Here is a 72,089-nt window from a genome sequence, read left to right on the forward strand (position 1 = left end):
TTGTCAAAATCAAATCGGTATAATATATTTGGTTTTCTTCTATAGACAGTGTATTGAGTTTTAACCTTGATATGATTGTTTTTCTTCCATGGATTTAGAGCTTGTTTGCGATGTGGGTTGGCGTTTCGACGTTTTTAGTGTTTTAGTTATTTTAGTCTGAGACTAAAAAGTCTCGTTTAAAATAAACTTTTTTGACTTCTGTTAGAAAAAAATAAAATAATTATGAATTGAATATGATATTTTATCCTATTTAACTAAAATAACATATTTTATCTTATATAACTATTTTAGCCTAAATATTCTTTCTAAACAAGCTTTTAGTGTATTTATCAAAGTTAAATCGATATGATATGTTTGGTTTTCTTCTATGGATTTAGTGTATCTGTCAAAGTCAAACGATATGAATTTTGTCCTATGTTATTACGATATTTGTAATTTGTCACTCGATTTTGTAAAATTCTTCTTGATTCAGTCATGGGAAAAGGACTTCTTGCTGTCATAACATTATAAGTTGCTTTGTTATCATCGAAGTTCTATGGTTTTCTCTCTTTTTTTTTTTCTCCACTAAAAGTCAATTATTAGGTGTTAAATTAAGGTCAAATTTGAAAACTTGTAAAAAAATTAAAAAGTTATTCAAAAAGTTAAAAAATTAACACTATTCACCAAAAGTGAACAAATACGACTGTACAACTCCCAATTCGAATTTTTCCCTATAAATCAATTTTTATAATTTTTTATTACACATTTTTTCATAAAAAGTCAAAAAGCTAACCCCAACATCCATATTTTCAACCTCAATTTTTTAGTCCAAAAAAACAAAAAATACACTTATTTAGGACATCCCAAATAATCCCTAATTCTTTAGAAGGGTTGAAACTTACACCCACCTTGTAAAAAAAAAAAGTGTTTTGAGTAGATGATTAAAAATTACTTTTTAATTTTTTTTAACTTTTTTGTGAGAAAGGGAAGTGAATTAAAAAGTAGAAAGTCGCTTTTAGCTCACTTCCAAAATAGCTCAAAAATTTACCCTCCAAAATCTCTCCCTGAGGAGAGACTTGGTGGCCGCTAACTAGACTAAAATCCCTTGGAGACTTGGTGTACGCACACTTGATGCATACATATGTTTATTCTATGGATTTAATGTTTTTGTCACATTTAAATCGACATTGATTTTGCCTTTCGTTTTTAAACAAATAATTTAGATTAAAAACAACAATAGTAATTCACCAACATATCATATCAAAGGCATTAACTTATCTAGTTTTTTACTTAATAGAACTAGACAAATAATTTAGATTGAAAATAAATTAAAATATTAAAATTTAAATTAATAAAATTTAAAACTCATGATTTATTTATTAAAAATCCCCAACCCTAGATTTATTTATTTATTTGTAATTTCTCCTAATTTTTTTAAAATAAAAATAAACAACAGACTAGTTTTAGTAAACAAAAAACTGTATATATAATTCAAGACTGCAACTAGTATATAATTCACCAACATACCAAATCAACGTCTGTGAGGGCATCCAGCCAAATACATTTTTATCTCTTAATTCTACATTTAGGTAATCCTATATTTTAATAGAAATAATCAAATACAAAGTTTCATAAAGAAAATAAATTTTCTAAATTTTTTAGCGGTTTCACTTTTCCTGCCTAACACATCTAATTATTTAATTTCTGTGTGAGCTTCAAATCTTGTGGCAACCAAACAGGCCTAAACTAATTTCAGCAGGCACTGTAATAGCCATAAAATTCTAAATAATCAATGCAATCAAAGCAGAGTGGTTGTTTACTACGTCACACTGAACAATACCACAACACTTAAAAAATCAAAGCAGAATAACCACAAAAAGATGGTTCAGTGAGAGCCAAAAATGAAAACATATCCAGTATCAGAGGGTACATCTAGGTTAATCTTTGAATTTTTCACATCAAATTTCGCTACTTAATTAAGTTGAAATGCAATTAACGCAAAAAGGATGCTCGGATTAATTGTAACATCCGAATACAAGATCTAAGAAATCTTAACTTTGGGGTGGTGCTGGTCGAGCAGGCCCAAAGTAGTTCGTCATCAATCCCATTATAGCAAACCTGGTGTTGAAAATATAAGTTAAAAGAAGTCAGCAACTACACATAGGTATTGATTATTTTCATAAGAATTTTTGCAATATCTTATTAAACCCTTGCATCACCAAAATAATAACAAATAATGCATAGGCATTAGTCATTTTCGTAATATATACTTAGAAATAAATCATGGTATCTTTGCCCCAGAGAGAGAGAGAGAGAGAGAGAGAGAGAGAGAGAGAGAGTGCATACGTGTAGACACCCCATTGTGACCAGCTATAATACTTAGTCCTAGAGCTGAGCTGTTGCCCTATGACAATGATATGGAAGTATATTTAGGAAGAACTATGTAACCAACTAGGCCTAGCCTAATTAGCCACCATGCCTTCCTTAGGGCTTAGTCCCTAGAGAGGTCATGGGTTCACTCCCCTTAGGGGAGTTGAATTAAGGGAGTGCAAGCATTTTAGGTGCTTTGACAACGATGGGGGAGGTTTTCTCTCATAGGTACTAATCTAACAACTAACATTTGCAGATCCAAAAAAAAAAAATTAGGAAGAACTCTGTGAACTTAGCCTTTACATGGAATTACTTTAGGCCTGGAGGTCCATTTTTGTTCATTGTTTTGCCAAAAACCAAACCCTTTTTGTGCCTCAAAATGACAAGGACCGAACCCTTTAAAGATCTCTCCTAAGACAGTACAATTTTAATTCATGTGGAGACATCTTTTCAAAAATATTTGGCTTATTTTCAAAATTCATGGGAACACTCATTTTTCAAGTCTTGAATAAATACACCTTTGTCAGATAAAACCTATAGTGAAGCCCTTAAGGGGCCCAAGTCATGGGGTTCAACACTTGGAAATATATTTACCCTTCAAACATTTTGGTGCGATTCTAGCTTGAATGAGCAGCTATTCTCATTCATTGCCTAAATCCTACTTAATTTGTAACATGTTACTGCTTTCCTTATCTATCATCATGAATCTAAAAGTTTAACAAATTTGAAGTAATTGAACTAATAAAACCGAGCAGAGGCCAACCTAATGGTTGGGCAAAATAGTTGTCTCACACCTTCCCATCTTATGCCTTAGACCCCCCCGAATTCAGTCCTCTTTGGTTGAAGCATGTGCCTTATCTATGAAGTCTTCTTTTAAGGATTTTAGGTTTCTTGAAGGCACCTTGAGAAAAAATCAAGTGGCGACTTCGTCATAGGATCTCCAATTTTAATGACCATTGGTCTTGTTCCTTCCTGTAAACTCCTCACATCCCTCAGTTATGACTCTCAATCCTTTACCCAAAAGATGTGTGGACCTCGGTTTGTCCACATTAAGAGCTTGTTTGGGGTGTGCTTATCTTTTTATCTTTTTTGGATCACATCACCTCTCTACTTTTCTGCACATCTTTTTGTTAAAACCTATCACCTACTTCACCCACTTAAACCTACTCCACTAAACCTAACCCACTACACCACTACCACCTCACCTACTTCACTAAACCTAACCCACTACACCACTACCACCTCCACTTCACCTACTCCTTACCTACTACACACTCACCCTCTTCTATATATAGGAATCATGAATCATTGTAATAAAAATAACATTAAATCAATCAATAATACAATTCTCTTTATACATTAAATTTCAACATGGTATCAGAGCAGGTTTAGAACCTAATATTTTCGCTTCCCCGGCGGGCGGCAACCTCACCTTAGCCGCCCGCCGGACCTCAACCTATTCCGTTTATTTTCTACACATACCTTCCCATCATTCTCTCTCTCTGGTCAGAAGCTTGGAGACATCACAGAAATGACCTTTGGTGGTCGCTATGTGATTTTGATGATGGCACTCTTTTCATGCTACTACTGCAGGCTTGATTAAGGTGGGTGACACATATCCATTTGGAGTGGACCCTGTCTGGCATGGTTCCCGCAGTGAGTTGCCATTCCTCAGTTCGTTAAAGATGAAAATGTCAATACTTCTCGGGGTAGCCCAGATGAACCTTGGAATCTTTTTGAGCTATTTCAATGCCAAGTTCTTCCGCAATAGCCTGAATATCTGGTTCCAATTTGTTCCCCAGCTGATATTTTTAAATAGCCTGTTCGGTTACCTTTCCCTCCTCATCATTGTAAAATGGTGCACTGGTTCAAAAGCTGATTTATATCACGTACTGATATATATGTTCCTCAGTCCCACTGACGAACTTGGGGAAAACGAGTTTTTTGCTGGCCAGAGAACAGTTCAGCTTGTACTGCTGCTGCTGGCCCTCGTTGCTGTTCCATGGATGCTGCTCCCAAAGCCTCTTCTTTTGAAGAAACAGCATGAAGATAGACACCGCGGTCAGTCCTACGTGCCACTTCAAGGCACAAAAGATTCATTACTATTGGAGGCAAGTCATGATTCCCATTCTCATGGGGAGGAATTTGAGTTTAGTGAAATTTCCGTCCATCAACTTATACATACGATAGAGTTTGTACTTGGAGCAGTCTCCAATACAGCTTCATACCTTCGTTTGTGGGCCCTCAGCCTTGCCCACTCGGAGTTGTCCACCGTATTCTATGAGAAGGTTCTTCTTCTTTCTTGGGGGTACAACAATATAATCATCTTTATTGTGGGCATCAGTATTTTCATTAGTGCAACTGTTGGTGTGTTGTTGGTGATGGGTGGAGGAAAACAGTGGGTTTCTCTTGCTGGGTTGGCACACTCGACCCCTCATGTCACCATATATAAAATTGATATTGCTCAGGAGGAGCTTGGAAGCAAATTAAGCGAATTAAATATTCACTCTGTGCCAGCACTCCACTTCTATAAAGATGACAAAAAGGCTGCTGAACTGATTGGTGCTGATGTTCAACGAAGGATAGCCACACTGCTTCTCTCTCTCTCTCACTTTGCACCCACTCTCCCAATACCACCACTATGGCCACTTTCCTTGTCCCTCCTTTATTTTCACCATCATTTCTTTCAAACTTTTAAAAAATCAAAAAGTACAATTATTTAGATCATTCCAAACAACCCCTAAGTATTGGTTATTTTCATAATAAATATTCTTAGAAATTGTATTTAGCATTTGCACCCAAAACACCATAAAATGCCAACACGTGTAAAGCACCAAAGCTATGACAACATGAAAGATCACTAGCAAAGCCCATCGACTGCCATCACTATTGTTGTGAAGTCCATCTTCATCTTCTTCTGCTTTCTACTGCAAATCACCAACCATCACCATAGATCCCACGACTTACTTACCCTCATCTATCTTTCCATACCCACCAACTCTCTCACACACACACAACCAAGTCGAAAAAAGCCTAAGTCATTGGAGACCTTAACGGAGGTGCAAATCTATGGTGGGATGAGATGGGAATGGCTGATGTCGAGAATCCACAACTGGGTTCTTTCTTCTTTTTTTTTCTTTTTTCTTGTTTTGGCCATGTTGGACAAGTGGTCAACGATGGTGATCTCGAGTAAAAAATAAACCTATGATAGCCCATGGTCATGTAGCCACTAAAGGCCAAGAGTTGCTAATGGGGGATTTGCAGAGAAACATGAGACAAAGACAATTTTCCTTTCTTTTTTTTCCTCTTAAAATTACTATAATGTCATAATTCAGTGATTTAAGGGTAATTAATTTCCAATAAAAGTGGTTATAATGCTATCAAACCTCTACTGTGAAGTAGGATAGCAATCGGCTTATATACAAAAAAACTAGCATATGCACTGTCTGTTTCCTGAGCACGTTACATATTCATTGTATAACCAACAAAATTCAATCAATACCCATAGATTGATTGTTTTAAATGCAGTCAGATGAATCATCAATCACATATTATCAATATTCAAAGGGCTATACTAATTTTAAGATGACAAAAACAATTGAAGACTTCTAAACTAAAGTCCTTCTAAATTTTGGGACGTCTCTTTACTTTTGCCATGAACTCAAATTAAAAACTGAATTTGCAACTTGATATGCACTGGGAAGTAGATCTCATTATTTATATTCAAAACACTCCAACAGTAATAATAGTGAAAGAACAGTTCTTCACAGGTTTCTCATCCCTAGTGGAAAGCTTAAGACGCCACATTGTCATCAACGGAGAGAACTATTTTTATGCAATGGTGATTAGACTTGTCCAAAAGAAACCAAATTCAGATCAATTGCTCATCAATCAAGTAAGCTAAACAATACAGAAGGCACTTAATTTAGCATGTGTCAAATATACATAAGAGCTACTTACATCATGGCCATCGAGATCTGCTTAAGATCATTCTCCATATTCTTCATATTGGCAAGTGATTGAGCACAGAATATGATAGCGAGCCACGAGCCAAGCTTGTACTGCACATAGATTGTGAATGCAAACCCATCAGGAGTACATCCTAGCAAACCCATGTTTTTGAAACATAGAAACAAAGCAATGTCTATACTAAGGCCATCTCCAGCCCTTAATATTTTACTCAAATTTGAATAAAAAGCTTTATTTGATATGAACCAATCCAATTAACAATCTCAGATTTAAGCATAAATTTGAGTAAAAGATTCACTAATGATAGAGTAATAAATTTGAGAGCCACCAAACAACCTCAAAAATTTTGAACAACACCTAAAAAAGCCACCTCTTTTTCCAAATTTATTTTGTCATTACTGAATCTTTTTTTTTCCTGGTCTATACAAATCTAAAAGTAAAACTTTTTGAAAAATTCAAAAAAAAATTTGAAAAAGCCAAAAAATCCACTAAATTTGGCTTATTTTTGCCTTTTTTGGAAATTTATTTTTAATTTTTTAAGTTTCCAATTTGTCCAGCTAAATCAAGAAGCCTAAAATTTTTTTAAAAAATCAAAAAAAAAAGTTCATTAAACACGAAAATAAGCCCAAAAAAACCACCAAATAATCAAACCCTAACACTCCGTTTGGATGGAGGGGTTTGCTGAGAGAACCAAAAAAGAAGAAAGAAACGGTGAGAATAGGAAATCTTTTTACTTGTTTGGATGGTTAAGTAAGTGAAAAATGATAAGAAAAGGATTTTCACCAAACCTATATTTTTTTTCATACCAAAAATGGTGAGATTTTTTGAGAAATGAATTGAGTTTAATGAAAGTTTTCTAAAATATCAAAATTACCCTTCTAAAAAAACAAAGCTTATTAATATGGAATGTTATTTTGATAAAATGAAATACAACACTTTCCTTTCTTTTCTCTTATTTATTCTATCCAACCAAGATAGGTGAAAAACCACATTCTTTTCTCTTTTATTCATCCAAATATAATGGTGAGAAATCATAATCTCTTCTTTTCTTCTCTCACCTAAGCACAATCATTTCTTTTCTCACCTCACCGCACGATCCAAACAAAGTGCAAAGGTTTGACATATGGGTTGGGGCTAAATTAGCAAATAAAAAGACAAAGGGAAATTCTATCTGCACACCATACAAACTCTCAGTACACACCACAAAAATGTTCGGATATAAATTTATGAACAAATATCAAATGTTCAGATATAAAGTAATGAACAAAAATAAATTGTTCAAATATATAACCCTTCGATTATTTATATTCGAACAACTACTTCGTATTCATAAATCTAAATATGAATATTTGATATTTCTTCAAAAATTTATATCCGACTACGTTTGGGGTGTGTACTGAGAACTTGTATGTTGTGTAAATAAAAATAGCCAAAGACAAAATATGTCAAAAAAGTCAACCAGACAAAATATCACATACAAACTATAATTATTTCATTTTTTCACCCACAACTATTAAATCAACTAAAAAAATCAAAACTTTATCCTTACCACACTTTTTTTTAATCAGACAACTAGTTAAAAAGCCAGGCTAACAAAAGTTTATCCAAACGAAGCCTGAATCTCCCACGGTTTGAAAAGGAAAAAAAAGAAGAAAAAAAATTTGAGAAAAACTCAAATTGGTACAGGTTTGGGTGAAGGAGTTTTTTGAGAGATTTTTACACAAATTTCAATTTGATATATGTTTGAGTCAAGGATTGGAGCAACTCTAGTAAAATTTACACTATGTTTGGGAACTTAGGAGAGGAAATAAAAGAAATGATTACTTAAATAATAAGAGAAAAGAAAAGAAAAGAAATGATTGTGATTTCTCTCCTTTTTGTTTGAATAAAGAAGAAATAAAAGAAAAGAAATGATTGTCATTTCTCTCATTCTTTTTTGGTTATGTTTTATTAAGAGAAAAGAAACTATTTTATGTTATATTACCAAAATAACTTTTTTATATTTTCAATCATTTTATTTCTTTTATTTTTATAGAGACAAAATTGATATTATGAAAATAGTAGTTTCTTTTCTCTCCCAATCTTTCTATTTTTGGAAAGATTGAAAATGAAGGTTACAAGAGAAATGAGTCTCTCTCCCTTTCTCTTCATTTCTTCCCATTTCTCTCCACTTAGGTTATCCAAACAAATAAGATAAATACATATCACTCAATTTCTTTTCTTTTCTCTCCAAATCACTCAATCCAAGCATAGCGTTAGAGATTCGGCGAAATCAAAAGCTTCACTTATTTATTATCCAAATAAACCCTAATAAGCGTAAAAACACCATATATAGAGACATATACAGGTATGATTATCAAATTGAAAACCAGATCGAAGATATACATGTATACATATATATATATATATATGGATATACATACACGGAACATGACGCCGGCTACGGCGCAGATGACGGCAATGAAACCGGAGTAATCGATGGGAAGTTCTTGAGGAGACACCATCGATGATGCGAACGGCTTTGCAGCTGAGGGCTGCCGTGGATCATTCGCCGCCGATGATGATGAATTGTTGTGCGACGACATTTCTCTGATCTCTGTCTCTCTCTCTTCAGTGAACAACAATGGCTGCAAAAGGCGATTGGCTTATGGCCTCTTGGTTGGGTTGGGTCATCAGAGATCTGGCACGGTCACCACAAGTTACGTGCCGGTTTGGGGTACGGTCGCGTGTTGTGATTGGTTTAAAAAAAATAAAATTTATAATTTTATATTAAGTATTAAAAATATATATATGATTTTATATTAAGTAATTAAAAAAAAATATAAGAAAATAGAATGGTATGCAATTAATTATTTTGTATTAAGTAATTAAAAAATATAAAAATATATAATAATTTGTGATTGATTAAAAATATTCCTGCATCAAGAAATAATTTTTCCACAGTTAGCTTAGGGTTGGATAAAGTTTGGATAGTGAGATCTAGTCCCATTTGAATTACATAGCAATGTATTATGTTATTTCAAGTTAGACTTTTCTTAAGTGTGCAACTTACACCTTACACTTACGCTTTTTTATTTGCTGTCCTGTTTTATGTTTACACCTTCCACTTACACCTTTTGTGTTGGTTGCATATGATGTGCAACCTTAAGGGGTTGCACACCATAACAGCACCCTTTCAAGTTTAGTTTAACTTGATGTTGGACTTACGTCATTTTTTGGATGGGTAAAAAATGTTAGTTTATTAGTTTTTTTTTTTTTTAATTATATTACCTCTTTGCTTTTTATATATCTTTATGTAATAAATAAATTGTACTTCTCAAAATAACTCTTGATTTAATCATCTCAAGTTTAATTTAAAAAAACTTATAATTTTTAAATCTATCTACTTAAATTGTAAACAAAATATAAATTATTAAAATAGTCAAAAATTTAAAAATTGTTGTGACTATATTTCATTAATTTTGAATAATGGTTATCATAGCGGCGGTGATAATGTAATCTTCTCCACCATTTCATCCCTTTCTATTTTCAACAAACTCACATTTCTACCACCCTCCATGGTCCCCGCTTTCTACTCTACCATTCCCATCTCATAACCCCTATCTTACCCTTTTCATACTTTATATTGGGTTGAGCAGCGGATATTTTGATTCGTCTAAACCAATCGAATCGAGCTAACTTGTTGCATTTTAAATAGATACGTGATGACGAGCGGATAGTTACAGATTGATTTTTTTTCAATTCATCTAGTTTTGGACAAATGGCAAGTTTGAGGTTCCTTTGACTACAACCGAACCGCTAAACCGCAAACATCCTTAGTAATTTGTAAGACTTTGTATTTTTAATTTGTTTAAATATTTTGTTTGTGTTTTCAATTGAAAAAGAGTTTAAATATTTTATTGTATTTTCAATTTGAAAATCCCTTTATCAAATGGCAAGGGTTGATATTTGGTATTTTTATATAGAAAATATAAGACTTAATTTGGTCATTTAAAAAAAAATCAAATTAAATAGTTTTTGAATAAAAAAAAACTAATAAAATAGTTTTGATAATGCATGGTTTTCTTATATGTATTTATTATTAGTATTTGACAATTTACTTAATAATCTTTTGGTTATGTTGAGTTGGATTGTTATTCAAAAAAATGTTAACAAATTATTGTATTATGTTCAGAATTTATAAAAATTTAAACCGCCAAATCGATTCGCATTTATCCGCTAATCTGTCAACCTGCATCCGTTAATTCGGCGAATACGGATTGATTTTTTTCCAATTCACCTATCCAGCGAACGGATGGCGAATTAGAGATTTCTTGACCGCAACTGAACCATGAACACCCCTACTTTATATAATACATTAACTTTACGATAATTTAAATAGAATTTTGTAATGTAGATGTGTTTAGTTTAAACAACAATGATTCATCCCACTAAAAATATCACTACTAATAGCACTAATACATTAAAAAAATAAAAAATAAATAAAAAAAATACAACTCCAAGACCAAAACATCACATCATTAATGACGGGACCCACTGCCACCTAATTAGTGGGAGCACTAATTAGTGCTCCCAAGCATTTTTCTTAGTTTAAATCATTAAATACGATATAGAAAACAATTAATAATTTGGCTTCTCAACTCAATTAGCAGTGCCTCTATAATTCATTTCTTCTTCGTACTACAAGTGAAAGAAAAAAATGTGAAGACTCCTATTATATCCCACCCTTTTTCTTTTTTTTTTGTGCCCATTTTGCTCTCTCTAAAATATCTAAGATGTGTTATATTTAAAGTTAATAAGGTAAAATGGGTAAGGTTTGGATTGATTTTGGGTGAAAGATTAATAAGTTTTGTATTATCAGTTATTTTAATGCTAATTGTGTTAAAATTCCTTAGTTGATTTAACATGGCAAATACATTGAAATTATAACTCTTGTAAAAAAAAAATTTGTTTGGTTCTAATTTTTGAGCTTAAATTTTTTGAAAGCTGAGTTTTTTTATTTTTCATATTTTTTTTTATTTTTTAATGAATTTTTCTAATGTTTTAAATAATTTTTTACATAACTTAGATGTACTTAAAAAGTAAAATATTTATAAATAAAAAAATAAATACACAAAAATACAAAAATATATTGAATTTTTATATTTTTGATATTTAGTGCATTTTTTTTAAAAAAATCACAAATATTATAATTTTTAAATATATTTATGTTAGGTATATTTAAAAATTAACAAAAAACAAATAAATATTAAAAAAAATCAGTAAAAAAAAACTTAATTTTCTAAAAAGTGGATTTAAAATTATGAAAATAAGGTGATTATAATTTATCTAAGATAAAATAAAATAAAATTTATTTTGAAAATTTTAATACAGGACCTTTAAAAATAGTATAATATTATGTCATTTTTTTTATAATTATAATCAAGTTTTTTCTTCAATTATATTGTTATTTTAATTATAACTCATGAATTTTTATAGTTATAATTCATATGATATTTGGTTATGATTTTTATTTTTAATTACTACTCAAAATCATTAAAGTTATGCTTTTTTTTAATTTTAATTACTACTCAAAATCATTAAAGTTATGCTTTTTTTTATTAAAATTATGTTTTTTTTTTCAGTTATTATATGGTGCATATTGTGTGAGCCATACCATAGTGTTTCCTAGTTATTTCACTCGTAGGGAACGACAACCTCTGACAGACATTTATCAATGGAAGAAAACCAGGCTCCGACTACCCCTTCACGCCCTATCTCTCCTCCACCTTCTTCTTGGAAATCAACACAGTCGAAGCTTCAAAACCCTAGCACAGAGTCCTCTAGACCAACGCCTCCACCGCCTTCAGTGACTCGGCTATGGAGACCAGCCGCACAGCGAAACCTCAGGAACCAGTGGACCAAATTGGCTTCTTACAGACAACAATGGTCTTCTTCTTCTTCATCTTCCCTATCTCAAGCCACTTCTCTCGTCAATTCCTATCTCTCCCAAAGGCAATTCCTTGTATATACTTGTATTTTATCACTTGGGTTTGAATTTTTAACATCAAATTAAGAGTTTTTCTGAATTGGGTTTTGTACAGGTACATGAATGATATGGAATTGGGTGTTCTGAGCGATATGCCCAATATTAGGAAGAAAGCTTGCTGGAAGTTGCTTAAGCAGCAGGTGATTTTCTTGTTTGAATTGCATTGGGCTCAGTTTGTTTAAGATGAAAGAGATAGAAAGTGAGGGAAAGAGAAGAAAAAAAACTTAGGGAAAGTAGTAGAAAACTAATTTTCTTGTACAACCCATAGTAGCATTATAACTAATTTTTCATTTCTTGTATAAAAAAAAAAAATAACACAAGAAATATTGAATGTGTGAGTCATCTATGACCAAAATTTTAAAATTTTCTATCTTTTTCTTACAAAATTTTCATCTTAATCAAATGCTTGCAAGAAAAAATATTTTATTTTCTATTTCTTTTCTGTCACTTTCTACCAATTTTTTTTTTTCCCTTTTTAATCAAACAGAGCCTTGAGGATATACATTGATTGTGAAAGTACGGCACTGTTTTGACAACTCTGCTGAATTATGGAAATTTGTGAAAAGTTAATAGGATTTAGTGTGGTACTAGTTGAAAATTTTTAGGGTAATTGAATTCTTGATGAAATTCAGCATATGACAAATAGTTAGGAACATAGAAGGTGCTGTGAACTTATCTGAGTTGGAGGAGGTGTTGTCTCTATCTCTATATTGGCTAGTAAACAAATACTGAAATTTGGAATGTACTCTACCGAACCACTGGTTGTGTGGTGTGATGCTCAGATTTTTTGAGTGAGAGCATTTGATTGATGAATTGAACCACAGGGGGAAAGAGGAAGAAACCAGGGATAGATTTGGGAGGAGGAGGCAATTTTGATATTAAGTATATCATTGCCCGTTGCTAAATGCCTGATAAATTAATTTGGCTCGGTTTGGAATATGTCTGATGCTGAAACCAAATGGACTCTTGAAGATTGTCGTAGTTGACTAAGAAATAAGAGTGAGTACGATTAGTACATTAGGGCTTTTGGTTATCTTTTTTTGATCAGAGGCTTTGGGTTATCTTGCAAACAACTTTTATTCTAAATAAGCAAAGCCCCTTTAACCCATCATGTAAAGAACTTTGGTTCTGTTTTTCTTTAAATTATTAAAAAAAAATATCATATCTTTGGTAATACTTACGGAAAAATCTTTCTTTCAGGAGCTGCATCGGAGAAACCTTTTATCATTTTACAAGGATATGGTATGTAAATATGATAGGTATATTTCATTAGAAAACCAAACACATCTTTGCTTGAAAAAAAATTAAATTAAATGTTCAGTGCATTTAGAGAAACAATTTTGTAATTGCGTTTCATCTATATTGTATAGTTGTAGTTGCAGTATTTTATAATATCCCCAAATTGTGTAATCAACCAATAAGAAAGCTATGGAGATGTATGTCTACATCAGAGACTACCACAAAACTGTTAACTCTAACTGTGAGATTTTGTACATTATGACATTCAAAAGAAATGATTTCTTATTACAAGGAGAGGTGAACTTTTATATGTGCCAACTTGCATTAGGATTTGCTTGACTGGTTCTTGCAGCTGATATCTACAAATATGAGGTTTAGTAATTTAAAGCCAACATTTATACAACACTCTTAAGGCATCCGTCAAACTAATATTATGTTAAAAGTGTACAATTCTTTTGCTTTATCTCATGATTATGCACGTGTATATCAGAATGTATGTCTGTAGCATATGCTTGCAATGTGCTGTTACTGAAATCTTCCAAGTGAGTCTGTTGTTATTCCTGTTTTCAGAGTTGGGGTTCATGCAATGATCTTGACCCAAGCTGTTAAATTGTTCTTTAAGACACCAATAAACAATAGATCAGAAATGAAAATTTGATTTGATCTTGGTACAATACTTATTACTATTTTTCATGTGTTGATTCATCTTTTCATGATGATCTAGCTCTATTTTAACCAGGTAAATTAGTAGAGGGAAATAATGTGTTGTTGGTCTTTAATTGTTAGTATACCTATAGGTGGCTGCTGTAGTGCACGTGGTCAACGCCAGTAGATCTATGAGGAGTTTCATTAAAGGGACTAGTAGTCCGCTTGTGCAATTTTCTAACTTTTCAGAGGATAAGAATGACAATGGTGATGGCGGAGGGATCCCAGTATTTGCATTTTGGTCAATCTCTAATTTTGGTATGTTCATATCTGCAATTCTTTTCTGCTATGTCTACTTCTTGTAGAAATTTGATGCATCAATTCACCATGCAGTTGGCACATCGTTGCCCAAGTAGTAGGCTCAGTTCTTTTAATATAAGAAATATTAGTTCTTTTTTTTTTTTTTTCTTTTCTTTTCTTTCTTGTAAGTTGTAAAGCTGAGAACAGAACACAAATTATGGAACTTTTCTTCCATGGTTTCCAGATTCTTCTCATTTTTTTGACGGATATTTAATGTGATCGACTTTCTAACTATTTCAGAGGAGTTTGCAAATGAGCTTGTTCAGATGTTCACATTGGAATTAAATTTGAAGGTAAATGGTAATATCACTTCGCTATTATGAGATTTCTATTTCAGGACAAGAGGATCGGACATGTGTCCAATCATCTGTCCCAATTTGTGTATATTCCCTAAACTTATCTTGGATATTGATTTGAATGAGCAGCGGCTTCTTGTAGTGGAGTTGCTCTCCATCAGTTCTGAAGAAGTTCCGATTAATAGTGTGTCTTGGTTAGACGAGCTCTATCCTGGAGAATTTGATGATTTATGTATATGTGGCTTGTATTCTAAAGAACTTTTTGAACCAGTTCATCCAAAGATAAAGGGTTGGAAATCTGATATGACTGCTGAACATTCTAATTGTCAACCAGACCATGAGGTTTTGCAGGTATTGGTTTCATTGCATTCAACTTCAAATATATAAAAGTAGCTAATGTAGGATGTATTGCATGTACATTTTGTGTTAAAAGTTTGACATATTATATGACTAAATGATTAATTGTCATGGTATTTGCACCATACACGAGGCATGTTCTAATGCATTTATGACATTTGTGGATTAAGTACCCTAATGTTCTACCAAACTTCCGACTACTCTCCAAAATGCCCATCATTCTCATTTAGAGATACTAAAGGTAATCTAGCGATTTTAAATAAGTCAAATTGTGTTCTTGGAGAGGTTGAAACTAATTATTGTGACGGAATATACATAGGAGAGATAACATGCGGTAGGGACTAAAGAGCACACAGTATGTCCTACTCCTCTAGCATAAAACCCTTTCTTGTTCACATGTTACTTTTCGAGAATTGCTCTGTTTGATAGATTTTTTTTTTTCTTCTTATTCTTTGGTTTAATCTTTGGAACTGATCCGTCAATAAAATTGAGGAACATAAATGTGTGAAGGTCAGATATTGCAGTGCTCGCTTCTATCTAGTTCTGCTTTTTGGTTAAATCACTTTTTTATTTTTCTCTTCTAGTTGTCTAAACTACTAGTTGTTTGAGTGGCAGATTTACTTAACAACCTGGCTTGCAGAGGTGAACATAGATACATACAGGTAAAGCGGAATAAAATATTATTTGAGCTAACTTGCCTATGTATTTAATTTGAAACTGAAATCATAAATTTGTGTTGAACAATTCCAGTTGAGATCATTTCAATTCACACACACACTCACACAGAATATTGTGTAGATATGTATATATGGTCGTCTAGTGTGTATATATTCTGAGAGATTGTGCGAGATTAGGTGAATATTTTCGTTTCCTTTTTAGTCTTAGGGTTAGGAGTACTATATAATAAGATGTATCCTTTGTATCTTGACACAAATTGAATATTACAGCTCTTATTTAGAAATCTTATATGGTATCAGAGCCATCTTTGAGCCAAAACCCTAGCAGTCTCTGAGTCGATTTCTCTTCTCTATGTTTTGTCTGGTTCAATTGAAGGCCTCAAGCGACTGTCGTTCGTGGTTCTCTCTTGATTGCAACTTCCCTCAGGTCGCAACAGACAAACGCAGCCTTGCAACCTGACTACCTTTATCTCACGACTGCCTCGACTGTTCTTCTTCACCATTGTCGTTCGTGGTTCTCTCTTCAATTTCGGCTCGAAGTCTTCAACTTTGGACTTCGAACTTTGGCTTCTGGTTCGACTCAGCTTTGACTCTGCTTCGACCTCTCTTGGTTCATCTCAGCTTTAATCTCTCTCTTTCTGGCTCTGCTTGGTCGTATTTGACCATTCGATATCATTCTATTTGATTTATTACAGTTTGACCCCTCAAATTTTTTGGTTTTTACACTTGCACCTTTGGTTTGGCTATTTTGTTTTATTTTGGGTTTATTACACTTAAACCTCACAATTTTCTGGTTCTTATGATGTCTCTGGCTTTTAATGAGTGTGTCTTCTACCATCAAAGGGGTTATTGGAAGTATCATTGTCCCAAAAATGGATATTTGTCTGCTTTGCCTGTGTTTGCCTTGTCTTTTTAGCAGTTTCCGATTAAGTTTTGTGCTTTTCCTTTGAGTACCGCTCGGCCTCCGCCGGTTCTACTACATCTGCTCTGGCTCCTGATTCTAACCTAGCTTCCTTGACTACTCAGCATATATTGTCTACCCCTCAGTCATCCTCGTTTGCCTCCATTATTTCCTCTCGTCATTCAAGTTTGCTTGGGTCTTCTTCAGGTATTTCTTCGTCTATCTGGATTTTTGACTCCGATGCCTCTCATCATATGACTCCCTATCTCTCCTTACTTCAAAATTGTACTCCTCCTCCCTTTCCTATTACTGTCAATGTTGTTAATGGGTCTGATATGTCTGTTATATTTGTTGGGTATGACCTACCATCTGCTATGTCTACTGTCTCTATTCCCTCTGTCATTTATGTTCCTCAGTTATCTGTCAGTTTATTATCTATCAATCAGCTTAATACCTCTGGTTTTGATGTTATCTTTTCTTCTTCTATCTGTTCTGTACAGGATCGGATATCTAAGCAGCAGATTGGGACCGGTCGTAGAGTTTGAGACCTTTATGTGGTAGAAAGCTTACATCTGTCTTATGACAAACTCTCTGACTGCCTTTTCCTTTTTTCAGTTAGATTCTCTGTCTAATCCTTTCTACTTGTGGCATTCTAGATGAGGACATTTGTCTGTTGATCGCTTACGGTCTTTAGCTCAATCTCGTATATTGGGTAAAATTTCTCTTAGTGAACTTACTAAATGTCGGGGGTGTAAACTTGCCAAAATAACAGTCTTACTTTTTATAAAAGTACTTCTATATTTGATACACCATTTTCTTTAGTTCATATTGATGTTTGGGACCCTTCTCCTGTTCTCACCAAAAGGGATTCTGCATACTATGTGTCATTTGTTGATAATTGCACCCGTTACACTTGGGTTTATCTTATGACTTATAAGTCTAACTTCTACCAGATATACCGTACTTTCCAGTCTATGGTCACTGCACAGTTTAGGTCTACTATTAAATTGTTGCGGTCTGACTTGGGCGGGGAATACTTTAAAGCTGAATTCTGTGAATATTTGGCCAAATTGGGTACAATTCACCAAACTTCTTGTACTGATACACCTGCCCAAAATGGTCAAGCTGAGCGTAAATACCGTCATCTCCTTGAGATAGTTAAGTCTCTCATTCTCTCTGCCTCCGTTCCCTCTTCGTTTTGGAGTAAAGCAGTTCTTACTGTTGTTTTTCTTCTCAACCATATGCCTACCCCCTTTTCTTTTTGGTCGGTCTCCTTATGAGGTTCTGTTTTCTCAACTTTCTCATTACTCCCCCTTCATGTGTTTGGGTCTGCTTGTTTTATCCTTTTACCGCATAAAGATAGGACCAAACTTAGTGTCTGGTATGTCCTATGTGTCTTTTTGGTTTATAGTCTCCCTCAGAAAGATTATCGCTGTCATGACCCTGTTTCCCGTCGCCTTTATCTTTTTCGACATGTTGCCTTTCTCGAACGTCTATCTTACTTTTAGCTTCCTCCTCTCACTGCCCCCGTTTCCAAAGAGGATTTGGTTCATATTGATCTGTTTCCTTCTGAGGTCCCGTCTTATGAGTACATCTCCACAGTTCCTCCTGAGCTTGTTTCATCTTCTCCTCCTGCTTCACCTCTGGCTGTTTCTTCACCTCTGGCTGTTTTTTCTCCTTCGGTTTCTTCTCCTCCTCCGTTGTTAGTGTATTCTCGTCTCAAGACTCCTTCTCAATCGGTTGTCTCTACCCCTATTGTTGATCCTCTTGATTCTGACGACTCTGATCCTGTTGCACATCGATATCCTACTCGAGTGCGTCATCCTCCAAACAGGTTGGATTGGTCTAGTACATGTTTTTCTGCATACTATCGTACTTTTTTATCTGCTATTTACTTTTTTTTAGAACCTCAGTCTTACAAGAAAGCCTGTTAAGATCCTCATTGGATTCAAGCTATAAAGGATGAGTTGTCTGCTTTACAGAAAATTAGTACTTGAGAGTTAGTTCCTTTGCCTACTAGTAAGAATCTGGTTGGTTGCAAATGGGTTTACAAAATCAAGACTCATTGTGATGGTTCTCTTGAGCGCTACAAAACTCGTCTGGTTGCCAAAGGTTTTTCCCAAGAATATGGTATTGATTATGAGAAGACCTTTGCTCTTGTTGCCAAGATGACTTCTGTCCAGACTTTTATCTCTGTCGTTGCTGTTCATTCTTGGCCTCTTTATCAAATGGATGTTAAGAATACTTTTTTTAATGGTCATCTCACTGAGGAAGTTTACATGCGTCCTCCTCCTAGCCTTTACCATTTCTCTGGACAGGTTTGTCGCCTTCGACGTGCTCTGTATGGTCTGAAGTAGTCTCCTCATGGTTAGTATGATCGCTTTCAGACTGTTATTATTGAACTTGGGTTTCATCCTTGTGCCCAAGACTCTGCTTTATTTCTTCTCCACACCTCTACTGAATTTGTTGCATTATTACTGTATGTGGATGATATGATTATAACTGGTTTGGACTCTTCTGCTATATCTGAGGTCAAGCAGTATCTTTTTTGCACCTTTGAAATGAAGGATCTGGGCCCATTGCGGTATTTTCTTGATATTGAGGTAGCTTCTTCTCCTAAGGGTTACTTTCTATCCGGCCAAGAATGCCAATGAGGCTATTTATCGTGCCGGTCTTACTAACACCAAAATTTCTAATACCCCCATTGAGCTTAATGTAAAGCTCAACACTACTGATGGTGTTCTTCTAGATGATCCTACTTTATATCGAGAGCTTGTGGGTTGTTTAGTCTGTATGACGATTACTCGTCCTGATCTTGCCTATGTTGTTCATGTGGTTAACCAGATTGTCTCTGCTCCTCGCTCCACATATTGAGCTGTATTGGTTCGAATTCTTCGTTATCTTCGAGGTACTATATTTCAGGGTTTACTGTTATCCTCTACTTCCTCTCTTGATTTGGTGGCCTATGCTGATTCTGATTGAGCTAGTGATGTTACTGATCGCAAGTCCACGTCTGGTTTCTGTATATTTCTTGGCACTTCCTTGATCTCTTGGAAAAGCAAGAAACAAAGTGTCGTTGCTCGCTCTACTGCTGAAGTTGAGTATCATGCTATGGCTCATGCTACTGCTGAAGTTGTCTGGCTTCGTTGTCTTCTCTTTGACTTGGGCGTCCCTCAGTCTTCTCCAACCTCTCTTTATTGTGACAACCGCAGTGCTATTTAGATTGCCCATAACACTGTCTTTCATGAGCGGACCAAGTACATTGAGATTGACTGTCACTTTATTCGTCAGCATCTGCAATCTCGCTTCCTTCCGTCTCTTCGGCTCTACAACTTGCTGACTTCTTTATCAAAACTCACACCACTGCCCGCTTGGCAAACTCTCAGTGTTTTCTGCTAAAACCCTTTGAGTTTGAGCGAGGGTGTGAGAATATTGTGTATATATATATATATATATATATGGTAATGTAGTGTGTATATATTCTCAGAGATTGTGCGAGATCAAGTGAATATTTCGTTTCCTTTTTAGTCTTAGGGTTAGAAGCACTATATAATCAGATGTATCATTTGTATTTTGACACAATTGAATATTACAGTTCTTATTCAGAAATCTTACAGTTATACCCGTGTTATATTTTTTCAATACTGCAAAATTGGAAATATATCAAATTAGAGATGCATGATTTAGAAAAAATAATTGATCCACCGAATTTGAGCTCGCCTGAATTGCCCGAAGTACATAAGCTGAATGTCCAACCAGATGACCTCTCGGACAACCGGCGTACTCTTGTCAACCGCGGCTGTCACCCTTGTCTACCCGTGTGTCAATCGACATCTACCTGAATGACTAGCATTTTACTCGATGACCAGCCGGATGATTGGCATGCACAAATTCGGGCAATTTGGCCGAGCCCAAATTCGGTAGATGTAGCAATGCTCCATAATTTAAGGTCTTTTGCAATCAGCGCTCTAAGGAAATATTTGATTTTTTGTCACCCTATTTTTGAAATTTGGCTTCAATGAAGCAAGATTTGGTAATAATTCTATCATGTTTACAGGGTGGAAGAAATTTTAGCAGTAGTAGGAGAGGAAATGCATGTTAGCCTTTCTTGAAGCTGCTTCTCCAGCGCTACTAGCAGGAGAAATGAATGACAAAGTCCACTGGAGATTTTGATTTTGATTTTGATTTTGGTCAAATCACATATATCAACAATAGAACTCATTAGCAGAGCTGGGAGGTAATTTTGAGCAACATCTCTTACACTATGTTTGGGAACTCAGGAGAGAAGAGAAAAGAAGAATGAACTGTGATTTCTCTCATTGTTTGGATAAATAGGAGGGGGGGGGGGGAAAAAAAAAAAGAAGAAAAGATATTGTTTCTATCTTATCTTGTTTGGTTAAATTATATAAAAGAAAAGAAAATAAATTGTTTTACGTTACATTATCAAAATAATATTTTATAGGTGTTACTTTTATTATTTCTGTTATATCTGAAGTAGTAGTTTTGGTATTACAAGAAAATAGTAATTAATTGATTTTTTCTGTCTTAGAGATTTTCAAAATGAGAACTATAAGATAAATGAGTTCTTTCAATTTGTTAGTGTATGGTGGTATTTTGATCAAAGCTTAGTAATTATATGGTAATGTTTCCAAAAGTGTCCTCCAAATAATTCCTTGATGGGAAATTTAGTTAATACAGATTCTTATTTGGTAAAAAAGGTGACTTAATTTATTTTATTTCATAAACCCTCTAAAGGGAGAGATGAATAATTGAACAAGGACGAAGTAAAAAAATTTTTTTTTTTCAAATAATATTGCCAGTGACATGTTATTGTAAATCTGTTATTGTTAAACAAAGTAACATATTACAATTTATATTAATTTTGATGATAATAATTTATTTCTTTTTAAAAATTTCATAATCAATATAAATTTTATTTGATAAATCTTGATGATAGAATTTTAAAAATACTAATTTTATTAAAAAATGATATCTCAATTAAAAGTTATATTTTTTAAAATTTAATGTTTTGATAATAGTAGTATGTGTTAAATTTTAGAAGAAATTTTTTTTGTATTTATTCTTAATTAAAATTTTATTATGATTGAATTTTGATCAAATCCCCCTTCTTTGATCTTGCATTATCCCCAATCACTATTGAATTTGATCACATGAACTAGACTGATTTTGGAAGAGCACTACTTAGATTTAAGTTAAAGTCCAGAATAGATGTCGCGGACAAGTAAGCTATGAGGTGACGGGGAGCTCTTCACATGGGAATTAGCACCATTACAGGTGCTCGTCTCAAAGTCTCTTTTTTTTTTTTTAAGACCAGGTGTCCAAATCAATTTTCGCACATCACGACTAATTTTTAAATTCTTGCAAAATATCTCTTTTATGTGGATTAAACAAATTTTAATCAGAATGTATAAACTTGACCCCAAAAAATTAATAACACCTAGTAAAAAATAAACCTAAAACCTGAAAATAACACATTCCCAAATCTCAAGTTGCACCCACTAAGTTAACCCTTAGAATAGTTAGCATCATATATATGAAGAATAAAATAAAACAAATTGAATGGGCATATCAAACGTTTTTTTACTTTCAGTGTTTTTTTTTTTTAATGAATTATGCCTACCTTTCCTCTTATTTGTCTTTTCTGAATTTTTCTTTTTTACTTTTCTAGTCCATCTAAGTAAAAAATAGAACCTATAAGTGTGAAGTACACTGATTTTTTTTTATAAAATAAATAAATAAATTACTGAAGACAACAAGAAAAAGCTACCTCGAACACCCACTAAAATTGGAGAGAAAATAAGACTTAAATGTGAAAAAATAATGAGGTAATCAAAATTTGGTATACAATGGCTACATTCCATCCAAATGGCTCAAGACAACAAATCCAACCATAACTACCAAGTACATCACAACTTGGACACCAAAGTTCAAAAGTTTCGTTCAACTTTATTCTACTTCAATTTTTTTTCCCAGTTTGGTGGAACTTTGGACTATGTTTGCAAACCATGCCAAAATTCAAGAAGTATGCAGCAATTTAATGGAAGAATGGAGAAATGCCACACCTTGGCCCAAATGAAACTAACCATCAATTAGCAAATCGAATACCATGCTCAAAAACCACAAGTAAATACAGATTTATATACCAGAGGATATTTTTTGCTAACCACGGGCTCCACTTATATTCCACCCAATTTACTGGAAAAATGACGGGGCACGCCAAGTATCTTTAAAATTTCACAGAGATGTACAAGGACTCTAAACTTCTATTTCTCAAGAATGACATCGATGGCCTAGATGGAGAAAATATCAAACAGCCTCAATTCCTTTTAAAATCTAGTAATCCATTCTTCACCTGCATTTCCATGTTGTATGATTCTATGGTGTCTGTGCAATTGCCAAAGCACGTAAACTAGCAAGAAAATGGGTCATAGAAGCAGAGGAATGCAAGAATGTTGACCAAGAAAGGGCACAAATAAATAAATTAAAGATCATAGTGAAAGACATTGTACCCTATCAGGGAGATTCCTAGGCACTGGAAGTGCAGTAACATATCTCTGGGGGCAGAGTCTCTGAGCATTTGCAGCAGCATCAGAGGATGATGAGGCCTCGGCCCCATCATTCTGCCCCCGACCATGGAACATAGCAAAACGATTGATCACAGAAAACTTCTCAAGATCTTGGCAGTCAATTCTCAAATCTAACACCGATGCTCTCTTTTCCAACCTGCACCATAACAAAGCATTAAAACAAGAAAATGAAAGACCAGAATCCGTATGGGGCTTTTACTAACAAATGAAATATTCAACTTAATTAAAAAAAAACTATACGAATTTATTTAATGTAACTTAGCATACTAGCCCTCGAGAAGCGAAATAGTGAAAAAGGATTCATTAAATGATCCTGTTTAATTAGCATACTAGGCTTAGTCTGGTCTGGTAATGAAGTCAAGACAAATTCAATGCAAGAGTCCTCATTTTGGGGCTCCTGTAGCCAGAGAAAATATTACATTGTCCACCGTCGCCTTTAAAAATTAAGTGCAGGCAATAAAGCAAAATCAATGTAGAAACTTTTTAGTTTTTTTTTTTTTCATAAGGTAAGGGTCCTATACTCTCGTCTACGCTCTTAAGCATAGCAACTTAGGAATTCAAGTAGAAATGAGTGAGCTTAAATATTAGAAAGCCAAGAATATTGTCATGCGGCTAGAAAAAACAAATTCAAGAAGTTAAGGACCAAAAGAACTAAATAAAATGTTAAAACAGACAAAACTAAAGATCTGAGGGGTTACCTCATGAAATCATTTTCTAGCTTCCTTGCTCTACCAATGAAGTCTTCCATAACTTTTGAAAGATGCTGATCACCAATTCTCTCAGATGCTTTATGCTTATCAGACAAGCTACAGGACATTTTTCACAAAACACGAAATTAAGAGCATGAAAATACGCTCACTGAAACTAAAAATATCAAGCATGATTTAGCATAGACTAGGAAGAGTAAATTCCAGGTAACTTCTAAAGCAATTCTTACAGGTTTGTGTCATCAAGAGGCACACACAAATCGCTTCCTGAACAAGGGATTAGGCTGCACGCATCCCCTAGTGTGTGTCTAGCAACCAGATAATCCAAAGCCTCACAGTTTGAACTGGCATCTGCAGAAAGAACAGCAGCCGAGGGAGGGTGAAACAATTGCTGCATTAGCTGTGTTGTCAAGATAAGCCGTCTCTTAGGTCTAAGCATGAGTAGTCCATCTTCAATCACTTCAGCTTCATCTTCAACCTGTAATCAGAAGCATTAAAAAACTAAGGGAGCACTTGAATGAAATGCATGAAGCAGCAACTAGTGTGCTGGTACCATACCTTATCAATGAGCCGGTTTGCTGCTTTGGCCCAGTCAACTTCTGTCACCCTGTGATCGAAAACAAGCCCAAAAAAATCAAAATCACCATAGGGAAAAGAATATCATAGAAAAAGCAACCATGTAGTCTATGCAATAGAAAGGGTACTGACTTTGATACATTATATTCAAAGAAAAAATGATGACAGAAAGGAGGGTGAAGACAATCACCTTATAGTCAGAAGGCTTTGTGAACCCTGTGTCACTTCTTTATGCCATGGAAGAAGCTCTGATGTAGCACTCTTCCTCTTCTTGGGTCTCGCAACAACCAAACGTTGGTCAGTGAAATCCTGGACTCGTGACAGGTGAGAAGAGAAACTCTCAATTGCTACAGAACTGGGGATTGACCTCTGCCTGATATTACCCACCTGATTTGAATCAGCGGCAGCATTTAATTGCTCCAATGAATTATGTGCATTCAAACTATCATAAGGCTTCCCAAGTGTGAACGGTTGTTCCACAGTCTTTACAGTTGTATTTTTTCGTGCATCATACGCTGTCAACATCTGCCCATTTTTAAAGGTTCCAAACTGATTAAACCAGGAGGGTGCCATCTGGGGACTAATCTGAGAATTTTCAACTCTAACAGAAGCTGTACTATGAGTGTAATTCTCAGAATCCTTCCAAACTAAAGCATGCACATCCTGAGAAGGTGCATTTCCAAGTTGAGACGGAACATTTCTTTCCCAATTTTCCATTGGCCCTGAGAAGCTTAGCATTTTCGAGTCACCAGATGGAATAGCACTACGTTGAACCAATGAATCTCCAACCATAACATTCTGCTCATTTGGCTGCCCGGCCTTGGCACCTATCTGACAGCCCAGACCACTATCTGCTCCTTTCAATCTCTTCAAGACCCTATTACTCGGATCAATCTCTGTACTCCTCATCGTCCGCATTTGATTAAGTAAGGAGTAATTGTGATGCATAGAATTATTTGGCTTTAAAGAACGACCAAAGGCTTCAATATCTCTCTGAGTTGAAGCAGAATTCGAAGGAGAGGCCTCAGACAGATTCTTGACAACAGTTTCTTTCCCAAGGGATGCACTCACCTTTTCAGCTGAGTCAGTGTTCCCAGAAGATCTGAGCTGACCGATGCTTTCCTTTGCTGGTTGCTCTTCCCCACGAACAAAACCTTCTGAGTCCATAGAATTCGCACCAGACTCAGACAGGCCTTTCCCTCTTTCTTCATCTTGATCTTCTTGATCCTGTGGTGTGGATGAAGTTGATACCACATTATTATTTGATTCACTGGATTGGAAAATACTCGGAGGAAATTTGTGAGGTTGGGCGCCTAACAAATGTTGCTGACCAGGAACATTAATCCATGGATTAGGCACCATTTTTGGAAAAGCACCAGGTTGAGAGATGCCAGAAGCAATAAAAGGCTGAGAGGATGGCATAGCCCGCCCCACCAAAATTTGTGCGGCAGAGGCTATTTCATAAGAATGATTGGCATCAGTAGGCTGGGATCTGTCTCCTGATGCTCTAATGGTAGAATCATCAGTCTGTTGAAAATGAGAAGCATGCCTATTGAAAGATACATTCTTGGGTTGATTTGTTGTCATTTTTCCACTAGCATCAATCATTTGTTCATTTTGAAGCTGACCTCTTGAATGGGGAAAACCAGAAGTCAATGCTGAAGAGAAGTTTCCCTGCATACCATACTCTGAGGCTTCAATGCCGGTTTGGCCTGGAATACCAATTTTATTAAACTTGAATTCTCCTTGAGATGTTTCATGAGAAGGCAAAGACTGTTCTTGAGCTGCAGAACCCAACTGTGCATGACCTGTGTCTCTTATCTCAGGAGAGGTATGACTTGAACTAAAAGAACCGACAGTCTGTGCAGAGCTCTGAGAAGCCAATGCACGGTTTTGGACAGGCAGACGTTGTGATGGAGGTGCAAGTTGTAAACCAAAACCTTGAGAAACAGAAGATTGATTTTGTTGATGGTGACCAAAAGATCCATCAGAATTACCATGTTCCTTGGATTGATCCACCTTGTGAAGAAGCTCGAGCATATTTTGACTGCAATGTACATAGACAATCTCTTTAAAGCAAGCAAGTTCAAATATAATTACAGTAACAAGCATCCTAAAAAAACAAGGATAAGTAGACAGTCGAATATGAGTTGAAAGATTAGGTACACTGATATAGAACACAATCAAACAACAAAAGTAAGGTATCAAGCAATATATATAATCAATGACACAGGCTTTGGGTTTTTGGTGAAGAAGACAAAAGATAAGAGCATATTTGTCATTCCACATTGTATTTTGACTCCTGACTTCTAAAAAATCATTTCAACGCTCAAATTGGGAGCGTGTCCCACAAATTCTGTCAGAATTAATGATGGTAGGGAGGTAAAATGCAAAATGATCAAAACCACAAGAGGGATTTTGCCCAATAATATAATTAGAACTCAGTTCAGTCTAGTGTTATTACTATCACTACCAACATGGTGATTAACGTGTGTAAAATGATCCCAAGTAAGATTCATAACTTTTTCCAAAGAAGACAATTAAATTTCCAACCTGTTTCCCCCTATGTGGATCCAATCAACAGCATATGGGAATAAAGTACAAAGCATAGAAAAACTCCTAATGGCCCAGACAAAATCAGTCTTCAAATTAATATCAAAGTAACTCCATCTTTGGATGTAGAAACACATAGGTACAGAGAATAGAATTAGAACATGGTCCAAACACAATGAGTCTTCAAATCATCAAATTAATATGTCAAGTAACTCCCTTTTGAATGTAGAAACATGTAGGAACAAACAGAATTGAATTAGGACCACTACAGTACAAGATACTGCAGTTTCTTTGGAGAAAAAGATCCTAAAAAGTTAACTAAAAAAATAAAAAGGTATTTTAGTTTAGTTAATGTAGCTGGGCTCGTTTTCGAGTATGTCAGGTAGCAGGTCATCAAATGGATCTAGTTGAATTAATGCATCATGGAACACAGAAGATGACAAGAAACCGCTGGAAGATACTTTATTGTGCAATACACGACTGTATCATGTGATTCATCATTTCATGGCACACTTCCCGGTGACACAGATTATGTAGCTCATGATACCATATGAATTACACTTACCACGTAGCCTATATTCCTAACAACAGTAATTGCATGCATGTTAAAAAAATCATATTAGCATGCATCCAAGACAAAATCAGACAGCAGAACAGGTAATTAAGTTGAATTGAATCACAGAGCTTGTTTGGGAAGTTGGCTATTTTAGTTGGTTTTTTGTCTATATTAGCCTGGCTAAAAAAATTGTGTCTAGAAAGATCGTTCAGTTTCTTCATAGTTGATTTGATAGTTGTGGGAGAAAAAGTGAAATGATTATGGTTTGGACGTGACATTTTGTCTTATTGCCTATATTAGTCTCTTTTGTCTTTATTGGCTATTTTAGCCCAAAACCTTTTTCCCAAACAGGGTCACAGTTAAAGCGAGAAGGAAACAAAAGTTCAATAATTAACAACCTTGATTGAGCAGCCTTATTCGGTGCATATATGCCAGAAGATCTGTCAAAGGGAGCAGAAGCATTAGGTGCAAAACCTGGATGAGTGCCTCTGGAAGGCACCTCATCTTCCCCTTTTTTGTTTGCTTGAAGATCAGGTGAATGCCCCTGCAAAAAAACAACGAAAGAAAAAGAAGACAAAAACGAAATAATTTTATATTTTCTAGCTGAAATAAGTACTAAATACATAAAACAACAAATAATATAAATCCATAATTCACCTTTTCCATTTCAGTAGAAGTTTTAGGGAACTGTCCAAAAAATTTGGACTGCCCAAAATAACCCTCATTGTGATTATATGATGCTCGAGGAATCTGCTGGGATGCGACCTGTGAATGGGGAGCCTGTTTCATCCTATAAGAAGGTTCTACATCCTCATCCAAGTTTCCCATTGGATGATACTGAAATTTGCGAGGGGCGGGAGTTTTTCTGCCAGCCTGACCAGATGACTTTTGCTTTCCTCCAGGCAAATTCCGTGAATCACTTCCATCAGACCAAACATTTTCCCTTAAACCACCAGTAGTAGTGTGCTTGGATAAGTTAGAGCGATGGCTGTCACTAGAATTCTCTTTTCTATCACAGTTCTCCAAATCATGCGTTTTAACTGCATCCTTATGTGAGCTGTTTAAGGACGATTCCAAAACCTGAGGGCCCTTGTTCAGATGATGCTGGGATCTCCCTGAATTTTCACTTCCTTTGTTATTCATTGAAGAATCAGCATGTTTCCAGTAATTAAGGTTATGACTATTGGGAAGCAGTTGGCTGGTGTCCAGGCTGGCCCTTGCAGTGCTAGAACTTGGTATCGCAGCAAGATTATTCAAACTATCATCCATTCGGTTAACCTGTGGACTTCCCATGGCAGACTTTACATGCTCCAATCCAACGGTTGAATTTGGACCAGAATCAGCTTTCCATATATAACCACCATGACTTGCTTCATACATCATTTTCTTTTGATCAGTACTGTGCATACGTTGCAATTTGTTTACATTCCCATCAACTGTCGATGGCGCATCCCCACTAGGTGATAAAGACTCACTAACATCACGACCATTGGGTTCATTGTGTGGCTGACCAGATACATAAGAGGAATCATTCTGTTGATGAGCCCAAGATCCTGAAATGCTCTTGGCATTCATTTCAGCATCTAAAGAATGAGCAGCATTTCCATACATCTGACTCCTTTCAGCAAGAGGCTTTTGTAGAGGACTGCGACTTAACCACTGGCTTCCTCCTTCTGAAGACTGCTGAATGGATTGGTGAGTAGAATCCATCTGCAGCCTATCAGCATGCTCATATGAAAATTTCTGTCCAGGTTGTTGAAATTCTGGAACTCCCTGATAGCTATTATTAATATTGACATCAGATGGAGGAACAGATCCAGAACTCAACATCGATGAAATCCGCAAGTTGTTATCAGCTAAAACTGTTTGTTGTTTTGTATTGTTTTCAAATGTTGAAGGCTGAGAATTCCGCAGCAGAACTTCAGTATTCTGAAAACTCAAACCACTCCACTCTTCCTGACACCCTATGTCATTGCTAGATGTTTCTGCAACAGCAGAGTGCATAAGAGCACTCCAACTCCCACTTTGTAAGGAAGGAAGTCCATTCGAAAACCCTGTACCACTTGACAGATTGAAACCACCTACACCCATGTTGGCACTACTGCCAAAAGCATCCCATATATTGTCATCCCCAAACAAAATCTTCTCTTCAGTTGGGTCTAGGGAAACCACATTCTGTGAAGAAGAGACCTGCATTAATGTTTTTTCCTGCAATGTTTTTGATGGATCAACTAGCTCCTGACTCTCATGGAACTCCTGCACATGTGCATTGCTTTGCAGGGCATTTACTTGCTGAAGTTTCTCCAAATCCATCCCACTATTGAGGCCTTGTCTAGAAGCATGACCAAACATATTTTCCCCTTGAAAACCTTGTCTAGAAAGCAAAGACTCATCCTGCATGTTAACCTGATCTGGGTCTCCTGTATATTGATTACCTGGAAAGGAATTACTGAGCATTGTCACTTGCTGCATTGGAGGCTTATCAATTGGGATATGAGAATACTGGTGTGAAGCAATCCTTGTATTAGAAAAAGGGGCCCCATACAGAGTTTGATCAACCTGTTGAGGAACTACACCCATTAAGCTCAGTGCCTGGCCTTGCTCAGGGGAAAATCTAAATCCATTCGAGGATCCTTGAATAGCAGGAGTGCGCTGCAGCCAGTTTGTGTTACCTGCAGTAGGCTCAGTAACCCAAGGATAATTTGATGCTTCAGTAATTGGAGAAATGGGAGTGCCATTAATAATGGCAGGTGAATGGCCGCCAGATGCCTGTTTTGTAATGAAAGGAATCTGATTTACTGAATTCGGTTGTCTAACAGCTTCTAGTTGCTGAATCTGTTGCTGCCTCTGAAGCTCTTGCATTTTCCTCAACATAACCTGGTTTTGCAGTAGTTGAATGTCACTGAACCCAGACTGCTGCCGCGACAAAGAATGCAGCATGCCTGTTTGCTGGCCACTCATCTGTTGTTGACTACCAAAAAAATCAAAACTAACAGGAGATTCGGATGATTCTGACCTAACTGAAGAATTATGATTTTCAGTAACATTCATTTGTTGTGATTCATAGGTAGATAAGCCTCCTGATCTCATATTATGGTGATCAGTTTCTGTATCCACTCCCAAAAAGTTTGCTTCATTCTGTCTTGTCTGCAATATCTGGTGTCCATGCATATAGCCATTCAAATTTGGCTGTTGGCTTTGAAACTGAGTTTTAGCAAACTCAGGCCTCAAAGTTGATCGTGTAAGGTTTAAGCCATCTTGCACTGAAAAAGAATGACTGCTATGCCCTCTCTCAATATCTGTTTATGCCAAAAGAAAGTGATTTATGTTTGAAAAGTGTAGAATCCATTTTTAACCAGATTACAATAACAATTGAATCCTTGATGTAATAAATGGATAGAAACACAACAACAAAGCAATTTCAGCTGCCATGAGTTGATTGATCAAAACATCACAAAACCATTAATAACTAGCTAAGAAGCATGGACACTTCTAATAAGCTGCATGTTTGTGTCAAAAACGTGTTGGACATCGATACTCATCAAATACTTCCCAACACGTGTCAGGCACACGTCCCAACATATCCTATTATTTTTATTAAAAAAAATAGACTCGAACAGACTTCAGGCACTTGGGGACACACATCCATTGCTTAGACACATATAAAACACATTACAATTTTGAAGAAAATAAATTTAGGATATCCCGAGATAAAAGAAAATAATATAGATAAACTAATAACCTTCCTCCAAACTTCAAGAATTAGTGCTATGCTGCCTTTTTTATACCTTGACTAAAATATTCATATATATGACATATAATATGAATAATTTGTGCATGTTCCCCATGTGTGGTGTCCTGCATTTTTTAAAATTTGTCATGTCAGCTTGTATGTGTTGTGTGTCATGTCTATTAGCCAGTGAGTCTGACGTAACTACTCAGCTAAAAAGCCAGATAATCAATACCTGATTGCTGTAGATTGTAATTTTTTGAATTGGAACTTGGTAAGCCGATATTTCTCTGGCTTCCAGCCCACGGATTGTTACTTGGCACCGGCCAACTTCCGTCAACAACCTGTGAGTGATGTTGGCCTTGGGGCAAGTTGTCTTGAGCAAAAAAATTGTGAAGCCTGTCTCCAACTTCGTTGCCAGGCATAGATAATTCGACCCCAGAATTTCAACAGAAAAATTTGTTAGTGCTTACAAAATTAACTCAATAGATGAACAAAGTCAAAGATTCGTCACTCGTATGGGAGATCCAATCATTTGAGTTTCCAATAGTAGGTAATTCCAATATAACTAAAACAGGCATGAAAGCAAAGTTCTCTTGTGGAGTGTCCTCTAACAAGCAATTTCCAACCTCAAAATCTCACCCTGCATAATGTCCAAAAAGAAAAACCAAAGATGGTCAAATAAACAAAGCAAAATACTTATCAGGGACAAATGAATGAGAGAGAGAGAGAGAGAGAGAGAGAGAGAGAGATATTAACAATGGTAAAACGACAACTCTTATGTGCAAGAAGTTGCATCAAGAAACTTGAAGTGTAACAAAAATCTAGTACCTAGTACACTTTCAGTTGTTTTCTTTAAAAACAACGGAAAATAAATTGAAATGTGCATTCACATGTTTATTAATGCCTGAATGCCTCTTTTGTAGAGACAGTTTAACTAAAGAGAAGCACTGGGGGCACGTGATAAGTTGCCAAGTCCAACCAATATGCTAAAGCCAATTTTCAACAACATAATGCACATGACATGAAATCACATGCTCAAACCAAACTTCAAATTTTTTAATCAACTTCACGTATCCATAATCTAGCTCTTCATTGCAACTCTAAACTAGCTATGCTTTCTTCATCTTTATATCAATGGAAGACAAGAGAAATTAAAAGGAAAGAAAAAGATCATCACATACGATAATCAACATTTCTCAAAACATCATATAATAAAAATTGAACAAAAAAAAAAAACAGCCCACACAAAGGGAGCATATTATGGATGAATTATCAATGTCTTTTTCTTCCTTTCTTCGAGCACCTACACATAACTAAGGGTTGCCCATAAGCATAGCTTCTATCTCTTGGGGACAAGAAAAGTAGAACTAGAACCCATAATCCTATGACTTCTGCTAAGAAAGTGCAGTTATGAACCATCAAAGCCTTTGTTGTTCACTGAAAAACTGGAACGCAAGTCCAAACTCATCAGCACAACCATTCAAAAATGATCTAACACAAGTTTTTTTTTTTTTTTTTTTTTTTGGGGGGGGGGGGGGATCTAATCAGAAGTTACTCTCCCACAGTTTCAATGATTAACCCAGGTACTTGGAAAATTTACATCCTAATCACTTTTAGGATTCCTACCTTTTTGATCATTACATCTAGTAATTCGATAAATTTCCTATTCGAATCTTTTGCTCATATAGTGGATGACATGATTACAGACTTTTATTATAATCTGCAAAGTCATATTTCAAACTCAAAAGTTCATCCATTACTCGCCAAACCCCGTCAAGAGGTGAAAGCAAACCCTCAACATCTGACCTTTTCTCTTCTTTCTTTTCTTTTCTTTTCTTTTTTTGTATTTATTTATTTATTGTTTTTGATCAACCAAAAAAAATATATTAATAAAAGAAAGACAAAAATACAATCAAGCGAACAGGCTATCTACTGAACAAAAAGAAAAGAAGAAAAAAAATCTAACTACATACAGCTCTCCAATACCTAGAAATAAAAAATATGAATCTCCTTAAACGAAGGAAATATGCAAGCCCAAAAAGAAACTTAATACTAGTAAATTTTTGTATCCCAAATATAAACACCCCCCCCCCCCCAAAAAAAAAGATGACATCTTGAGACAAAAACACCCTCTCATTAATTCCTTCCTTCAATGCAAAACAAACACAAGGATCTATATCCCCTACTCTACAAGCATTAAAATCCTTCCCACATCAATGCACTTGGAATTATGATCTCCCATCAACAATTGTTTCAAAAGGTCAATCCACAAGAGATTAACAAGTCTACAATGACCTTTACTCGTGTTGAGATATCATCTAGGACACCACAAAAAATCGATTAATATTTTATTACTTCTCTTGATACATGATGAGGTTTGAACCCAAACAACCCTCCATGTAACCCCAACCAGGCCCAATAACCAATTAAAAATAAGGGCGAATTACACTAACCGTCCTTGTAGTTGAGGGCTTGTGCCACTTTAGTCCTTAATCTTTCAATTCTGATACATTTAACTCTGAATTTTAAATCTCATTCCAAATAAAGACAATCAAAGATGTTATTTCCTTTGCAAACGGAAAATTCTCCATTTCCAGGACAAAATTGTCATGCAACTTATTTTGTGTTAATTAACTTGTATGTTGTTTGAAATCTATTCACTCTGTTTAGTTTCAGTTTTCACAATTCATTTTTCAAAAAAATCTACTTTTTCGTTTTCCATATTTTTTTTTTGTTTTCGCTGAATTTTTTTAGTATTTTAAACAATTTTTTTTAAAAAAATTAGACACAGCTAACATAAATACACTTAAAAAATATAATATTTGTGAAAAAAATCTTTAAAAAATTCACTAAATACCAAAAATACAAAAAATATATATAAAAATTCAGTACATTTTTTGTATTTTTGTGTATTTATTAATTTTTTAAAATATTTTTTCACAAATATTTACTATTTAGATACATCTAAGTAAGGTGTACCTAAAAAAGTAAAAAAAATTTACTTAAAATTTTAAAAATATTCACTAAAAAATAAAAAAGAACACGAAAAACAAAAAAACTCAATTTTCAGAAAAATGAATTCGAAAAACTGAAACAAAACACACTAATTGGTCTTTTTTTATAATGAATAATGTTGACACTTTCTTGGTTTTAAAGTTTTGTTTGGTTTGGTTTTCGTAATCTATTTTTAGAAAAAATTTCTAACAAACTAAAAATTAAATTGGTAAAAAAAATTAAAAACACATATCTTTTTTATATAATTTTATCTTTTAGAAGGATAAAAATAATTTAATTTTTTTTTGATATTTATTTTCATTAAATTAGTTTCTATTTTTTCAAAAAAAAAATTCCACAAATAGTCTCAAAAGCCTAATAACCATTCATTACATGATAACCATCCAAAAATATATGTTAACAAAAAATATAACCATCCATTATATGATAACCAACCAAAAAATCAACAACACCCATTACATGATTATCATCCAAAGACATACTAAAAATTAATTTAGTAAAAAAATAAAAAAATGTAAATTATTTATTATTTTTATATAATTTTATCTTTGGTAAATAGAAATAATTTTTAAAAATTCAAAAATATCTTTTTTATAATTATTTTTGTCAAAATAGTTTATATTTTATCAAATGGATAGCTTTACCCTTGAAATTGAGCATTTTCCGTTTGCAAAGGAAAAAACGTCTTCAATTATCCTTATTTGGAACGAGATTCAAAATTGACGGTCAAATGTTCACAATTGAAAGGACAAGAACCAAAGTAACACAAACCCCAAACTACAGGGACAGTTAGTGTAATTCGCTCTTAAAATAATTATTATGTTCTTTTATATCTGTTGGGTTCCATGTTTATAAGTTCATTGCATACTAAAACTAACCAAAATTGGAGTAACAAAAATCATCATAGTGACTTGTTAAACATGGGGCGGTATATAGAAGAATTGCAAAGCTTGCCATTTTTAAAATAGTTTAAAAATTAAAACAAAACACCCAAGTGCATAATCATGCCACACCCAGAAACATGCTAACAAATATTGCTTAACATTCATGTAACACAATGAAGAGCTAAAAACCCAAAATAACTTATCTCGCCAAAATTTCACAACATAACAACCACATTCATGTAGCCATAGGCTATACAAATGCACTGCAGAATGTTATTTGGACCAAAATGTTATAAATTCTCAATGCAAATTTTCAACAAAATGAAGAAAATAATATTTTAAAAATGAAAATAGAAAACAATAAAAAGGGATGATGGTTTATAATTGGAATGTAAGTTTAAGCAACCAATAATTTGTTTTGATAGATATGCTGACATTTTCTTAAACTGCAATTTCAAACACAAGAAGCCTGATAATAACAGAGACATTACGAGAATATTTCTCACATTGCCTTCACCGTCTACCTCACTCTACCGGGAGACTCATTCTTTGGGTTACCCTTTTTATTCCCTTCACCACAAAGGCGCAACTCACCCAATTGGGACCAAGGGATATAAACTTGTTACCTTCATAATCTTTATTTGTTCACTTTCTTCTTTCCCCCTTTGACTTCATCACTTCTACCCAACCAAGAAAAAGAGGGAAAAATAAGAAGGAATAATAAATTCCTTGTCACTAACTAATGCTAAAGCTAAACTTCAAACCCTCTCATACTGTATTTCTAACTTACCACAAAGGAAGCCATGAATAGATAAGTGAATCAAGATTCATCAACATTGAAGAGAGACAGAGAGATCATTTTATCCAATTCCTAGTGGAAATCATCAAGAAAGCACTTTTCATTCATCCTTGTCCTCAAACTAACCCTCATAAAACCAATCCTATGCCATTCACACCCAAATACCACACAAATCCAAGCCACCAAAACAATGCATACACAGCTAGAGACTTACACACAGAGAGGGACAGAATAAGATCCATCAAAACTCATATAAAACCCTAAAATTCCAACTTTTTGCCACAACCAAACATTTAACACTAGCTCCAACAAGATCGAACACACAAAAATCAGAATTCGCTTGAATCAAGTAGAACACGCAAGACGACAATAATACCAGCTGTGGTACGACTGTACCCAGACAAACCACGCCAAAACCCCAGCAAAAAATCGATATTCGGATACAAATGGTAGGTAGAGAGAGAAAAAAAATTAGGGTTTGCGAGAAGAGAGAGTAAAACTTACACAAATGTTGAGGGGTCCACCATTGAAGTCTGAAATCCAAGCTTTCGGTAGCCTTCGTTTTCGAGATTTCTAGGGTTTGAATCGGGGAGGGAAAGAGAGGAGGACTCGGGAGATTCGAGAGAGAGAGGAGAGAGAAGATGAGCTATTGCAGGGAAAAAGATAAAGTGATCGAAGTATAGTGCGAAATTTTCAACGAACAGTGGGAGGGGCTTAGGCTCGGGTCGAGGCTGCAGTTCGTGTTCCGAGGCGGGTGCTTTGGAGACCGAGGCTGAGGGTTTTGGGGGGATTGGTTGAGAGAAGTGTGATTGGGGGGTGATTACAGGTGGGGAGGAGTGTGAGCTGCTGTCGAGACTAGGAGAAATTAGGTAGTGGAGCAATTAGAATCTGCCACGTGGTACAGTAGTTTTTGTGGTTCCTACCTTTGGATATCCGCCGCTTTTGATCCAATGCATCTTGACCGTAGATCTCTGTAAACAATTTTTGGAACTATTATTTGATTTTGAGAATTTTTAAATAGTTACTTATCCATACTTTTTCATTTTTTTTACAGTATAAAATTTGTAAATCTTAAATCGAAAAAATCACTGAATATTATAAAATATAAAAAAAAAGAAAAAAAATTTGCATTTTTTTTATAGAGAGATTTACGTGTAATCTTAATAAATGGACTTATTGTTTAATAAGTTTTATGATAATTAATAATATTTTTCATCAAACACAATTAAAAACATCACTAATGATTAATTTTTAGCGATAAATTAAAAATTTTGTTGTAAAAAATATCATTAATTATAATTTTAGCGACAGTTTAAAAAAATAATTGCAAAAAAATTTATTAATTTTTAATTTTTAGCGACAAATTTAAATTTTCATCACAAAACAAAAATCACTAATTGTAAGTTTTAACGATAATTTATAAAAATCGTGACAAAAAAAGTCATCAATTATCAATTTTTAACAAAATGTCACAAAAAATTATTTTTAACGACTATTTTATTAAGATTTTTTTTTAATAGAACTTGATAGAAATTAAATCTAACTATTATGACCTATTGATATTTTTTATATATATATTTGTTTTTTTACACATTTTTTTAAAAATATTTTACTATTTTAGTATATTTAAATTAAATATATCTAAAAAATAAATTTTTATTCGAATATTATAAAAAACTACAAATTAAAAACTCAAAACCAAAAATTGAAAATTGCGATTAACTTCGCCGATGCCTGGTGGGTTTGTCAAACTTGTATCCGATCTAATCCCGTACTTTGAACAGGCTAAGTTTGTTGTGTTGAAGCCTGACCCATCTTGATCAGGCCCATTAACTCATGACAAATTATTTATTCCCAACTCACCAATTAACCAAGTGGCTTGTTAGAAAAGTCCTGCGAACCTAACTAAAAAAATGAAAAATTAAGGCAAATTTGTTTTAAGGGGGGAAAAAAAAAATCACAAATCTTGTCATCTTAGATTTGCTGGTGGCTGATTTATTAGCTAACAATGATAGAGACCCCGTTTTAGAGGATCCCTACAACTTTTAAAGTGATCCACACCACTTATGATGTGGGCCCACACATAGATGAATGGGCCCCACACATCATGAATGGTGTGAATCACTTTGAGGATTGTGGGATCTTCCAAAAAGAGATCTCACTTAGCTTCCTTTATTAGCCCATTAGGTAAGCCTTGGATTTAAAATTTTTAAGGCTTATTCGATCTCACTAGACCCATTATTAAAATACCTCCTAGGGATAATTACTACCAATCCTAATAAGTGAACTTAAATATCAATAAACCCTCCATAGGTTTTAAATATGTTTTAGCTAAAAAATTAAAAAATCACTATAAATTGTCACATCACTCTTTCTATTTTTTTACACATTTTTTGTTAAAAAAATTAAAAAGTTATTAAAATAGATTATTCCCAAACAAGATATAAGAAAGGTATTTTGAGGATATTGATAGGTGAAAAAATGAGCAAAACTTACAAGTAAATAAGTTTGATCAATAAAACTAGCAGGCAAGTGCCCCTTATTATGGGACTTAAGCCTCGTTTGAGAACAGTAAATTTTAGTTTAAAAGTCAAAAAGTTACTAAAAATGTCAACAAATCTACAAAATATACAAAAAAGTCAAATATTCTCGTTTTCTCTTTACCTTTTGCACATTTTTTCTTAAAAGTCAAAAAATATCCTAGACATATTTGTCTCTTTCCTCCTTATATTTATCTCCTTATCTTGTCGCCACCAAATCCAAGAAGATAGTCCCAGCCTTCTCCTTTACCCTTTTCTCATTCACTCAAATCTGAGAAGAATCATCACTGGAAACTATCGCAGGAGGTTGCCGACAGTCATATATAGTAGCTGGAAGTAGTGGTGTTAGTGACGTAATAGAGATTGACATTGTTTTGCTGAAATAATGTTGGATGAATGTCGTCAATAATTGTCGTTAGAAGTGGTTGTCGAATGTGATCGTCGAAGATTAACGGAGGTGATCGTCAGAGATCACTAAAGGTTATCATTCGTGGTCAAAAGCGATCGCCAATGTTTGGAAGTGGGCAATGGTAGGTCATGACGGTGATATGATGATTGAGTTGTTTAATGAGGTGTTAGAAAAGGTATTTTGGGGATAATGAGCAAGACTTATAGGTAGAGGTGGACAAACGTCGGGTTGGCTTGGATTCGGGCCAGGTCGACACTACATAATAAGAGACTTTGTGACTGTTCAAGGTCGGTCCGATCCTAACATCAAACTTCTATATCTGCCCAAGCCCAATCTAAAAAATAATTATAAATCTCAAGTTTACCCATCGAACTATATGTTAAAAAAAAATTACATCATTCCATAATTAAATTAAATCACACATTATATTTCTTAAATAAATATGGTGACATCATTGTAAATTGAAAGATTTTGTATATAAATCAAAGGATTTCTTAAACAAATTCAATAACACATCACCATAGATGTGATTTAATAAAATCAACAAAGATAAAGTCTAGATCAAAAACATATATATATTTTAAAGTATTATAAATAAATAAATAATTAAATAAATTAATAACGGACAGGGTTAGGCCGGGCCAGACTGAGTTAAAAGTATAAAACCCAAGCCCAGTCCATTTCAGGCTAAAAAAGTTGACCTAACCTGGCCCTATAGATTAAAACAACCTTCCTAAAGTATAGAAAAATAGGGTTGGGCTGACCGGGCCAACAGACCGATGTCTACCCCTACTGACAAGTAAATAAGACTGGTCAATTGGACCAGCCCATAAGCCCCCCCCTTATGGGACTTGAGCCTCGTTCGGGAATATCAAATTTTAGCTTAAAAGTTAAAAAATTACTAAAAATGTCAACAAATCAACAAACTATACAAAAAAATTAAATATTATATTTTTCTCTTTACTTTTTACATGTTATTTTTCTAAAAAGTCAAAAAATATCTCAAAATTTTTATCTCACTTTTAGCAATAAAATTAAATAATTCTTAAAATAATATATTCCCAAGCAAGACCTTAGCCTACCAAATTCACGAGTTGGCCAAATTCAATAGTTATGTTCAAAAAACTAAAATAAATAAATAGTAAAAGGCGTACTCCACACTATCGTATGTGGGATTAAATTAGTTATATACACAATTTATATAACAAAGTAAAAAAATAGTAGAAGAGTTTTAATTGCTGGGATTAAGGTGTGAATGTGTAATTTGTCACACCTTAAAAGTTAGTTTTTTTTTTTAATTTTTTTATACAAAAATATGCACAAAAAATATATATATAAAACACAATGATGTGACCTAATTAAAGTCTATGTGTGCTGTTTTCTGACCACACTGCCAAACAGATACTCAGCTGGAGAACACCGACAAAATAGATTGCACTCGAACGACCTGTCATTGAAAGATAAGACTCCGGCAGTGGTTCGTCCACCCGGGGGTACTCCGACGATCAAGTCAGTACTCAATTATCTCTCAAAGATAGCAAATAATGCTTTTACTCACTAGTTAGAACACAAAAAGCGTACCTTAGACCCATAAAGGTGCCTTACTTTTATAGTCAGCACTGACCTGATCCTTGTAAAAGTCTAACTTCAATGGACTCTCGCTCAATGCTCATCTTGGACTCTCCAATAGATAAAGATAAACTCCCTAAGAGCTTTATCTTTATCTAGGTTGAGGTTCTCCTTCATTCTGAGACTCTTATCCCTTATCCGTTCGTCTCGGATTCCGATATATTTGTAGATAACCTCGGCCTAGCCGAGATCATCTCTACATCATGACTAGGACACATGGCACCTCAGCTGCATTTCGGTGTCACCATGGTCACGTGTTGTTATTCAAAAAATATGTCCCTACAAAAAAGCCAATAAAATGGCTTTTTGTAAAAGAGACCAAAATGTGTAATTTGTTACACCTTAATCCCAACAATTAAGAAAGTGAAAAAAAAAATAAAAGAATAGAGGACTAAAATATAAAGGGGAATTAAATAAAATAAAAAACTAAGTTGGATCATTGTAACAAATCAAGCCATAAAGTTTTAATTGTTTCGATTTAAACTAAGCTAAATTATATTTTCTCACACCTACTTACCTATGTGCATACACTTAATGAAACATTATTTTAATGACAATTGAACAATTCTCAATACACATCTTTTGGAAAAAAAAAAAAAAAAACCCTTAGGTAGCGTTTGATAGAGTTTTAGAAATATGATTTGAGAATAGAGTTGTATTTTGAGTTTATGAGTTTTGGAATTATGATTTGAGTGTAAAAAATTTGTTTGGTTATGATTTTTGAATTGAGTTTTGAATATTTGACGTGATATATGAAATAAAAAAATTTGTTTGGTTATCAAAACTCAATTCAAAAAGTTAAAACTCATAACTAAACACATAACTCAAAATTCTATTGAAAATTATATTCAAAACCCATAACCAAACTCTTTTTAAAATTCAATTCAAAAAATAATTATTAAAAAAAATAACATAATTTTTTTTAATTGAAAATATTACAAAAAAAATATATTATTTTTCCAAAATAAATATTCAATTACTGCTTTAAAATAACTTTTGATTGTATATTTGGTTGGAATTATTTTTTTAAAATATTTTTTCTTTAAAATATAAAAAAAAATACTATTTTTGTTAAAAACAATCAAAAACAAAACTCCCTCTTTTCCCCACCAAATAACACGTGCCAATTGCAAAAAAAAAAAAATGTTCCGGCCGAATGTCTAGGAGAATGATCGGGTAAACTTAAGTCGCGCTTTCAAAATTCAAGAAAACCTCTCTTCTCTAAACAGAATCTGAAATGAGCTTTGGAATGTTATATTGGAATTAATTTTTCAAACTTCAACCAAACAAAGCATTGAAACACAGCTCTGGAATCATGTTTCCAAAGTTACTCCAAACACAAACTTAGTTTCTTCGTTGTTTGTCATTTCTTCCATTATTTTTAAAAAATGAACCACTAAGTATTTAACTTCTGGATCCCTTTTTATTTCGAAGGTCACTCTTCAATCAAAAGCGAAAACTCAGCATTATTATTATTATTACTCAGCATTACTATTATTATTACTAGTAATCGCATTGTTGGATTGAGACAAAGATGAGGAAAGCTATATCTGATCCTTTCAAAATTATTAATACTCCAAAATGTTGGGTATATCTCCTTAGCGAAGTATGCGACCCAATTAATTTGTTAAAAGAATTTTAATTTGGTTTAGTATTAGTTATAATATATTTTTATATATTATATCTAACTTTTATAGACCCAATAGGTATTTTTTAATTTGTTTGTGTTGGAGATAATAATTTTTCAACAATTTTAATTTGAAATTACAGTGGGACCCAACCACCGGTTGAGATGGGCCTGAGTGGTTTTGTATTCTCTTAAGAGAGAAGATTGCAATACAAAAATAATAAGTCGAAACCATTAAGTTGTGAATGAGAATTGTCTCATAAAGTGGGCATTAATAAAGTTGGGCTTAGATTTAGATTTAATCTTGATTTGGACTGGGCCTATGCTTGTACTTGTGCATGTGCTGGGTTTGGTCTTGGTCGTGGATTTGGACTTAATCTTGAGCTTGTGCTAAGCTATGTTGCGTTAGGCTTAACTTGTGCATGTGTTTGAGAATTGGGGTTGGATTGGGTTATAACCCAACATTAGTATCCATATTGTGACCTATAGAGTTGGTTTATTCAAACATCATTATATACATATTTATTTGTAAAAATTAAGCACATCATAAATGTAAATTTTTGTAACTCTCATTTTTGATGATGGAGTTGATGACCATATTAGTGGCTATAAGTTTATAACCTTTGTAATTCTTACCTTAATGGCTAAAGTTGATGTTGGCTAATGACATTTGATGGCCCTTCATGGCTAGAGATTCCCCTACTTGTATAAATAGAGGCCTTTCCCTTCCAACTTGGTAGTATAATTTTGGAGAGATTTTTGATAGAAAATGGAGATAGTGTTTTGAGATTTTTTTTTTCCACTAAAGAAAATTTTTCCTATCTTCTTTTGCGAGCCCCTTCTTTGGTTCTTGTTAGAGAGAGTGCAGTCATTGTCAAATTCGTTGAAGGTATTTAGAAGGTGCTTCTGCATTAATTGGTTTCAACCGTCGTATCTTGAGAGACAGACACTAGCATAACTCTAGCATCCATTGAGAGACGGTGAATCTGTTTTACACAAGCTTCGATTTGCTTATTTTCTTATCATTTATTCTTAATTTTTTTAGAATTTAGTTTACCTTGATGAGTTATAATATTTAGTTATTCATATTAATAATTTGTTCTATTAGTAATGTAATATAATTCATTTCCATATTATTAATTGTGTAGTTTATTTTGTATTTCATTCTTTAATAAAAAAGATTATTTTGTCATTTATGTTTAATTAATTTTATATATTTTTCTTATATTTTTATGAAAAAATACAACAATTTGGTAACAGCTATGATTTTGATAAAATGCCTAATAATCAACCATATCATTTTCTGTTTTTGTATTGTTATTCTTCGATGGGTGCAGCCATGATTATCATCAGTGAAATAGTGCCTTTGGATAAAAAAAAATCAATTTGGTGGGTTTGTTCTCAGAATACTGTTAGCTACATATTTTGTATAAGCCAATCATAGTTCGACACGTGGCAGAATGAGGGTAATACGGGAAGACAATTTAAATCTTCAATCACACACATGGCAGTTAGTGTTGGTTATTGTAGATCTGCATAGCACTGGATCAGCAAAGAGATGCAAAATGACGTGACTTCAACGGTTACTCATATTTAAATTCAAAATCAGGAGGGAAGCCTAACTGCATATGGCATAGTGGAGCTAACTGTAAGGCAACATGATCAACGATCATGGAAGGATGATTCGACGGTTAGAAACGCATTTCGACGGTTGTCATTGAGAAGTATGAATAGCAGAGAAGGCCCCAGAAAAAAGCCCCAGACTTAGATCCAAAAATCAATTTTATCTACTTTATTTTTCCTTCCAATTTTTACATTTCTTGTTCTTTACATTTGTTTAATTCAAATTCCTGCACTGCACTTCGTTCATAGGAGTAGTTTCAAACAGTTTGTTGCTGTAAACCTCTACGATATTGATTTGGATCTTTGTAAATCTTTCATTTTTACTTAATGAAATGTTACAATTGTTCTTCACATTAATCGTTGTTTGCTTAATTCTCCTAAACAAAGCCACCAGTAAAAGTTCTCTTCATTGAGGCTGAAAGAACTAAAACACAATCATCTGATAAATTGGTTGGCAATTAATATTCTGTAAGGACTGATTGATCCTTGCTGGCACGCTCAAAATTACAATAATAACCTTTGAAAGCCAAAAAGCCAACATATATTTTTGGCACGCCCAATGGGACTAATTAAAAATGGCTAGACGTAGGAGACAAGGAGAAAATAAACGCTTGGAAAAAGGCGTGAAAGGAGAGGTAGAAACCTAATCCAGAGGATAATGTGATAACACATCCTGTGGAAGTACCTGTTTTATCAAAACTTATGGTCGAACAGACCAATACTTCGGAGCAAGTACCACATGTTCAAAGTATTGGACGAGACCAAAGAATTGAACCATCCACTGTTCCATCTACTCAGCCAATGAATCCATGGGGAGGCCTACTAGATGTCATGGGACAGCAGTTAATGAACACAATGGAAAGATGGGCAACATACTTTATGGATCGAATGAATACTCATCAACCAGTTAACGCAAGGCAAATGGACGAAATTTGTCCCTCAGTAAAGATTGGCTAGAGATAAACAGCCTATGCAAAATAATGGACATTCGAATGGTCAAACTAGTAATCAAAACTACGAAAGACCATCACCTCAGCCTTGGTATGAGCCTCTTTCGAGGCCTGTGACAAGTCCAAATGCCTCATTACTTAACAATGAAGCCATGCATATTGGTGGATCTGGCCCAACACAAGAAAATGGCATAAGAATGTTTCCAAATCCCATGTTCGAAGCTATACTTGGCACGAGGGGGTTCACTAATCCTTTGTTCGAATTTGTACCCGGGGAGTTGGAAGGGTTTCTTGCAACTAGAAGAGACACAACACCTGTTCCAGCACCTTTCGCAAGTCCTTTCGTAGGACAGGCTCAGAGGGGTTACCCATACCCTCAATAGTAGCCAGTACCACAAGGACAACCAGTCCCAAATATACCGCCCTATGGACCAAGAGGACCTCAGGTACAAGGTTGTCCACCAAATCCTGTGTTTGTTCCTCCAATAGTGGTTCAACAAGCACAAAATATGGTTCCTAGGGACCAAATTGCTGATATTGTTAAAGAGATGTATAGACCGATGGCTTGGGGGGTTCAAACTCCTGTGTACAGGAAACCATATCTAGAATGGGTAGATCGGGTATATGAATACCCAAGAGGGTTTAGGATACCAGACTTTGCTCTTTTTTATAGGAATGGAAACCAGTCAAAGGTAGAGCATATTGCTAGGTTCGCTGCTCAATGTGGTGAATTTATCAATAATGATTACATGAAGTTAAGACTGTTCCCAAATTCTCTAACTGGGGTAGCTTTTGTATGGTATATTAACCTTATACCTGGCTCCATCCAAACTTGACAACAAATGGATAAGGCATTTCATGCCCAATTCTTCCAAATGGAGCCAGAAGTTTCCATGGCAGACTTGGCAAGGTTGAGTCAAAGGTCTGATGAGAAGACTGCTCAATTTATTGCCAGATTCAAAAGAGCACGAAACAAATGTAGGATCATCCTACCAAAACCTAAGTTCGTGAGATTGGCTCAAAATGGTTTAGAGTTTAGGCTTCGAAAGAAGTTTGACTTAACTGAGTTTAGAGACTTAGTGAAACTGACCTATAAGGTGTCTTGGTATGAAGCATTACTAGAAGAAGAACAAGATCGAAGTAATGCATCATACAAGACGTATTATAGAGATCCTAATTATGAGATTGATGTAGCAGAGATTGTAGGGAAAAAATCCGTGATCTGTGAAGCATTAATTCATAAAGACACAACAATAGACCAGCAGTTTAAAAAGAAAGACCTTCATAGGAAATACTCTTTCGATTTAACAAAGGCATATGACACTTTTGATCATTTGCTTGCGACAAACTTCCTGAAGTTACCAAAAGGAGTCAAAATTCCATCTCCAGAGGAACTTAAAAGAAAAGTGTATTGTAAATGGCATAATTCTTGGTCTCATTCAACTAAAAACTGTATTGTTTTTCGAGACAGAATCCAAGAGCAAATTCGAAAGGGAAGTTTAAAATTCTCAGCTAAGGCAGAAAAGGCTATGGGCATTGACACTGATCCGGTCCCAGAAATTGGAGAAGTGGCAACCAATGTTATTATGCCAGACTTCCAGAACTTATCCTTGAAGGAATTAGAAGAGATCAAATGCATGTTGCCAGCCAGACTACCATCAAGAAAGATGCTAGAAGTTTACCAACTGTTGGACAAGGCTTTGCAGGCCAGAGGGAAGACTCTGATGAAGAGGCACTGAATGATGATTCTTTAGAGGCAACTGTCATGCAAAGAATGTATCCCAGGTGCAGGTTGAGCTACAAGTGGTTGAAAGGGCTTCTGATTGATGGGAAACAATATTACAATAATGTGCAGAGGAATCCTAAACCAACCAGTGCCTATAACAAGAGGCCATATCTAACTGGTACTAGCCAACAGCCACTAGAGTGCACTCCAAGGGCAAGAGACCTTTACATAAATTCAAACCACCCAACTATTACAGAATGGAGGCCAATCATCCTGAGAGGAGACTTGAAGTGGGCTCAAGTCATGGGATCAAAGCCAGAGATTGGCCACCTAAACCAGCCTCACACAAAAAGAAAAGTGAACACCTTCATAGAAGGACTGAATTAGGCCCAAAATAGGGGGTCAGAGCCAAGCAGTGGCCTTCACAGCCAACTTCGAAGGAAGAAAGAGATAGTTCGACAACTGGGCTAGTGGTTTCATGGGTACCTGGAGTTCCAAATTAGTTTGTCATGCAGAACAAACCTAGGGAAATGTCTACCCAAAGAAATGTTGTTGAAGACCAGGGTAGGATGGTTAAACCTCCTTTGGTAGCTCCAAATAATTGGGTGTTACTAAAGCATCCAAAAACAAAGGAACCAAATATGGTCCTAGTGATTTCTAGATCCCAAAGAAGGAAAATCCAGCGAAGGTACACTCAGTACCAGAAGGATCTGAAAGAAAGTGGAGAAAGTTCTTCATTGGTCCAGTCAAAGGGCCAGACAAAGAAAAAGAAAAGTCCAAAGTCATATCATAGTCCAAACTCGACTCCTCAAGACAAAATGAGTTGCAGTAGAAAACAGTTGGTTAAAGTTCACTCCGAACTAAAAGCCAAAGAAAGATCCAGTTTAGCAGAATTGGAAAGGGCTTTGATGGAAAGTGATAGTGAGACAGAGGGAGAGGTTGGCCTAGGCCAAAGGAAGGAGATGGTTGAGGAGGAAATGTTCGAAGCCTTCATGGCTGAACAGACATTTTTGGTCGAAAAACCAGCAGAAATAGACAATTCGAAGAAAGTTACTAGTACTGAAGTGTCAGAATGTAGCATGGAAAATGCTTCTAAAATAATTGAGCCAGTTGGCCAGGAAAAGAAGCAGGTACAGCCAGTCGTCCAATTTGGCTCGTTTCCTCCTGTGTCAGTAAATATGGTGCATATACTACCGCAGCAGTCTCAAGCTGAAGATGAAAACCAAGGTCAAAAGATTGACCCAATTCCAGTTTCTAGTGAAGACTCACAAGTGAGTATGGTGTAAGACGAATCCGAAATAGCCACTCCAATGGAAACTGGAGATGAGAGTGAGGAAGAGGTGAGTATTAACCTCTCATACCCTTTTGAGTATCACACGACATCCATGACACAGCATGTCAAACCCTTGTATATTAAGGCCTTCTTCGATGGGATACCGATGAACCGGGTATTAGTGGATAATGGGGCAGCAGTAAACCTGCTTCCGAAATCTTCTTTGAAGAAACTAGGAAAGATAAACCCCAAATTAATCCCAACTAGCACAACCATTGCTGGTTTCGCTGGAGACAAACAGATGGCTCAGGGCATTTTGCCCATCAACCTGAGTGTGGGAACCAGGGACTGCATGACGACATTCTTCGTTATCGACAGCAGTGCTAAGTATAATGCTTTACTTGGTAGGGATTGGGTTCATACCAACAAATGTATGTTTTCCTCTCTACATCAGAAGATCATGATGGCCTTGTGTAATGGAGAGACAGAGGAGATCAACGCAGACCCTCAACCCTTCATAGCTTGTGCAGATTTTGCAGAGGGCAAATTGTATAGTGAAGGAGTGGCACCACTCAGTGTACTAAGGAAACCTAATGGATCAACCGAAGTGACGACTGATGAGGAATTAGCACACCTAAAGCACTTGGTCCAGGAAAGTGTTGATAAAGAGTTTGTCGCCAAAGATGACCATGGTGCCTGGTTGTAAGAAAAAAGATGGAACACAGGAGACCAGATCTTTGGCTTTAGTTAAGTTCTCAGTATTGGACATAAAATCAATAGTCCAGAGGGTGCAATAGTAAGAGAAAGAAGCCATGGTAATTGGATGTAAGCAAGAGCAGTAACAGGTAAGGGTTTTGGCCTTGGATAAATACTGTGCATTGGACATTGAAATAAAAGTCCAGGAGATACAGGAAGAAGAAACCTTATGGACAGACTTTGTCTATGAGGAGGAGGGCAAAGACGTTGTATCAAAGAAACTGGAAGCAGGACAAAGCAAGGAGATTGCTTCGAAGACAGAAGAAATCAAAAAAGAAACATCAGTGAGTCCTCAGATGCAAGACCCTTTACAAGAAGTGAACTTGGGGGAATGTTCTATACAGCAGCAAACCTATGTAAGTGCTTGGTTAAATGCTCTTAGCAGAGACCAGTTGTTGGAGATTTTAAAGAGGTGTAAAGATTGTTTTGCATGGTCTTATAATGAACTACCAGGATTGGATGGGTCATTAGTAGAACATAGGCTTCCTATGAGGCCTAATTTCAAGTCATACAAGCAAAAATCAAGAAGGATGAGTCCTGAAGTGATTCAGAAGGTCAATGAGGAAATTCTCAGGCTCCTAAAGGCAGGTTTTATTAGGACAACCAGGTATGTTGAATGGTTATCCAATATTGTGCTTGTAGTTAAGAAGAATGACAAAATGAGGGTATGCATCGATTTCAGAAACCTGAATTTAGCAACTACAAAAGATGAGTATCCTATGCCCATAGTAGATTTATTGGTAGACAGTTCAGCAGAGCATCAACTTTTATCAATGATGGATGAGCACTCTGGTTATAACCAAATCTGCATTGCAAAAGAGGATATCCATAAGATAGTATTCAGATGTCCTGGGAACATTGGCACCTTCGAATGGGTTAAAATGCCATTTGGCCTGAAGAATGCTGAGGCTACATATCAAAAGGCTATGAACACTATCTTTCATGATCTCATTGGAGGATATTTAGAGTGTTACATTGATGACATTGTAGTAAAGTCTCAATCCATGGAGGAACATTTGTTTCACTTGGAAGTAGCTTTTGAAAGAATGAGAAAGTTTAAGTTGAAACTTAATCCACTCAAATGTGCTTTTGGCGTATCAGCTGGAAACTTCTTCGGCTATATAGTACACAAGAAGGGAATACAGATTAATCAGAACAAAGCCAAAACTATCATTGAAGCCAGACCTTCATCAAGTAAGAAAGAAGTACAAAAATTCCTTGGCCAGGTTAATTTTCTTCGAAGGTTTATTTCTAATCCCGCAGGGAAAACTAAAGTATTTTCTTCCTTATTATGGTTGAAGGATGAAAAGGAATTTGTGTGGACAGCAGAGTATCAAACTGCTTTCGAAGGAATCAAAGCCTACTTGGCCAACCCTCCAATGCTGATGCCACCAAAGGGTGATAAGCCCTTAAAGTTATATATAGCCGCTGCAGAAGATTCACTAGGATTTTTCTTAGCCCAAGACAATGAAGAAGGCAAAGAGTAAGCTGTTTATTACCTTAGTAGGTTTCTAAATTCTTATCAATGTAAATATTCAGCTGTAGAAAAGCTGTGCCTTGCATTTATATTTTGCTGCAATAAAACTAAGATAACATCTTTTGCTTACAACTGTCTTGGTAATTGCAACCACAGATTTAGTTAAATATATGTTATTTAGGCTTATGTTGAAAGGAAGAATTGGCAAATGGATATTAGCTTTATCAGAATTTCATCTAGAATATGTTCCCCAAAAGGCAGTAAAAGAACAAGTTTTAGCTAATTTTTTGGCAGACCATCCATGTCAAATAGAAAGCCAAGAGATAATGGAACTTGATTTGGTTAGTATTGAACTATGGCATTAGATTACAAGCTCATGCAGTTGATATATTTGGAGATTCTCAGTTGGTAGTTAACCAGGTGAAAGGAATTTTCAAATGTCAAAGTGTAAGCATGTTGCCATACTATGTTGTTGTATTACATTTGCTTTCTCAATTTTAGATAGCAAATGTAACTTATGTCCCAAGATTCTTGAATAATAAAGCTAATGATGTGGCTCAGAAAGTTTCGAATTTCAAGAGAAGGGATAACACTCAAAGGGACATAAGTTAAACAACATACCAAAAGGTAATATCACATTTGAATAGAAGGAATATGGTCTTAGAAGTCAATCATAATGACTTACAAAAACAAGATTGGAGGCATCCAATAATGCAGTATCTAGCTGGCCCATCTTCGAGAGCCAGCAGAAAAATCAAATTGCAATCTATGCAATACATAATGTATGGTAATGCTCTTTACAAAATGGGGGCAAATGGGTTATTATTGGAATGTTTAGGTCCAAAGGAAGCATTGATAGCCATGGCTGAGGTTCATGAAGGCATCTGTGGTGCTCATCAGCCTGGTGTAAAGATGAGATGGCTGCTTTGAAGACATTCTTACTATTGGCCAATCATCCTTAAGGATTGCATATAATATGCTAGAGGTTGCCAGGCATGCCAAAAACATGGTGCAATAAGGCATGTACCTATAACTGATCTGCATGCGGTTGTGAAACCTTGGCCATTTAGAGGATAGGCTATGAATATGATAGGCAAAATACATCCACCCTCTTCGAAGCATCATTATTTTATTTTAGTGGCCACTGATTGCTTCACGAAGTGGATCGAAGCTAAGCCATATAAGGCTGTAGACCAGACCGAAGTTATTGAATTCATTAAAGATTTGATCCATAGATTTGGCATCCCACAGACCATAATTGTTGATAATGGGACTGTATTTGATGGGAAAATGGTAAATTCTTTTATGGCAGAGTTTGGAATTAGCCTTGTTAATTCTATACCCTATTATGCACAAGCCAATGGTCAGGCAGAGTCATCCAATAAATCTTTAAAGAAAGGAATATAGAAAGTTGTGGAAGACAATCCCAGGGATTGGCATGACTTACTGTTGGATGTATTATGGCCTTATAGGACTTCTCAAAGATCAAGTACAGGAATTACTCCTTATGCTTTAGTATATGGGCATGATGTAGTACTACCTATGGAAATTAATATTAAGTCCTTGAGAGTGAGATGCCAAGATCAGTTAATCATTGAGCAGTACCATCAGAGTATGTGCTTGGAATTAGAAAGTGTGGATGAAACTAGAATTCTGACATTAAACATCATTCTTTTCCAAAAGAAGAAGGTAGCCAAAAACTATAATAAGAAGGTCAAGCATATTAGCTTTGATGAAGGTGATTTGGTATGGAAGACAATACTCCCAATAGGGATTAAAAACCACAAGTTTGGCAAATGGTCGCCTAACTAGGAAGGACCATATCAAGTTCATAGAGTCTTGCCTTCGGGAGCATATCATTTGAAAAATTTGAATGGATAGGTGTTGGCTGCATATTTTGTACAAGCCAGTTACAATTCGACGCGTGGCAAAGTAAGGGTAATATAGGGAGACCATTCAAGTCTTCGATCCTGATCGTACACGTGGCAGTTGATATTGGTTGTTATGAGATCTGAGTAGCAGTGGATCAACAAAGAGATGCAAGGTGATGTGGCATCAGCGGTTACTCTTATTTAAATTCAAACTTAGGAGTGAAGCTTAACTGCAAATGATGGTATAGTGGAGCTAATCTTTAGGCTACATAATCAGCGATCATGGGGGAGCAGTTCGACGGTTGGAAATACAATTCAACTGTCATCTTTGAGCAGTATAAATAGCAGAGAAGGCCCTGGAAAAAGCCCCGGACTCAGATCTAAAAAACAGTCTTATTCTACTTTACTTTTACATACCCTGTTCTTTACATTCCAGTACTTCAAATTCTGCACTGCATTTTCATTCATAGGAGTAGTTTCAAATAGATTGTCGATTCGAATCATTGTAAGTTTTTCATTCTAGTGAAATGCTTCAGATTTTCTTTATTTGATTGGTATTCTGTTTAAATTCTCCTAAATCAAGCCACCAGTAAAAGTCTCTTCATTGAGGTTGAGAGAACTAAAACACAATCGTCTGATAATTAGTTGGCAATTAAATTTCTGTAAGGACTAAATTGATCCTTGCTGGCACGCTCGCAATCACAATAATAACCTTCGAAAGCCAAAAAGCCAGCATACATTTTTGGCACGCCCAGTGGGACTACATTTAAAATGGCTAGACGTAGGAGACAAGGAGAAAATGAACGCTTGGAAGAAGGCGTGGAAGGAGAGATAGAGATACCTAATCCAGAGGATAATGTGATAACACATCCTGTGAAAACTCCTATTTTATCGGAACCTATGGTCGAACAGACCAGTACTTCAGAACAAATACCATTTGTTCGTAATATTAGACGAGACCAAGGAATTGGACCATCCACTGTCCCATCTACTCAGCCAGTGAATCCATGGGGTGGCTTAATAGATGCAATGGGACAACAATTAATGAACACAATGGAAAGGTGGGCAACATCCTTTTTGGATCAAATGAATACCCACCAACTAACAAACGCAAGACACATGAAGGAAATTTCGAATGTCCCTTAGCAAAGATTGGCTAGAGATAAACAGCCTATGCAAATTAATGGATATTCTAATGGACAAACTAGTAATCAGAACCATGAAAGACCATCACCTCAGTCTTGGTACGAACCTGTTCCAAGGCCCGTTGTAGGTCAAAATGTCTCAGTACTTAACAGTGAAGCCATGCAATTTGGTGGAACTGGCCCAGTACAAGAAAATGGCATAAGAATGGTTCCGAATCCCATGTTCGAAGCCATACCTGGCACAAAGGGGTTTACTAATCCCTTATTCGAATTTATACCCGGGGGGTTAGAAGGTTTTCCTACAAATAGAAGAGACACAACACCAGTTCCAGCACCTTTCGCAGGTCCTTTCGTAGGACAAATTCAAAGGGGTTACCCACACCCCCAATAGTAACCTGCACCACAGGAACAACCAGTCCCAAATATACCACCTTATGGACCAAGAGGACCACAAGCACAAGTTTGTCCACCAAATCCTGTGTTTGTTCCTCCGGCGGTGATTCAGCAGGCACAAAATATGGTCCCTAAGGACCAAATTGCTGACATCGTTAGGGAGATGTGTGGACCAATGGCTCAGGGGGTCCAGACTCCTTTATACAGAAAACCCTACCCAGAATGGATAGATAGGGTACATGAATACCCAAGAAGTTTTAGGATACCAGATTTCACCCTTTTTTATGGAAATGGAAACCAGTCAACAGTAGAGCATATCGCTAGGTTTGCTACTCAATGCGGTGAATTCACTAATAATGATTTTATGAAGCTGAGGCTGTTCCCAAATTCTCTAACTGGGGGAGCATTTGTATGGTACATTAACCTTACACCTGGCTCAATCCAAACTTGGCAACAAATGGAAGAGGCATTTCACGCCCAATTTTTCCAATCGGAGCCAGAAGTTTCCATGGCAGACTTGGCAAGGTTGAGTCAAAGGCCTGAAGAAAAGGCTACTCAATTTATTGCCAGATTTAAAAGGGCTCGAAATAAATGTAGAGTCATTTTGCCAGAGCCAGAATTCGTAAGATTGGCTCAAAATGGCTTAGAATTTAGGCTTCGAAAGAAGTTTGACTCAACAGAGTTCAGGGACTTAGTGGAACTGACTTACAAAGTATCTAGATATGAAGGATTACTAGAAGAGGAGCAAGATTGAAATAATGCATCATAAAAGACATACTACAAAGATCCTAACTATGAGATTGATGCAGCAAAGATTGTGGGAAAAGAGCCTATGATCTGTGAAGCATTAATTCATAAGGATATGACAATTGACCAGCAATTTAAAAAGAAAGATCTCCACAGGAAATATTCTTTCGATTTAACTAAGGCAAATGACATTTTTTATCATTTGCTTGCAGCCAACTTCCTTAAGTTACCAAAAGGGGTTAAAATTTCATCTCTTGATGAACTTAAAGGAAAAGTATATTGTAAATGGCATAATTCCTGGTCTCACTCGACTAAAAACTGTGTTGTTTTTCGAGACAGGATCCAAGAACAAATTCGGAAAGAGAGTTTGAAATTCCCAGCCAAAGCTGAAAAGGCCGTGGGGATCGACAGTAATCCATTTCCAGAAATTGGAGAGGTGGCAGCCAATGTCATTATACCAAATTTTCAGAACCTGTCTTTGAAAGAATTGGAAGAAGTCAATGTACAGATGCATGTGGCCAACTAGATAGCAATCAAGAAAGACACTAGAGATCTACCAGCTATTGGACAAGGTTTCTCACACCAGAGGGAAGACTCTGAGGAAGAAACATTGGATAACGATTCCTTAGAAGCAGCTGCAATGCAGAGGATGTGTCCTAGGTGCAGACTAAGCTACAAATGGTTGAAAGGACTCCCGACTGATGGGAAGCAGCACTACAAGGATGTGCAGAGACGTCCTAAACCAACTAATGCTTACAATAAAAGGCCATATCCATCTAGCGTCAGGCAGCAGCCCTTGAGGGTTGAACCAACAGTTGATAGGATGCATTTCAAAGGCAAGAAGCCTTTACATGAATCTAGGCCAGCTAATTATTACAAAATGGAGAGCAGCCATTATGGAAAGAGATTGGAGATAAGTCTAGTTTATGGGATTAAAACCAGAGATTGGTCCCCTAAACTAGCCTCACGCAAGACAGAAAGTGGACACCTTCATCGAAGGCCGGAGTTAGGCCCAAAGCATGAAGTCAGGACCAAGCAGTGGCCTTCGCGGCTAGCTTCGAGGAAAGCTTCGAAGGAAGAAGGAAGTAGTTCCACGGCAGGGTCAGTAAGTTCATGGGTACCTGGGTTCCCAGACTGGTTTGTAATGCAAAACAAACCTAGGGAAGTGTCTACCCAGACAGAGGTTGCTAGAAACCAAGGTAGGATGGTCAGACCTCCTTTGGTGGCTTTGAACAATTAGGTCTTGCTTAAGCACCCAAAAACAAAGGAACCAGATATGGTCCCCGTGATTTCTAGATCACAAAGGAAAAAAATTCAGCGCAGATACACTCAGTACCAACGAGACCTGAAAGAAAATTGAGAGAATTCTTTATTGGCACAGACAGAAGGAAAGAAGAATCCAAAGTCAGACCCTACTCCAAAACCAACTCTACAAGGCAAAATGGGTTGCAACAGGAAACAGTTGGCCAAAGTTCATTCTGAACTAAGAGCCAGGGAGAAGTCCAGTTTAGCGGGATTAGAGAAGGCACTAATGGAAAGTGACAGCGAACCAGAGACAGAAGTTGGTTTAAGCCAAAAGAAAGAAATGGTTGAGGAAGAAATGTTCGAAGCCTTCATGGCTGAACAAACGTTCCTGGTTGAAAAACCAGTCATGACAAGCCATTCAAAGGATAAAGTACTAGAAAGCGGCATGGAGGATGCTTCTGGAGTGACTGAACAAGGTGGCCAAAAAGAAAAGCAGACACAGCCGGCCATCCAATTTGGCTCTGTGTCAGTGAACATGGTACACATACTACCGCATGAATTCCAAGCTGGAGATGAGAATCAAGAGAGGCAAGAAATTGACCCAATTCCAATCTCTAGTGAAGACTTACAAGTGAGTATGGTACAAGATTATTTCGGAATGATTACCCCAATGGAAACTGAGTATGAGAGTGAAGAAGTGGTAAGTATTAACCTCTCGTATCCTTTTGAATATCCCTCGAATTCTATGACACAACATGTTAAGCCTTTGTATATTTGTTAGCACCATAAATCTGCAATTTTTATTATTATTTATTATTTATATAATTACAGGACAGTGTGGCATCCTCCTACTCATTTGGAGGTTATGAGAAATTATGAAGGCATGGAGGGTTATGTGGCATTATGGGAATGAAGATGGAAGAGTGGGTAGTTTTAGGTGGTTATTGGCTAGTTATTGCTGAAATTTTTTTTCTTACAAAAATTTGTCTATAAATAGCCATTTATGGCTACATTGTAAAGAATCCAGAATTCAAATCAAAGACAATTGATTTCAATATTTCTTGTCATTTTCTTTATCTTAGGAGTAATTTAACATAGATTTATATTTCGAAGCATTTATTTTCAGTATTTCCATTTCGAAGCATTTTATGCACTTTCTTTTCGAAGCATAGGAGTAGAGGTAAGTAATTATTACTTTGATTGTTCACTTAATCGTCTTTCTCCGTCCCTCTTTCATCTTTTACTTTTTCTTTTTTCTACACTTGACAATTTTGAAGTCCTCTTTGTTAAGGCAAAAGAACCATCAAAGCAATCGCTTGATAATTGGCTTGAATTTAATTTGTAAGGATTTTTCAATCCTTGCTAGCGCTCGTATTTATGATATTTTCCTTCGTAGGAAAATAAGCCAACAATTTTTGGCACGCCCAGTGGGACATCATGTGTAATAAATGAAAAATGAATTGGATTTGTCCATTTCAAATAGCCTAGATGAAATTTTTTGGCGTAAACAAGAAATTTTGGATCTTCAAGAAGAGATCCATTTTCTTGATGAAATAAATTTTCATCCCTTACAACATTATTTGGTGGAAGAAAAAAGACACCATTTAATTGGAAAAATTCATCAACTTGATATGGAAATTCGCCAATGGAATGATGAGTTATCAATTCTCGCTACCAAGTTTTAACTGAGGCCTTAATGGCCGGAATTGGTGAATTTTTTCAGAATTTTTTCATGGTTAAAAATAGCAAAAGCAAAGAGCTGATTTCATCAATGGCTCGGGGGGTTCAAGAGTCCATTTTTAAAGAGCCAAATTATAAAATTAACATAACGAAAGAGCATGTTCTTAAGCCAAATTTGACTAAGAATGATGTTCCATGCATGGCTCAAGGGTCTCAAAATCAATTTTTCGAGAGTCAAGTCATGAAAATAGCTTATCTATGGGTGATTTTCATAAGCCATTAATGGCTAACATGGAAAAACAACCCACTTTGCCAAATAATTATGAAAATCTATTCGGCCAAAGTCGTGTTTTTAAAACAAACATGGTAAAAAATAATGAACAAGCCACTGTTCATGAATTCAAATTTTTTGACATTTTTCAAAATGTCAAAAAGTATGAATTTTCATGGTTACACTATACCATGACTTTTGTTGTTCGAAATCCATTTTGGATTTGTGGATCACATCAAACGTTGACTTTGATGGGATGGCTAACAAATAATATTTCGTTATTGCAATATATTGAGCCAAAAATGTTGTTATTAGTTGATCCATAAAACCATCACCATTTGGTTTTGTGGTTACCTTCAAAGCATGTCTCAAGACACTTCGAAGTAGATTATTCATTGAAATATCATTTTATAGCCATTAATGGCTAGTTAAAATGCCAAACTAATTTCATAATAATCCAACTCTTTGGATTTAGTTCGAAGAGATGTCGTGAGCACTTTCGAAAGACGACTTTAATCCTTTAGTAACATATGTGACTTTCGAAGGGTGGTTTTGTCATCAATAAACACCTTCGAAATGTAACATGGGACAAGAAAGCTTTCGAAATGTGTACATCCGTTCAAATATATGTAAAATGACAATTAATTAATTATCGAATAATGCCTATTTTTGGCATGATAATTAGTGGCTTTACTGATAACCATTTTTATAGCCATTTGTTACATGAAAATGTAACTAGTATTCTATAAAAGTTGGTTCAAAGAACAACGGTTTGGTGTCTTCGGAGAATTAATAATTGGTTTAAAGCATAAAATTAATATTTTTATTGATTATGTGTGAACCAAAACATACAAAATTTGAATAACCACAATATTGGCCAAAAGTTGCTTCGAAAGCCTTTTGCCATAATTTTGTAAGCTTCGAAGCACTCCATCTTGCATCAATAATAGCTTCGAAGAAAAAATAGTGATAGTTGTGAACCTTCGAAGATTTGCCGAGTATTTTCAAGGACCTAATTCGTCATTTGTTGGCATTTTCGACCTTCGAATGATAATTTTAGTCCTCTATACCACCTTCAAAGCTGGTTATTTAGCATGTGTAACAGTTTGCTAAGGTGAATCATTGACTTTGTCTTGAAAATATGTGGTTATCCTTCGAAACTTTTCTATAATAATATCCCTTCAATGCATATATATATAATCCACAACATCTAGTCATAATTTCATGCTCATTCGAAGCAGTTTATTGGTGCTATTATATCATTCGAAGCACTTTGTTGATATTATTCGAAGCACTTTATTGTTTAGATTAGTCATGTGCTTGGTTCGGCCTTTCAAAAATTCAAACAAACATCATTTTTAAGGGCTGCGGGGGGTAATGTTAGCACTATAAATCTGCAATTTTTATTATTATTTATTATTTATATAATTACAGGACATGTGGCATCCTCCTACTCATTTGGAGGTTATGAGAAGTTATGGAGGCATGGAGGGTTATGTGGCATTATGGGAATGAAGATGGAAGAGTGGGTAGTTTTAGGTGGTTATTGGGTAGTTATTGCTGAAAGTTTTTTCCTATAAATATTTGTCTATAAATAGCTATTCATGGCTACATTGTAAAGGATCCAGAATTCAAATCAAAGACAATTGATTTCAATATTTCTTGTCATTTTCTTTATCTTAGGAGTAGTTTAACATAGATTTATATTTCGAAGCATTTATTTTCAGCATTTCCATTTCGAAGCATTTTATGCATTTTTTTTCGAAGCATAGGAGTAGAGGTAAGTAATTATTACTTTGATTGTTCACTCAATCGTCTTTTTCCGTCCCTCTTTCGTCTTTTACTTTTTCTTTTTTCTACACTTGACAATTTTGAAGTCCTCCTTGTTGAGGCAAAAGAACCATCAAAGCAATCGCTTGATAATTGGCTTGAATTTAATCTGTAAGGATTTTTCTATCCTTGCTGGCACGCTCGTATTTATGATATTTTCCTTCGTAGGAAAAATAAGCCAACAATATTAAGGCCTTCTTCGATGGGATACAGTTAAACCGAGTCTTAGTGGATAATGGGGCAGCGGTGAACGTACTACCGAAATCTTCCTTGAAGAAATTAGGAAAAAAGAATCCCAGGTCAATCCCAACCAGTACAACCATTGCTGGTTTTGCTGGGGACAAACAGATGATGGCCCAGGGAATTCTACCCATCAACCTAAGTGTGGGAACCAGGGACTGCATGACGGCATTTTTCGTCATCGACAGCAATGCGAAGTACAATGCTTTACTTGGTAGAGATTGGATCCATACTAACAAATGTGTGCCTTCCTCTTTGCATCAAAAAATGATAATGGCTCTAGGCAATGGGGAGACGGAGGAAATTGATGCAGATCCTCAACCTTTCGTAGCCTGCGCAGACTTCGCAAAAGCCAAGTTGTATATTGAGGGAGTGACACCGCTCAGTATACTGATAAAATCTGATGGCTCAGCCGAAGTAACGGCTGATGAAGAAGTGACACACCTGAAGCACTTAGTCTAGGAGAGTGCTAATGAAGAGGTGGTCGTTAAAGATGACAATGATGCCTGGTTATAGGTAGCAAAATGAAGCACCAGAAGCCAAGTCTTTGGCTTTAATTAAGTTTTCAATATTGGATGTAAAGTCAATAGTCCAGAAAGTGCAGGAGCAAGAGAAAGAAATCATGATAATTGGCTACAAGCAAGAGCAGCAACAAGTCAGAGTTTTGACCCTTGACAAATACTGTGCATTGGACATAGAGACAAAAGTCTAAGAAATACAAGAAGAAGAAGCCTTGTGGACAGACTTCGTCTATGAGGAGGAGGGTAAAGAGGTTGAATCAAAGAACCTGGGAACAGAACGCAGCAAGGAGATTGCTTCGAAGCCAGAAGGAATCAAAGAAGGAATTCCAGTAAGTACTCAGATACAAGACCCCTTAGAAGAAATAAATTTAGGGGAAGCTTCTGTACAACAACCCATTTATATAAGTTCTCGGTTGAATACTCTTGACAGGAATCAGTTGTTGGTTATACTGAGGAGATATAAAGATTGTTTCGCATGGCCTTATAATGAACTACCAGGATTAGATAGGTCATTAGTGGAACATAGGCTTCCTATGAAGCCAAACTTCAAGCCATACAAACAAAAACCAAGAAGAATGGGTCCAAAAGTGATCCAGAAAGTTAAGGAAGAAATTCTTAGACTACTCAAGGCAGGCTTTATCAGGACAGCCAGGTATGTTGAATGGCTATCTAATATTGTGCCTGTAGTTAAGAAGAATGGCAAAATGAGGGTATGCATCGATTTTAGAAACCTAAATCTAGCAACTCCAAAAGATGAATATCCTATGCCTATAGTAGATTTGCTAGTGGACAGTTCAGCAGGGCATCAAATTTTATCAATGATGGATGGGCACTCTGGTTACAACCAAATTTGCATTGCGGAGGAGGATGTTCACAAGACAGCATTCAGATGTCTTGGGAATATTGGGACCTTCGAATGGGTTAAAATGTCATTTGGCCTAAAAAATACTGGGGCCACATATCAGAGGGCTATGAACACTATCTTTCATGACCTTATTGGAGGGTATTTAGAGTGTTATATTGATGACATTGTAGTTAAATCCCAATCCATGGAGGAACATCTGTTTCACCTAGAAGCAGCCTTTGAAAGAATGAGAAAGTTTAAATTGAAGCTTAATCCTCTTAAGTGTGCTTTTGGCATATCATCTGGAAACTTCTTGGGCTATGTAGTACACAAGAAAGGAATACAGATTGACTAGAATAAAGCCAAAGCTATCATTGAAGCTAGACCTCCATCAAGTAAGAAAGAATTACAAAAGTTCCTTGGACAGGTTAATTTTCTTCGAAGATTCATTTCTAACACTGCAAGGAAAACTAAAGTATTTTCTTCCTTATTAAGGCTGAAAGATGAAGAGGAATTTGTGTGGACAGCGGAGCATCAAATTGCTTTCGAAGGAATTAAAGCCTACTTGGCCAACCCTCGTGTACTGATGCCACAAAATGGCGTTAAGCCTTTGAAGTTGTATATAGCTGCAGTAGAAGATTCATTGGGAGCTTTCTTAGCCCAAGACAATGAAGAAGGCAAGGAGCAAGCTGTTTATTACCTTAGTAGGTTTTTAAATTCTTGTGAATATAAATATTCAGCTGTAAAAAAGCTTTGCCTTGCGCTGTATTTTGCTGCAATGAAATTATGATATTACCTTTTGCCTACAACTGTCTTGGTAATTGCAACCACAGATTTGGTTAAATATATGTTATCTAGACCTATGTTGAGGGGAAGAATTGGCAAATGTGTATTAGCCTTGTCAGAATTTCACTTAGAATATGTTCCCTAAAAGGCAGTGAAAGGACAAGTTTTATCCAATTTTTTGGCAGACCATCCATCTCAAACAGAGAGTCAAGAGATAATGGAACTTGGTATGGCTAGTGTCGAGCCATGGCAAATGTGGTTCGATGGATCGAAAGCCAATGGCCTAACTGGAATTGGTATAGTGATTAAGTCACCACAAGGAATAGAAACCACACATGGTTTCAAAGTGGATGAAACTACTTGTTCTAATAATTAAGCTGAATATGAAGCCTTGATAGTAGGATTGGAAATTCTTAGTGGATTACAAGTACATACAGTTGACTTATTTGGAGATTCTCAATTGGTGGTTAACCAAGTGAAAGGGATTTTCAAATGTCAAAGTATAAGCATGCTGCCATATTATGTTGTCGCATTACATTTGCTCTCTCAATTTCAAATAGCAAATGTAACTCATGTTCCAAGATTCTTGAATAATAGAGCTAATGATGAAGCTCAGAAAGCCTCGAATTTCAAGAGGAATGATGGTACCCAACGGGACATAAGCCAAACAACATACCAGAAATCTATACCACCCTTAAATAAAAGGAATGTGGTCCTGGAAGTCAATCATAATAATTTACAGGAACAAGATTGGAGGCATCCAATAATACAGTACTTGGCTGGAGGCATCCAATAATACAGTACTTGGCTGGCCTATCCTCAAAGGCCAACAGAAGAATCAAATTACAATCTATGCAATACATCATATATAATAATGATCTCTACAAAAGGGAGGGGGATGGTCTATTGTTGGAATGTTTAGGACCAAAAAAAGCATTAACAGCTATGGCTGAGGTTTATGAAGGCATCTGTGGTGCACATCAGCCTGGTGTAAAAATGAGATGGATGCTTCGAAGACATTCCTATTATTGGCCAACTATCCTTAAAGACCGCATAGAATATGCAAAGGGTTGCCAGGCATGTCAAAAGCATGGTACAATAAGGCATGTGCCCATAACTGACCTGCATGCAGTAGTAAAGCCTTGGCCATTCAGAGGATGGGCCATGGATATGATGGGGAAAATACACCCACCCTCTTCGAAGCATCATTGTTTCATTTTGGTGGCTACTGATTATTTCACCAAGTGGGTCGAAGCTAAGCCATACAAGGCTGTAGACCAGACTGAGGTCATTGGGTTCATCAGGGATTTGATCCATAGGTTTGGCATCCCGCAAACCATAACTGTTGATAATGGGACTGTGTTTGATGGAAAAATGGTGAGGTCTTTTGTGGCTGAGTTTGGAATTAGCCTTATTAATTCCATCCCCTATTATGCACAAGCTAACGGCTAGGCTGAATCATCCAATAAGTCCTTGAAGAAAGGAATACAAAATGTTGTGGAAGACAATCCTAGGGATTGGCATAACTTGTTGTTGGATGTATTGTGGGCTTATAGAACTTCTCCAAGGTCAAGCACAGGAGTTACTCCTTATGCCTTGGTATATAGGCATGATGCTGTATTGCTTGTGGAAATTAATGTTAAGTCTTTGAGGGTAAGATGCCAAGACCAGCTAGATTCTAAGCAATACCATCAGAGTATGTACTTGGAATTAGAAGGAATAGATGAGGCCAGAATTCTGGCATTAAATAGCATTCTCTTTCAAAAGAAGAAAGCAGCCAAAATTTATAATAAGAAAGTCAAGCACATTGGCTTTGATGAAAGTGATTTGGTGTGGAAAACTATACTCCCAATAGGTATTAAAAGCCATAAGTTTGGTAAATGGTCACCTAACTAGGAAGGACCATATCAAATTCATAGAGTCCTGCCTTTTGGGGCATATCATTTGAGAAATTTGAATGGATACATACATCCCAAAAAGATCAATGGCAGATATTTGAAGCTTTATTTTTCAACTATCTAGGAAACACAAGAAGTAGAATGAATGTCAAGCAAAAGAACACAAGAATACTCAAATGATAAATCAGAATTTGTTTTTCTTCATAAAGAGTTAAATACATTTTGCCATAAATTGGCCCAAAAATCATTACAATGCCTTAATTGTTCTTTTACAACAGACTTCCTATTCTTAAATGAGGGAGCCAACTGAATGGCCGTGGTCATTTCTTGCTTTCAATCGGCCAATCCTTGGTTGGTGATCTGCAGTTTTGTGTCAGTTCGAATTAAGGCTTGATTCACTGCAGACAGCTTCTCCTCAAGTTGAGCTTTATTCTCTAGTAGTTGAGTTCGAAAATGGGAGACAGAGGAATGTTGTTCCTTCAGCACTGAGACTTCAGAATGCACTGCGGAAACAAAGCTCTGATCTCTCGCTAATCTTTCCTCTGCAACCTTGGCAGTATGACAAATGTTGATATAAAAGTCAATAGTAGCTGCTGCCTGAGATAGATGACTTGAGACAGTCATGCTGGATTGCTCAACAGCTTTGCAGCACTGCAGGAAGCCATTTCTTATTATAGGCCTTTGTAAAGCCTTAAAAGGAATCCTTGAAAAAGATATCAGGAATTCCAGACAGCTGTCTAAATCCATCAGAGGTGCAGAAGGCTTCCTACTAGAGGAAGAGGAGCTCTCAAGAATTTCTAACAGGGAGTCAGCTAGTACTAACGGCCCAGCCTCATCATTAGTTATTGGAGAGGTAGAGGCTATGTCGAAGAGACTAGCTAGTCTTGCTTCGAAGACATCTACTTCGTCCATGAACATAAGGGGTGCAGAAAGAGTAATGGTAGAAGACACAGAGGATTGCATAGGGATAGGAGAAATGGATGGAACATTTTCAGCAGTCTCTATGGTCCTAGCCACCAATATGTCAAGGAAAGAAGGGCTGGAAGTAGATAAAGGTAATAAACCATGGGTTGGAGAGCCACCAGCACCTTCTTTTGGGGAATCAGCTATCATCTGAGATAGAGTAATAGTTAGAATTTCCTTAGGGGGAAGGGAAAGAGCAAGACTCGGAAAAGAATCGAATAAAGGTAGATCCAAAGATAAGAAAGGGAGATATGGATTCAATTCAAAAGAAAGAGATGCATGAATGCTTGGCCTCAAGGAGGATACATTGAATGTAGGCCTAGGAAGTGGGAGTATTGTCTAAATGGTCTTCACATTTTGCATCTGATCAGCCTCAATTGAAACTGAGAAAATTCTCATTGAAAGAGTAAGCTCAGGATTTGTTGCTGCAAAAGAAGAGAAGGACAAAGTGATGTCAAAGCTCAATACCCACAAGATTAACAAGGAAAAACAGTAGAGGTTTTAAAGAAGTTACTTGTTTCAGAAGTGACAATAGCAGTAGGAGAGCTTCGAAGAGAGTAGTGATCAGCAACGTGTTGTCTTCTTGCAGCATCCCTTTGAAGTGCATCAGCAGCAGCAGCTTCGTCTCTTAAGAATTGTTACTGTCGTCTCTTCTCAGCTCTCTCAAAGACAATTATGGCCTTGGAATGCTCTCATTCCACTGCCTTAGCAGCTGCCTCATGTATAGGGTCTTCAACAAAATCAGAAGGAGAGACAGTCATCTTCCTTCTCTTTTTTCTTTGTGCAGGCATTGAATGTTCTTCCTCAACTTCTTTCTCTCCAGTTTGGGATTCAGATTCTTCAGAAGTGAGTTCCTCCACTCTGACCATTGTCTCATGCATGGGATCTTGAACCAAGCTAGAAGAAATGACGGCCACTCTTTTCCTTCTTTTCAGGGGAGACTCTTGCTCTTGGGTTAACTCTTCTTCTGCTTCTTCTTCTTCTTCTCCTGTTTGCACCTTAAAAACTTCATTCTCAGGCTCAAGAAAAGTCTCATTTTCTTTTGTTGCTGTTTGCTTTTGAGAAGATTTAGAGCTTGAATCTTCTGAGGAGAATCTCCCTGTGAGGTACTTACACCACCTTCACAAAAGGAAGAACTAAAGATAAGACTGAAAGCATTATAAAGAAGGTAAAAGAGAAGAGATGAGAGTATATACCTTTCTTCGAGGTAGCCCAAGTAACTTTAGGAGTACAGGCAGACACAGGAATTGGAGTGGTCAGAACAGTGGAAGAAGTAGCAACTCCAGCTCCTTTGGGCTTGGGTACATCTAACACCGTTAGTAGGTCTTGAGGGGGAATGGCCAGGTGCACTTCTATATTGGTCACCTACCAATTTTGGTATCTCTTCAAAATGTTATCTTGGGGAAGGAAGGGGATATACTCAAAATCGATCAAGTCCTGTATAAATTTGGAAGTTTCCTCTTCTAGTCTGGACCTTGGAACTTTTGCATCCCTTGTGGTAAGACTTAGATTGGTGTTACTACAGAGAGGTATTGGGACCCCCTGAGTAAAGCCAAATTGTCTAGCAAATTGTGCAGGACAATAGGGCTCAGCAATGCATTTGTAAGCTCTGAGGTTCATGGTCCCAATGAATAATTCTCTGGGAATTAAAATGGAGGCCCATATATCCTTGTGAACAGGTGAAGCACAGAGCCTATCACTTAGGAAATTCTTCAACCAAAGTGGGCCAATAGTAGTGGGTTCGAAGGGACAAAAGCAGTAGGAAAGAGGAGAAGCTGAAAGTTGGTGGAAGAAAGAGAAGTAAAAAACAAAAGTAGAAGGATAAAGAGAAGCATTGGCTAGCCTCATGACATGAGTAGGAGGGTCTGGTTCAAAACATTTAAGGCATTTGGATTGTAACTCGGGGAAATAAGCAAAAAGCCAAAGCTGAAGAATCCAAATCGGTCCCCCTTGATTGACATCTAAGGGTTTCTCACAAAAAAGAGAGCAGGCTCTGCATACGTGACCTAGAACGTATAGGGCTAAAGCCACCCTTTTTTGTAAAACAAGGGCTTTGGCAAGAGGGGCAAATTCAGGCATAATTTTTTGAGAAGAAGTGCAGAAAAGGAACTTGCAAAGCCAATATAATAAGAAAGAAAAGAATTCCCTATCGGTCACAAGAGCCTCCCTTCTACTCTCAGCCTTGACAAAGTCACTATAGGATGAGTTAAGAGAGGGGAAGGAAAAAGGGACTGCTAGGTCAGGATAATCTGGTCCAATGAGAGTTCCAATGGGAGATAATCCTAAAAGATGGCAAATTTCAAGCACAGTAGAGGCCATCATCCCACATCTGAATTGGAAGAAATTAAAAACAGAATTCCAAAAGCACAGAGCAGCAGGAACTAAAAAAGGGTCCTCTGAAATGGTTAACCTGGATAACCGAAGGGCATCAAGGAGGCAGAGTTCTTGAAGGTCCAGGGTCCTACTAGGGACAACTCAATCATACCATTCTTGCCACTTTGGTCTCACCGTGGGCCAACATCGGTGGGGACGATTCGTCTTCCAGTTCCTCCAGTTAAGGCCACCTTCGTAAAGGAGACAATGGTCTTCCAGACGAGGGTATAGAGCTGGAAGCTCAATAGGAATCTCCTTGAATATGGAACCAAGCACATAGTCTTCTTGCGCATGACGACGAGGAATGAGGATGCATCCGTCAATGGCACTTTTCTCCCCAGCTTTGTACTTTTCACATTCTGCATCAATGAGCCTTTTCAGGGCTACAGATGGGCTCGCATGCTCTACAACTGGCACTTTCAATGAGGAGGAAGCCATTGATAAAACGCTTTCTCAAAGGACGAAGCTGAAAAATGGAGTAAAAAGAAGTGGGAGACGAATACAGGTGAAGGGTTTTATATGTTGAGTGAGCAAGTGGTTTCAGAATGTGGAATAAAAGGATTTCAAAAGCCTTTATATCTGAAAGATACATCGCGTAAATTCGTTAAGTACTAAAAGTAAGAATACAAAGAATTTCCTTCAATATTGATACTCTTGGAGGGAAAAAACATATCCCAGATGTTGATACCAGCTTCGAAGTAGAATGTTTGGCTTCGAAGCCAGATTTTGGCGCCAAAAGTCAAATAACAACAGCTTTGAAACTAAGAAGCCAGCTTTGAAGCACATTCCATGCTTAAGAATGTAAGAATACTCAAATATTCATTTAATTAGAAGGGGATTAAGACCTATTTTGGACTTCTAAATGAAACGATGACCTTCGAAGTGAAACTTGAGACCCCGTGAGGATGGAAATTGGTGTTCAAAACATAACACACTAGATTTTGGCGCCAAAAGTCCAATAACAACGGCTTCGAAACTAAGAGCCGGCTTCGAAGCGCATTCCGTACTCAATGGATACAAGAATGTTCAAGTACTCGTTTACTTCAAAAGGACTAAAGACCTGTTTTAGGTTTCTCAATGACAGTGATGTTCTTCGAAGTAAAATTAAAAATTCCTTGGGAAGGGAAATTGGCATTCGAAACATCGAAACCCATAGTTGGTTTATATATATATTCAGAAAAGTTGACTTTTTGAACTAAAACAGTGCAACCCTCAAAAGGAGCTTCCATATTTTTGAAAATATGGACTATTGTTCAAAACGAAAAGATCAATTTAGAACTGATTAATCTGCATTCCCTAAATTGGAAAAGTTCATGGTCGTGTTGTTAGTATTCATTTTAAACGATCGAATCCAGGTTCGAAAGAAAAGATTGTTTAGTTCGAAGCTCTGAAATTGCTTTTAAAGACAAATAGAGACAAGAGCAAACCATATCAAACAAAGAGAAGTCTTGTATTAAAGCAAAAACAATTACATTGAATGGCCTTATTTGGGTACAAACTCAAGCTATAACGAATGGAATAAATAACAAGATCATGAAATTTAGTCCAGCTATAATCAATGAATTTCTGTTCTTTCTTTGTTCTGTCCTCTATTTCTTCTAACATTGGCTGCATGAGTTGATGAGCTCTCACTTCGTAAAAGAGTTCTTCAGCCTTTATTTCGAAAGCTGTTTCTCTCAATCCTTGTTCCAATTCGTCCATCTCTAAGTCATCCCAGTACGCAGAATCTTTGTTCTTAAAATCATTGAATTCTTCAATGAAGTTCTCTGCTTCGTACTGGGCGTGAATTCGAAGGGACGAAAGTTGGTCTAAAGATCGTGTAGTGGTCATAGAGGTCCGATGCCAGTGGAGAAGCAACGGAAGCTGGTCCAAAAACATGTAAAGTTCTACTTGGGCAAGGGGATTGAGAACATGACCCCGAGTCAGAATATCACAAGCCTATCAAAGGTTCTTGAGAGGAACTTCGTCCTCAAGAACATTGAAGGGCAAACGAGAGAAAGCCGCGAGCAGAAGTAGAGCTTGTTTCCGTTCAGCAGAAGTGGGGTAAGGTGGAGGCTTGTAAGGTGGAAAGATCTTATCTATAGAGAGGGCAAGCCTCAATCTCTCTATCCAACGAGGATTGGGCAAGGGAGAAGGTGTGGATGCTTCTATTTCAGGAGGTGGAACAAGGGTAGAAAGAATAAGGGCATTAATATAATCAAGCCAGTCAGAAGAACAAATCTTCGCCTTCTGGGCTAAGAATGATGGATTGTACCCTTGTGCCTCTTCTAGGCGTCGGGTGGCGTGCACTATCTTTGTAAGCATGGAGGATGTATACTATGCCACAAGCAGATTCTCCTCCAAACTGCGTCGATGGTCAATGGGCACGTAAGGATAGACCACCGAGCTTCGTGCATAAGAAGGAAACTCCAAAGGGTCAGTAAATTCGACAAAGTGATGGTTAATTCGTTCCCTCAAATCACAAGACTCAGGCTTTGACCAACTTGTCCAGTCGGAAGCACCAGAAGAGGAAGAAGTCGCAGCCTTGTCTCATGCGGAGGATTGTGAAGAAGAATTTCCCATGTCCATATTTGCAACTTTCTGAATTAAAGAATTGAGAACTATTTGTTCGTAGTCCAAGGGTGAGACAGAAGAAGAACCTCCCATGTCCATATTTGTGAGTTTCTAGATCGAAGGATTAAGGGCACTATGTTCGAAGTCCAAGGATTGATAATTTGCAAAGGCATCCATGACCTGAATATAGAAAGGTGGGTAAAGGTGGCTAATAAATGCATGGACGTTCTTTCGAGGAGGAATAACATCGACATATGACTCTTCGTGTGCTCGATCGTTAGAGGAAAAAAATTAATTCAGCCATGAAATGTATCAGTCTGTTCGAATGCTAAGACGGTGGAAATGTTCAAAGGATTAAACGAGAGTTTAATACAGATGGTGAGTGACAGTTGCATTTCTGGGAAGATGCAAAACCCATGCACGTTCTAAGACGTGGGAAAAAGACCCTGATCCACTAATATCACCAAGTCTTGGGTATATTAGTGCGGGGGGTAATGTTGGCTGCATATTTTGTACAAGCCAGTTACAATTCGACGCATGGCAAAGTAAGGGTAATATGGGGAGACCATTCAAGTCTTCGATCCTGATTGTACACGTGGCAGTTGATATTGGTTGTTATGAGATCTGAGTAGCAGTGGATCAACAAAGAGATGCAAGGTGATGTGGCATCAGCGGTTACTCTTATTTAAATTCAAATTTAGGAGGGAAGCTTAACTGCAAATGATGGTATAGTGGAGCTAATCTTGAGGCTACATAATCAGCGATCATGGGGGAGCAGTTCGACGATTGGAAATACAGTTCGACTGTCATCTTTGAGCAGTATAAATAGCAGAGAAGGCCCTGGAAAAAGCCCTGGACTCAGATCTAAAAAAACAGTCTTATTCTACTTTACTTTTACATACTCTGTTCTTTACATTCCAGTACTTCAAATTCTGCACTGCATTTTCATTCATAGGAGTAGTTTCAAATAGATTGTCGCTTCGAATCATTGTAAGTTTTTCATTCTAGTGAAATGTTTCAGATTTTCTTTATTTGATTGGTATTCTGTTTAAATTCTCCTAAATCAAGCCACCAGTAAAAGTCCTCTTCATTGAGGCTGAGAGAACTAAAACACAGTCGTCTGATAATTGGTTGGCAATTAAATTTTTGTAAGGACTAAATTGATCCTTGCTGGCACGCTCGCAGTCACAATAATAACCTTCGAAAGCCAAAAAGCCAACAATAGGTACACCCCAAGAAGATTAATAGCAGATATTTGAAGCCTTATTATCCAACCATATGGGAAACACAAGGAATATAATAAGTGCTAAATAAAAGAGCATGAAAGCACTCAAATAAGAAAATAAGGATTTTATTTCATAATGAATTGAATACATATAGCCATAGATTGGCCCAAAAATCAGTACAATGTTTCAGCTGTTCCTTTACAATTGATTCTTTACTCTTAAGAGATGGGAACAACTGAATGGCTGTAGCCATCTCCTGCTTTCGATCAGCCAGTCCTTGGTTAGTGATCTGGAGCTTAGTGGCAGTTCGATCTAAAGTCTGATTAACTGTTGATAGCTCTTCCTCAAGTTGAGCTTTCTTCTCTAGCAGTTGAGCTTGAAATTGGGAGACAGAGGAATGTTGTTCTTTCAATTCTAACACTTCAGTATGTATTTGGGAAACAAAACTTTGGTCTCTCAGCAATTTCTCTTCTACAGCTTTGGCAGCATGGCAGATGTTGATGTAAAAATCAATAGTGGCTGCCGCCTGAGATAAATGACTTGAAATAGTCATGATGGATTACTCAATAACCTTGCAGCACTAGAGGAAGTCATTATTGATTATAGGCCTTTGTAAGACTTCTAAGGGGATCCTCGAAAAGGATGTCAATAACTCCAAACAGCGATCCAAGTCTAGTGTAGGCAAGGAAGTCCTGCTAATGGAGAAAGAGCTTTAAAAAATTTCTAAGAGAGAATCAGCTAGGACTAATGGCTCAGTTTCATTATTAGCTGGTGAAGTGGTAGAAGGCATGTCCAAAAGACTAGCTAACCTAGCCTCGAAGATGTCCACCTCATCTGTTGACATGGAGGGTGCAGAAAGAACTCTGGTAGGAGGAATAAATGGCTGCATAGGAATAGGAGAAGAATGTGAAGTATCCCTAGCAGTCTCCACAATTTTGGTTACCAATAGGTCAAGAGAAGAGGGACTGGAGCTAGGTAGAGATAATGGACAAGGAATTGGTGTGCTACCAATGTCTTCTCTGCAGGAATCAGCTATCACTAGAGATAAAGCAATAGCTAAAGTAATAGCAGGAATTTCTTCAGAAGAGGAAGAAACAGTAAGGCTTAAAGGGAGACCAAATTGAGTAGAGTTGAAGGATAAATGAAGAAAGTATGGAGTTAAGCCAAAAGACAGGGATACAGGAATATTTTGCCTCAGGAAATGTATGAAAAATGTAGGACCAGAGAGTGGGAGTATTATT

At 36.2% G+C, this 72,089-nt stretch overlaps 3 protein-coding genes and 1 pseudogene across 11 annotated transcripts; 2 read left to right on the top strand and 2 right to left on the bottom strand.

Annotated features, from left to right (window-relative positions):
* Positions 1-1,827: 1,827 nt before the first annotated feature.
* On the bottom strand, positions 1,828-9,895 carry LOC114282430 (asterix-like protein). The gene is made up of 3 exons (XM_028225105.2): positions 8,742-9,895; positions 6,310-6,410; positions 1,828-2,097 (listed from the first exon to the last, which is right to left on the bottom strand). The coding sequence occupies exons 1-3, from the start codon at positions 8,901-8,903 to the stop codon at positions 2,031-2,033; spliced, it is 330 nt and encodes a 109-aa protein (XP_028080906.2). The 5' UTR covers positions 8,904-9,895; the 3' UTR covers positions 1,828-2,030.
* Positions 3,749-5,641, top strand: LOC145823238 (V-type proton ATPase subunit a3 pseudogene; annotated as a pseudogene). Its single transcript, XR_014365518.1, has one exon. The product of XR_014365518.1 is annotated as a V-type proton ATPase subunit a3 pseudogene (transcript).
* Positions 9,896-11,944: 2,049 nt separating the features above from the next.
* Positions 11,945-21,295, top strand: LOC114282431 (uncharacterized). Of its 8 annotated transcripts, XR_014327726.1 has the most exons (10): positions 11,951-12,312; positions 12,402-12,486; positions 13,547-13,588; positions 14,383-14,548; positions 14,831-14,883; positions 15,016-15,237; positions 15,859-15,905; positions 17,322-17,378; positions 17,478-17,533; positions 20,879-21,295. XR_014327726.1 is itself a non-coding variant. In XM_082866641.1 (9 exons), the coding sequence occupies exons 1-9, from the start codon at positions 12,035-12,037 to the stop codon at positions 20,931-20,933; spliced, it is 1,005 nt and encodes a 334-aa protein (XP_082722767.1). In that variant the 5' UTR covers positions 11,951-12,034; the 3' UTR covers positions 20,934-21,295. The 8 variants fall into 8 exon arrangements, 7 of the variants coding, with proteins under 7 accessions (XP_082722768.1, XP_082722767.1, XP_082722764.1 ...); XM_082866641.1 differs by lacking the exon at positions 17,478-17,533; XM_082866638.1 differs by lacking the exons at positions 17,322-17,378; positions 17,478-17,533; positions 20,879-21,295 and adding exons at positions 19,666-19,729; positions 19,828-20,441.
* Positions 21,296-23,294: 1,999 nt separating this feature from the next.
* On the bottom strand, positions 23,295-37,086 carry LOC114282433 (uncharacterized). Its single transcript, XM_028225113.2, has 9 exons — positions 36,757-37,086; positions 31,787-32,194; positions 28,479-31,120; positions 28,220-28,365; positions 24,903-26,759; positions 24,695-24,743; positions 24,367-24,614; positions 24,128-24,235; positions 23,295-23,565 (listed from the first exon to the last, which is right to left on the bottom strand). The coding sequence occupies exons 2-9, from the start codon at positions 31,974-31,976 to the stop codon at positions 23,331-23,333; spliced, it is 5,475 nt and encodes a 1,824-aa protein (XP_028080914.2). The 5' UTR covers positions 31,977-32,194; positions 36,757-37,086; the 3' UTR covers positions 23,295-23,330.
* Positions 37,087-72,089: the final 35,003 nt, after the last annotated feature.

The sequence above is a fragment of the Camellia sinensis genome, chromosome 4, assembly GCF_055761805.1.
Source record: "Camellia sinensis isolate YWXY chromosome 4, ASM5576180v1, whole genome shotgun sequence".
Classification (NCBI taxonomy): domain Eukaryota; kingdom Viridiplantae; phylum Streptophyta; class Magnoliopsida; order Ericales; family Theaceae; genus Camellia; species Camellia sinensis.

What these genes read in the sequence shown, in the direction of transcription:
- LOC114282431 (XM_082866638.1), top strand. Translation starts at nt 12,035, where the DNA reads ATGGAAGAAAACCAGGCTCCGACTACCCCTTCACGCCCTATCTCTCCT. An exon ending in TATCATTTTACAAGGATATG is followed by an intron (nt 13,589 to 14,382) that starts GTATGTAAATAT and finishes GTATACCTATAG; the next exon opens with GTGGCTGCTGTAGTGCACGT. An exon ending in TTGGTCAATCTCTAATTTTG is followed by an intron (nt 14,549 to 14,830) that starts GTATGTTCATAT and finishes TAACTATTTCAG; the next exon opens with AGGAGTTTGCAAATGAGCTT.
- LOC114282433 (XM_028225113.2), bottom strand. Translation starts at nt 31,976, where the DNA reads ATGCCTGGCAACGAAGTTGGAGACAGGCTTCACAATTTTTTTGCTCAA. An exon ending in TTACAATCTACAGCAATCAG is followed by an intron (nt 31,121 to 31,786) that starts GTATTGATTATC and finishes TGGCATAAACAG; the next exon opens with ATATTGAGAGAGGGCATAGC. An exon ending in CTTCTACTGAAATGGAAAAG is followed by an intron (nt 28,366 to 28,478) that starts GTGAATTATGGA and finishes GTTTTTTTGCAG; the next exon opens with GGGCATTCACCTGATCTTCA.
- LOC114282430 (XM_028225105.2), bottom strand. Translation starts at nt 8,903, where the DNA reads ATGTCGTCGCACAACAATTCATCATCATCGGCGGCGAATGATCCACGG. An exon ending in TAGCCGGCGTCATGTTCCGT is followed by an intron (nt 6,411 to 8,741) that starts GTATGTATATCC and finishes ATCTATGTGCAG; the next exon opens with TACAAGCTTGGCTCGTGGCT. An exon ending in CAGATCTCGATGGCCATGAT is followed by an intron (nt 2,098 to 6,309) that starts GTAAGTAGCTCT and finishes TTTCAACACCAG; the next exon opens with GTTTGCTATAATGGGATTGA.